This window comes from Zonotrichia leucophrys, chromosome 3, assembly GCF_028769735.1.
Source record: "Zonotrichia leucophrys gambelii isolate GWCS_2022_RI chromosome 3, RI_Zleu_2.0, whole genome shotgun sequence".
Taxonomy (NCBI): domain Eukaryota; kingdom Metazoa; phylum Chordata; class Aves; order Passeriformes; family Passerellidae; genus Zonotrichia; species Zonotrichia leucophrys.
Window position 1 is genome coordinate 12,324,707 of NC_088172.1, and position 72,089 is coordinate 12,396,795.

Consider the following 72,089-nt stretch of genomic DNA (forward strand, 5'->3'; position numbering starts at 1 on the left):
TTTTTTATGTGCAATATATTAATCATTTTGTTTATAAGCTGACTGTCCAGGAAAAAAAAGGGTCAAGTTGCCTGACTAAAAACCCAAGAAGATAAAACAAATGGACAGAGCAGATATTAAACAGTTATTTAAAAAGATCTTATCAGTCATTAACCGGTTTCGGTGGTTTTATCTGATTGCTGTGCCAGTTAATATGTCTGGAACTCTTATAGCGTAAAAAAAATGAAAAGGGAGAGTTGAATCATTTATATATGTCTATTTCCAGCCAAAATTAATGAGAAAGGAGGCAGATTTTAACCTGACTTCAAATGCATGTGAACTAACTTATTGGATGTTCTTTTCAATTTTCTTTTTGGTAGGAAGCTGAGAAATGTGGGATGAAAAAAATAGAAAATATTGAACTGCAAATTTGACTAATTTCTTTTGCTTCAGCTGTGTTTTTTTGTTCAGTGGCACATCTTTCAGAAATTTTGTAAACTCTCAATAAATTTTTTTTAAAGACCTGGCAAATATAGCCATGTCTGGTCTTTCAGGTGGGTTGTCCACACTGTCAAATTAAATGGCTTTTGGATATGGAAAATTGTAGCTAATGGTGATCTAGACTGGAATACAGGAGAAGAAGGGACTTTGAGCCAATCTGATGTTGGAGACATCATAAGCAAGATGCAGTGAGTTGGCACTGGAGAGATTTCTAACCTTCATTAGATGATGCAACTCCCGAATAGGCAAAAGTCAGTGAATCTATTTATACTTTTTACTAAGTTTAAACGTTTTCAGTTCACAGTGTACCTGAGTCTGAGCAAAATTGTTGCTGCTGGCTCTGTCTGACAGCTCTATTTTGCATTCACCACATGCTGTAGTGAGATTTAATAGCCCATCACTGCATCTACTCAACATCAAGGCAAAGATGAACTTCATTACTGAGTGAAGAAGGTACATGCAAATCAATCTTTTCCAAGCATTTGTAATAAAACAAATTGCTCAGAGGCATGGGCCCCAAACAAATTAATTAATTTTGTTACAGTGATACCTACAACGGTCCCTGACACCTAGTATTTGTGGTGGGCTTTTACAAAAATTACCTTTCTTCAATGATTATCTCTGACTGGAAAATGTTTTGAGTAACCTGATATATTGTACCAGTCTTTAATAAGGGCTTTTGGCTAGAAATGGACTAGAGGTCCATTTCAATCTCAACACTTTGATTTTGTGATTCTATTACTATGATTTATTGTGATAAATTATAATTACATATGTTGATAATTATTATTAAGGAGGAATATGCAAACATTTAGTGTTCATGGGTGTGTGGATCAGTGTGTGTGCAGGCACAGATTTTTTGCGCATAGACCCCTGAAGAGATACTGGTCCCCTTCACTGGCATTCCTGAAATACAGACAGGGATATTGCCATGAAAGTTTGGGTTATCCAAAGGGCTGATGTGGCTGGCGAGACAGACTTGGGGGTGGGAAAGCAGAGGCTCCCTGTTTTCTGACAATCTGGGAGGAACCTTCCCCTGCAGCTTGCAGGCCGAAGGAGACCAAGGGCCTTGCTGCTGGGACAGGCTCCCCTGTGTGAGGCATGGGCCAGCTCCCCATCTCCGTCAGGCATCATTCCCTCCTTCCTCCTCAATAGGTGATGGGGATGGAAACAATGAGACAATACATAAACACCAGAAGAATTTTTTGTCCAAAGCGAAATAAGAACTGATTTAATCTGTCTCCTGTCTGTGTCTCATTACAATTAAGCTGTATTGAAAATTCAAAATGTTTAGCAATGTCATAGTTTAATTACTATTTAGTGGGAATGAAACTGCATATAAATGCACAATTTTCAGGGAAAGTCAGCTTTTGGATGGTATGCTAAGGGCTGGGTGATTTTCAACATTTATTCTGTGGAAAGAGAAATTCATTATAGAATGGAAAATCGAGCATATTTTGAGAATGTGCAAAGGTATACCACTGAGTAGAAAGATACACTGAAAGCAATAATTACACTGAGCTCAGGTTTCTAGCCACAAGTGTGAACTTTCTCCAAAATACTCCCGTGGCTGCACAATCCCTAAACCTCAGCATTCCTTTTTTGTTTAGTAAATCACTGTGAAGTCTATTGCCTAATGTACCCTTCATGCTTTTCAAACACTTTGTCCTCATAGGAAATAACTACTTCATCCTTCCAACTGATGAGCTAGACTGGATCATTGTTCCAGCTGAGTTCAAAGAATAATTACATCCTGAAAAGGAAAAGCTATAAAACATCAGCCCTTTGAAAAAACAGGAAACTTCTCAGTCATCATGTAAGGATGCTCTGTGTGCAACATGAATAGGTATCAAGAGTTTTGATGTGATGTGTTTTGATAATTTATGGCAGAATTTTGTGTCCCACATACGCGAGCTCCCAAATGTTCACTTCTCACTTTTCCTCAGATGACTTTTGCCTTCAAAGTACCCACTGTTGGAGAAAGAGCTTGTGGCTCAGGTTCATGTGGGGAAACCTGCAGCTGGATTCAAATAAATCATTTTATCAGTTGTCTTCTTCATCTGCCAACTAATAAAGTACCTTTCTGTTTCAATTTTCTTTTAACATCAGAAAGCAAATCTGTCATTTTAAACAGCTTAAGTAAAGGTGAAATATATGTTATCTGTAAGAACTTAAGTCAAAAATGGGCATGTGCACTACATATGCATTCCAAAAAGAGCATATGATTTTAAAATCTAGAAATCCCCTAATCTCAGAATCCTCTGATGGAAGCTTCAAATTAATCTAAGCAAAGAATAAATAATATTTAAGATAATTTGAGAAGTCATCTACTCTGGAATATTTCAGTATTTTCTGTCATTAATTAGAGCAAACACAAGCATTAGATAACCTGTATTTCCAGAATTATTTTGTCATGTTTTTATATTTCTTTCAGTTTTCTGTAGTTCCTAACCACTGGAAAGCTAAGTATTGAAATTTTCCTTTGCAAATATTGTTCACTATATATTAGGTCCATTTATAATAACTGCTCACATTGGGACAGTGATGTAGGTGTGATCATACAATCTACATTCAGATCTCAGCTTTGAGAACCCGGCTCCCAGGACAAAATTCAGTGCTACTGTTGCTCCTTTAGTGGTTTGATCTGTATTTACCGATATTTAAAGTTCAATGATCATAACATTATATCATCTTCTCAGAGGACATTAAACCAAATGCAAATAGAAAGCAAGTCTGTATGATTGGTCAGAAAATATTTTGAATTTTCTTTATGTATTATTCAATAATTGATTTAGGATACTACTTTACTGATGCAGCTTGTATACAAAAAAAAAATGAAAATGAACATGTACAGAAGTTAGTAGAAATATAAGAAGAAAATTGCTTTCAACTCAAGAATTAAATAAGTTAATGACTTTATGTTAAAGTATTTCTGCTACTTCTGAGTTGTGTGAACTCATTCTCTAGGGTAGTTCAGGCCAACAGGTCTTACAATTTTCATTATGTTTCATTATGGAAGCATTTTTCAGACACATTATCCATGATCAGTGGACTACATTAGTCTACTGGTTTACTGGTCTACTTTATTAGTCTACTGGTTTATTAGTCTACTAGTTTAGTGGCCCTTGCTTTAAATGATGTGTTGCACTTGAGTATTTCTGAATAAAAGCCACACACAAGAAACATTCCTGAAGCACTTGCACCAGTGCCTGCAGGATACACCCTCACAACAACCAGCGCCAATGCCCAAAGGGACTCCTGGCTTTCCAGAACTGCTCTGCCTTTTCAGCTCTCAGCTACAAACAAGGACTCAGATTTCTGTCTTGGACAAACAGTGCCATGCAACATTATCTTTATCTGTTGCAGAAGATAGAACCAAATCTACCCAAAAGAAAAATTGAATTGATGCATCCAGAGTCACTCTGTATTTCCAATACAGGGCTTACACGGCTTTTCTCACTTTAATTTTGTTTGCTAAAATATCTGTTACAGGCCTGGGTTTTAAAAAACTAAATTGAAAAGATATTGATAGGAATCACACAATATATATTTACAATGAGCAGAATAAAAGTTTGTTTTATAATAACTATCTGCAAGATGAATATCTTAAAATATTTTCCCTTTTCTGTATAAATGACACTTCTCAGATTTTTCTTAGCGCCCTGAACGTAATTTCCTAGGATCTTAGCCATCTCATAGTAACATAAACACAATTTATCCTGTTCTGCCTCAAACTGGGCACTGTACAGTGCTTTCTTAAATGCTCTAAACTTATCCAACTAAAAAAGTTTGAAACCAAAAGGAAATCCTTTACAGAGACATAGAAATTAAAAGAAAATAACTTATTAGGCCTTGGTCCAAACTATCCTAACAACTATGCAGACTTTCATTGCACCACTGAGCTTTGCATCCAGTTTCTGGGGCTACAAACTGTAGCAAATTGAAGCAAATCTTTACCTCTTGATAGAATTCACTAATGCTTCCTTTAAATGTCTGAAAATTTAAATTATTATTAAAACTACCAGGCACTATAGTTCTTGCTATTTTGCTCAATCAGAATCCCACCATGAGAATTTTGTGTACTGAGTTTTTTATCAGTACTTTGAAATATTAAAATGCTTTCTGGTATTGAATCTTTTAAAAATTAATTATATTGAAGCAAAGTGGAGCAGAAGATAACTGTCAGAAAACTTGATTTTAAAACTGCATGACAAAACAAACCAGGGTATCTATCATAAGCTTGATTTAATACAATTTTTTCTTCAGGTTTTTTCCCCAGTAGTGTAATAAGCTAGAGAGCTATCTGTGCTTTTGAGAATTATGCACATGTGGGTTTCTAAAACAAAAATGGTTGGGGCCTTTCAATTTTGGTGAGACAAGATTCAGATATCGTGAAGCTTGTTAACAGAGATTGCAGAGCCTGGTGTTTCTGTTTTCCATGATTTGTGAGTTGTCCTATTGGACGTGTTGCAAGAGCACCTTCACCTCCTGTGACACTCTGATCAGTTATTTCCTTTGGTTTTAATCAAGGTTATTAAAACAAAGCAAACTTTGTACTACTTGCTTTGGATTATACACCAAGAAATGTACAATTAAATGAGTTCTGGCCTAATATATATAGCACATATCCTATTTCCCCCTCTTTTATATGCTGTCTCAGCTAGGAGAATATGGAACTCTTAAGTTCTCTTGCAAGATGCCATATATATTTTGAAGAATGATGATTTTCTTTTTAATTGAGGGTTTAATATATGAAAACACCACACATATTATTCAAATCACAGCATAAAAATAAATTCAAAGGCAAAATTCAAGGTCAACATACTAGCACTTCAGGAATTCTGTGTTAGTCATAGCAATGACAAGAAGGAAATATTTCACTCATTTTAAGTGAGATGTTGGCTTGCTTGAGAATGATATGGAACACTAAAACTCCCAAAAATATATCCACACAGCTCCTGGACCTGCTGTGTTACAGAAAATATTTTTATTAGCACCCATCACACAAAGTATACCTTATCCTGTCAGGAAATTAAACCAAATTATGTGATAGAGCTTTTTATTTTTATATTGGCACAAGTTCTGCACAAAGTCTGATTCATTTGGAGTGTAGCAACTTGCAAACATATGGCCCTTTCACCAAAGTAGACACAAGGATGTTTTTAGAGCCATAATGTTCTGAAAGCAAGGCAAATATTCTTTGGAATATATATAGCAGAAAATCCAACATTGCTACTTCAAATATTTCTGTCAAGCAAGATGATATTCTTGCCAAAGCAGCACCAATGCTTTCATAAGCACCAACCCAGAATTACCACTGATTTATACAAATGTTGTGTTGTTTACTTGTGTCCTGGTGAGATACCCAGTTCAAGTTGGATGTAAAATCATTCACCATTATGTGGAAAGGAGGACCCTAATTCCACCAGTTCTGCTCTCTTCAAGCTTTGCACAGTCTTCAGGCTGTAAAATTGGCCTGTGCCTTTCTTTGACCCTCTCTGTTAATCCAGCCAGCTCCCTAGTCCTGAAATCCTCATAAAACATTTACTTATGTCCTAAAAATGCTCTGTATGAGAGAAATCTGCAGCAAAGACTCTGCAATCCACTGCCAAAATTCTGTAAGGAGTTAAGAGCTGACTGTGAGGGCTTGTCTGCTTCCAGAGCCAGGAGCAAAATCTTTGTCACAGGAAATAAGAAAATGCATCAACAGCTTAAATTATCTTCCAACAGAAGTGCTTTGCCATGGGGAGGTAATTTATCTTCCAGCAGGAGTGCCTTGCCATGGGGAGATACACTGAATGCCAGACACTGTCACACCAAAATCTGAAGCAATTTCATAGCTGGCCTTTCAATATGCAAAAATGATATATTCAAACTTTTGTTCAAGGACCTCTTAAGGATTTACAGAAAAAGTGGAGCCTGGAGCGCTCCTGATTGCAGCCACAAGTGTCAAGGGCAAAAAGGTAGCATGATGTCCGAGAAACAGCATGTCATGAAGGCTTCTGCTGGGGCTGCCCCCAGCCCTGGCCATGGCACCAGAGCTGCCAGCCGCTGTCCTGCGGTGTCCCAGCAATGCCAGCCTGCAGCTTCCTCTCCATTCCTGTAGGCAGGAGACCTCCTGCATGGACCCCCTCCTCCCACAGCGTGTGCTGCAGCTGCTCTCCATCCCTGCCTCTGGCTCCCACCTTTTGTCCTGTGTGGGCCTGGCCCTTGCTCACTGCTCAGTGGGCCTGGCATGGCTGTACACAGGCATGGCCAAAGGTTAGGCCAAGTCTGCAGACAACAACCTTCTTTCCTTAAAATCACTTTTGCAATGGGTAGATTTCAGGATAATCTTTGCGTTTGTCTATTAAGTGGAAGAAGCTTAGACAACACTTTCCAAAACCATAAGGTTATGTAAAATTATTCAAGGTAACTCTCAGTAAAAATCTCTATGGTTAGCAATAACTTAGACTGCTTATTAGTGCAAGCAAAAAAGATTTCTTTCAGAGGGTGAAGGAGAAATTCAACAAAAGCTGATTGATAGTTGAATTAATCTGCCTGTTATATAGTCTTTTGACTCAGATCAGCAAATTTCATAATCAAACTGACAACTGTGTATTTTAGACTTTTTCTTTGTATAGTAGAAACTGAAGAACTGGAGTACAGAGGGAGGAGTAGTAGTAAATGACAAAAAATTGGCCTAGAATTAAGTGATGAGTGGGTGAAGTTGGCACAAGTTTTATTAATTTTTTTTTGGAAATTCATAGCAGGAAAAAACTGCATAGCAATAAATGCATTGATCATATAAATACAATAGATACTGTAATTATTGTACCACAGAAGGGAAAATAATTCAAGGAGGAGAAGTTGGGGCAACAGAACAATAAATTAACTTAGTGCTACAAATTAAAAACTCAGTTGAAGAAAACTAACCAAGAATGCACCGTGAGGGAGATGAAGGGATTGGAAAAAGAAGATAAACAATTAAGAAATTTGATGCTCATGAAAATGTAGAAAAAGCACTAATAAAGAAAATAAGAAGTTGGTACAAAGATTAGTCATAAAGGCACTAAGACAACAACTTGGTTATTATGTGTGTCACAGATCAGGCTTTGGTTGAAATAGAGAATGTAGGTGTTGATTGACAATCCAGTAAAGTCAATGGACATATTCCTTGTGAGTAGTAAAGACTTTTGGGATAGGAGTTCAGGTATTGGGCTATGCCCAAATGTCAAAGAAAAGTCTTGTTAGGAAAAACGGTTCAAGAACTAAATCAAATGGAAGATAAATAATTGCCCTTCCTAATGACAGATTGTGGAGCCTTGAGCAGTACCTCAATTATTGGATGCTCTAGTGGTAAAACCCTATGTGTAAGGACATGTTCTGGTTAGAGATCAGATTGCATGTTTCCAACCAGAAATGTTTCCATTTAGAAGTGGGAAAAGATGATTACTGCTAAAGTAGAGGCTGTCAGTTTCAAGTGTTGTGTAAAACAAGACTAGTGCAAATATTAATTCATATATTCACATATAATTATATGCATAGAGAAGCAGGTTTCCAGGGGGCAGATTTTTCTTTCAATCCAAATATTTTTTCTCTAAAATAAATGGAAAAGTGTTTCTATGAGTCTCCATTATATGAGATTCTATGAATTCCCATTATATAGAAATTACACGGGTATTTGAAGTTTGCTAAGTTCTGAACTTTTCTACTCTTATTGGCTGATAATAGTATTTTTAATTTAACATTGCTTTTTCCAAAAGGGAATATTATTCCCAAGTCCTCTTTTTTTTCCCTGTCAAAAGGATTTGAGTGGTATAGGTTTGTTAAGAAGAACCTCATGCTATTACATGTATAACTAGTTTATTAGCTATTTTACAGTTCTTGTGGCTTCTTTTAAGGTTCTAGGTTATAATTAAATAGCCCCTAGTAAATATTTGAATGCCAGTAGTTTATTTATATGCCTTTTCAAGTGGTCAGATTTTTATCACAAGTCTCCAAATATTTTGCATGAGAGTCTACTGCTGAGAAAAGTCACTACATGGAAAAACTGAAAGCTTCAACCTCTTATGAATGTTGAAGATATCTTGAGCTCGTCAGCTGACATCTTCTTCCTCAGAAACAAGCTAATAGCTTAAATAATTCCCCAGTTTCTTTTTAAAAAGATTGAGCACACATTTTAACACATCTGACCATATGGTATGATTCTGATTTTCCTTGCTGAATGACCTCAATTCAGCAGATAAAAGTATTAGAAAATTGCCAGTGAATATAATTTATTCACTGATTTTCTGAATTCATCTTCCAAGGAATATAACCAAAGAATAGTGAACCAAAAGTTATCCTGAATCTATGGCTTATTTTTGTAATAATCTAGCTTTATGAAAATTGTACTCATAATTGTACTCTTTTGGAAAGTACAAGCCTAAATTTCTTTTTCTAATAATGGAAAATACTGTCTTTCATTATCAAAATAATATTAGAAATAATCTGGGAAATGTAATATTCTTCTCTTGCATTTTTTTTCCTCTTGATGCTTTTACCCTCAAGACCTTTTTCTAATACCAGTTTTGGGTCTCTAATACCATTTTTGCAAGCTCCATATGATAACTAGTTGTTGGGCACTGACACTTTTCCTTTACTCTGAATACCATGTGCAATGATTAATGTAGAACTTTTCTTAAAGTCTTACAATCTTTTTGTTTCTAAGGGCGAGTAGCTGAAGTAAGAGTTTTATCCTTATATTTGTAACTGTTTGTAAACTTTTTTTCTTGTATGTTTTACCACATTCTCTTCCCAGATAGAATTGCAATGACCATCCTGCTGGGAACTCAGCTAACTCATTGTCTTCTCTACTACAAAATTAACTGGACTTCTTATTCCTTTCTTTTCTTCTTTCCCACTAACTGTGCTTATAATATGAAAGTTACAGCCATTATAGACTTGTGCTGAGGGCAACTCTCTTTTCAGTTTTCTTGCAGTCCAGTAGAACTGCTCCCAGACTCCTGAGAAGTTCAAGGTTTCACAGATATTCTCAGTGCCTTGCATCACAGTAGGCACCAGCATGTTGCTCTTGAGCATTGATATAGCCATTCATCCCTTCAGACTGGTTGCAATGGAAAATTACACTATTTTCATCTTTTATATCTGAAAACGTGAGAAGAAATATATGTTGGAAACTGCTCATGCAAAAAACCTTGAAATGCAAACCCACCAGGGATTCTGAGCAAGAGAAAATCCTAACAATCCAATCAGTAGTGCTTCCTGTTTTAGAGTGTTACTAAAATGTATTTTATTGACTGTGTAGCTTTATTCAGAGCCCTGTCATTTGAGGTGTACTTTAGCAATAAAATTTACAAAGATAATTTGCTAGCACATTCCTTACTTATCACAAGTTCTTCCAAGCAACTGTTAAGCAATTCACCAGAGGACAGAGAAGCAGATGTTCTGAACTCAGAGACCATAAGCATCAGTCCCCATTCTCTAGTTTATAGAATGCTTCTGCTTCATCTTCTGCGTCAGGTCAGCTTATAGAACTTCTGTATCAGTGCACTTGCTTGCTAGATTGTACTTCTGCCAATGAATCTTTATCAGGCAAGTGGTCGTGTCCTGTACAGGTAAGTTTAATTTGCAGCACAAACCAAGATATACAAAGCAGTAGAAGAACATGAAGAACTGCCTGACCACTGAAAGAGGAAAACTTACAGGTCTTTCTGTAAGGGAGATGAATCTTGACAGTAGATCAAAAGAAAGAAATGTGTTTGGGTAGATTTTAGTGGCGTATGAGCATGAAGACTAGCAGTGGGAGATGAATGTGGAAATCTGAAGATGATTACAGAGTAGAGTAGATTATAGATCATGGATCAGACTGGATTATGGGCAAGAAGGTAGGGAGGGAGCTGTAAGAATTGCACATGGCACAATTGATGAGAAATAGACTGATGGGATATAAAGTGATAAAAATGGGTACCCTCGTATGCTCAGCCCAAACCATGCTTCGTCTAAATATGTGGTTGAACTGAGCTGTGCTGGACACTTAGGAAAAGGGTGCAGGGGACATCAGATTTAAGTTGACATCAGGAAGGCAGATTCAGTGCAGAATCTGAGCTCTACTACTGAGGTGAATCCACATCCCTACCATGGCACAGGCTCTGGTGTCTTAGATGAACGCCTCCAGTCCTGCAGACCTTACACTTCCACTGACAATCTAAGTGCCATGACACAGCCTTTCATCATCACATTCAACTCACAGCCTCCTTTTCTGCCTTACATCCTTAACCCACTGCTGTCCCAACTCATTCTGCACATAACCCATTTGTTGGGACAACCTAGCCCACAAATCTTTGTCCCTTTGGTGTATCTCCCTTCCAACTCTCTCCCTCCCATTCCCACCCTACTGATTCTACAGGATGGATAGGCTGGGAGAACCAGTCTTTTAATATCGAGTGCACTCAAAGTTACTGAGTGCATAATTCTTAGAAATGAATAGTGGAATTAGAGCTAGGTTATGGTTGATCTGTCAGCATTCATCAAAAACCATGAAATATTAGCTATACAGAAGACATTGCAACCCTGTGAATCAGATACAATTTTATCCTCAGAGTTTGCATAAATTGTTAATATTTGAAAGCAATGTAAAATAGAGAGGAAGAAACTCTTCCAGAACAAGTTCAGACCAATAATAGAAATATTTTCAGTGCATTTTTTATATGTTGTGAGAAACTTGCTTGTAGATCAACCCTCATTATAAAAAGGAGTTGCCACATTTTGTTACCTTTCCTAGAGAGAGGCATGTAACATCATTAATTCTATGATTTGTTAAACTTCAGATTTAGATTTTGGTTTGCTCAGGCAGTTTCCAGCATTTCAGATTATTGCTTGTGACTCTTCATTTTAACATCACTCTGTGGAGCTTGAGAACTGGATTGCTACACATTGCCTGTGACACTCATTAGCCTCCTCAGAGCACTTGGCCCAGTGCCTGTGCATCCTGTGGCTGTGAATCAAACACAGCTCACTGGACTCAGTGTGAATCTGCTGTCCCCTGCTTCAGAATAGCCATGTTGAAATAAACCACTCACTGATTTTTCTTATCATTTGGAAAGGGAAGACATAGACAGACAAAATAACTTCATCAGTAAACAGGTTGGTATAACTTGGTCATGTTAAAAGGGAAAAAGTAAAATATTTACAACAAATTTTGGTTGCTCGACTGTGGATATCTCGTAGGAAGTAGTGAGGCATGAAGTGTGGCATAAAGGATCCTGAAATGCTACATGAGGATTGTTTTAAATCATGAACATTTAAAAAACCCCCAAAACTGAAACAAGGGCCATATTATTTTCACACCATATGAATGAGTGTATTAGAAAAATAGAGAATTAGATGGCTCAATCACTTTGAATAAGTACTCCTAGCTTCCAGCCAAGGTAATGTATACTATTTTCCTGGATAACTGCCACATGTTCTCACATAATTTTTTAAAAACTGTGATATTTATTTGAATGTCAAGATGGGCTGCACTGTATAATGAGATTTTATAGAATTTTTAGGATTTAACTTCACATAACATGATTAACAATCAAAGTTGAAATGCAAAATTAAGAAAAAAGTTTTAGTGAAAAGAGCACATTCCAGCCTATCAGTAACAAAGGTAATACATGGACAAAGCATAGCAAAAACTAGACATAGACAACCAGGTAAAACGAAATACAGAACTCTTTCCTGCAGATAGTTAATTTACTGGACTATATTCTCTAAGGGTTGCCAAAATACCTATGGAGGCTCCTGGGAAGGACAGGTAATCCTCACTAATCATGTCTGGGGTGGGTAAGGTATTAGGAATCCGAGATGATTGGGATTTCATCCACAGGCTGTATAGGCAGCTGATAATTTCAAGAAACTTCCCATCCCCCCAAAAATGAGGAATAACAAAGCCCACAGCTGCACTGGATGATGATATTTCAGTGGCTTGTCCCAGGAAAAGCCATTGCTGCATTTAGCTCAGTCAGATTTAAGTAGACAATATGGTTCAAGTATTGCATGGAGCTAGTGCAGTCTATTTCAGCACATGGCCATTATTATATAACTAGGGAAAAGCTTTGTATTTTTTAAAGTTATGGTAAAACTGAGATCTAGAACCAAGCATAAAAGCTGTAGCCTGCTTTATTTTTTGTTGCTGTACATGTCTATATTTCACAAAATCAGAAACACTGGTGCTTGTATCAGGGATCAATTAAAACTGAAGGAGAAGATTTCTGAGTTTTCTGAATCTCAGTGTGAGAATTGAGACTGTAATAATAGTTTTGCCCTTTTTAAAAAAAAATATTAGAATTCATCATCTTGCATTTTGTTATCTACACACAGGTCTCCTGGCTTATTCTCTGACACAATATGCTATATTTTCACATGCAACACAGAAGCATATTTATTATTGTAGTATTTAGTGGTGGTAAAATATAATGTATAGTTTGAAAGAGGGACAATATTGAACAAAACACTTTCTTCTGGAAGATACTTGCCAAATTGAAACATTTTATAATGTGAATGTGAAGAGCACTATGCTTACATCAGTTGGAAAAGCACATTCTTATACTGCAATAGTTGACATAATAGCAGACTGTACAAGAAAATGTACAGGCTGGGAGAAAATGTAGTTTAAATTGTTTTAAAAAAGATGCTGGCAGCCTTAGGATGCTGACATTAGAAATGAGAGTGCAAAGGCGTTATGGATATAGATAAAGCTGGCTGTTATGCATACAGAAGGTTGACTTATCCCAGTGTCAGATTCCCTGACATGTTAAATCTGTTCAAGTAGAAGGAAAAGAAAAAAAGAGTAAAGCTCACAGAAATGATGTTTTTGTGTGGAATAAAGAACTCTGTGTACCCTTGCCTGTGTCTGTTATTTCACACTATTAGAAAAAAAAAAGAAAGTTAGTTAACAAATGGAATGTTAAAAGGAGGTTAAGAACACAGTATTTTTCTAGATGAATAAATTGAGACAGCATAATTAAATGACTCATCACAGACTGTGCAAGAAAAGATTTGAATTAATGGAATCTACATCTACATATTTTATTGAATTGAAGTGTGAACAGGTAAAAAGTCAAAGAATGCTTAATTTAATGCAATTAAATTTGTCTCAGTTATCCATCAAGGTGGTTCTCTAATTGTAATTTTCTTCTTTTCAATATTTAAGCTATACTGAAAGATTAAACCAACCTTTTATCAATCAGTATCATTGAGAATAGACATAAGCTGTCTTCACTGAAATTGCATCAGAAATTATTTTGATTTAAAAATTACTTAGCTCTGTATTGCTTCTGACCAGTTGTTATATACTGATAAAAGTTCTTACACCAGCAGACTTCACTTCTTGCTAATTATGGTGCTTGTCTATGTAGCTCTGAGCTCCAGTTCATGAGGGCAGGAGGCAGCCCCCTTGAAAGCTCCCCAAGTTACAAAAATGGTACCTGTAGCTCATGGTAATCTTTGTGAGCCATTTTAAAAATAGATTGTAACTAAAAAATGTAATGACATGATTTTTGCTCTCTGAAGCAGGGAGAGCACATGTGTTCCAACAGGTCAGGTTTATAGTTTGCTTTTCTCAGCATTTTCCCTGGAAATGGGGCCAATTTACATCTTTGAGTTTCAGAAGTGGATAAACTGCCATTTAGTTTCCTCTCTTACCCTAAAATTCTTCTTCCTAGTCTCTAGCCTGAACTATCCATTTTGAATGTTAAGCATGTAGATTCTTGCGTCCATGACTGAAATGAAAATGGTGGCACCTCTGCTTTGGCAGAAACTTTGCAAGGCACTCATTTCATTCTCTGCCTTTTAACCCTGACACTTTGATTTTTCAGTTGTCCTAAATAAGCCATATTTACTGTGACTCTGTGGCTTCCTGCTGCTCTTGTCTGGGTTGTTTTTGCTTGATTGGGGAGCAGTGCTCAGACTTGGTTTCATGACCTCTGTAGAGAACCCCAGGAAAGGCACTGCAGATGTTGGGTGTAAGAGTAATCCTTCTCCTGTCCTGAAGGTTCCATTAATTCTTTTCAGATCCAGACAGTGGCAGTTGTTTTTCTCCAAGACACTTTGGCATTGTGGGTTGTTACACAATTCGCAAGCCGCAATAATCCCTCTTCCCAACCTTGGCCAGGTGGGATGCATGTAGGCTTGTCACCTACTTGCCTTGATACTAGTTTAAAGCCTTTCCCAAAACCCAGTCAGTAATTGTGAAGAACTTTTAGATTTTTTGGTCGAGAAATAGAGCTGTGACAATGTTGAAGGAAACCTTCACTTGGATAGAAGCTCAGACAGAGTTATTAGCAGCTAGGGTGGTGCAAGGCCTTCTCTTGAGCTGTCAAAATTCACTGCTGATTGCAGCCAATGTAAATAAATGGACTGTGCTTTAGATTTTATTAGCTGACCAGTTTAGTGCTCAAATCCCTGTTAGATGCTATTTGAATAATTAAAGAAGAGGCCTAGAATGTTTTGTAAATAGTGTGTTAGTCTCACTGGGATTGTCTGCTTGTCACTCCTTAAGGAAATAAGCATTTTAATGAAAAAAACCATTGAAATTCAGAATGTGTTAAAATCCATACTTGGAAAAAGCCTAATAGTCATTAGAAAAGAACTTCTCTCACTGTTCATTTTCCACCATTACAAAGTAGTGTGGGCTCAGCTGTAAGAGTTGCAGAACATTTAATATAATTTTCAACTAAAGGTTAGATGTTTTTGCCATTAATGAGGTTCTCCTAAGTTCTTTACTTTAAATTGAAATTAGTCTCTTGAAATTAGTATTGAGAGGCCTAGCTTGCTGCTAGGACACCAGGCTGTCACACGTGATTGCTTCAAATAGGATTATTTTTCACTCTATAAAGATTAACTGGGGCTCCTCAGAGCTTTAGTTTCTTGGAGGGAAAAGGAAACAATTCTTCATTGATACTCATAACATCTCTCAGGCTCATGGAAAAATGTGGTATTGGGCAGATCTTAAACAGAAATTGCTGAGCTTAAGAAGTGTGTGGGCTGGAAAAAGAAAGAAGATGGGTGCAGTGTCACTCATTAATTTTTTTCTGTATGAGTGTTCTGCAGCAAGCAGTCCCAGCAGTGCAATAGAGCAACATAAAGGGAAGCTGATTACAAACTAAAACTTCTCTAGTATGTAGTCATATGCAGTTCAGCTTAAACAGCTTTCTACTGAGAAAATCACTGGAGTGGTTTTTGTTTTAACTCCCCAAATTAACTCCCCTGTTGCAGAATGGTTCTTCCTCATCTGTCCTGGGTAGCCATATTCTGCAAAAGACTCCATTGCATTTTTAACCCGTTTTTACTCACTTTGCTTAAAGAAAAATGAGTTTACTTGCAGGAAAGCAAATTCATAAGAAAAAAAATCCAGCTGTGCATGCTGACAGATGCTCTTGTTTCCAAGTAAAACACAGAGTGGTGGGACATTTATTCATTGTAGAACATAACATATAATTGAACTTGTCTGAGGTAATTGAAAGATCTTGCCTGCCATAGGAAGCAATGACTGTAGAAAGCATTTACTTATATATAATTAAAAATAAAATCATATTGCTTTTTCTCAGATGCAGATCCTACAGCAAAAAAAAAAAAAGTTTTCCAGATAGTGATATGAAGATCCAATGTCAGTCATCTTTAACTGCTTTCTTTTATGAGAACCTGAGAACCTGCTCTAGGTTCTTGTTATTTGACAAATTTCTATAATTTTTATTTCTCTGTTGCCAAGAACAAGACAATTTTACAAATCCATGAGAAAGCAATATATATCTCTTTCATGAGCACTCTCTTTTAGAAAAAGTATTCCTTAGTTAAAAGGAGGATGGCGTTTTCAGGAGAAGGAAGTGTTTTGGCTTGTATGTAACTCTTTTTGTTTGAAGCATAATCATTACAGATATATGTGCATGTTTGCCTGCCACACAGGCACAGACCTATTCCTCTGAAATTCAGTGGAAACATGACTTTTGACATCTCTGTTAGCAGGTCTGTTTCTGCCACAGGCAAAGTTCTCAGTGCTGCCAACTAATTGTCCTTACTTCCTTTATTAGATCCTGCAAAATGTTTTTCTGTCATCCTTGAAAACCTAACTGAAAGAGATTGAAATTGTCCTGGCTTGATTATTTTATTAGGAAAAGAAATGAAAAAAAATGAACGTGGGGGAAATTCGAATTAGCTTGTCAAAGAGGCTGAGACTGTGATCCAGAAGAAGAGGGACAGAGATGTGGGGTGAAACTGGGAAACACATTGGTGTCTGGGAAAAGCTTAACTAATTTGAGAAAAGTAAGGACTAACTGAAGAGAGAGATACTGGAAAAACGTAATTCAACAATGACATGGACAGAGACACAGGCTAGAGCCATGTGAACCCTGAGACTGGTTCTAAAAGAAAATGGGCACCAAGAACCATGAGGCAAACAAAATGGAAATGAAAGATCTGAAGAAGTGCTGTAAGAATGGCAGAAAAATCAGGTGTTGTTTGGGATATAAAATGAAGTCAAGGAGACACAGTATAGAAAGAGCGAGAGAGGGAAATGAAAATGGGGGTGGAAAGGAAAGGGATGTAAATGAGGCTAAAACAGAAATAAGGTAAGGTGCTGCAGAGGAGTTAATGGATTCAATGAGGGAAAAGTTGCAAATTATTAGCTGGATTTCTGTCACACCTTTGTGTTCACACATGCTTCTGTTCTTCTAAAGGTGACATTCAGTATTATCTTTTTGATCTGTGATCCATTGATCACAGCAAAGTCCAACTGGAGTGTTTCCATTTTTTTTTCTCAGTTTCTTCCTGCTCCAGGTATATTGCCTCATTTACAGCTGGGCCATTCCATACTATCCAGACATCTATGAAACCCAGCACTGCATTTTATCTTTGTGTTGCTGGGATGAATTTGAAGTCTGATCCCATGACGTCTCAGCACTGACTGTCCATTCCTTGTCCTCCTGGCCACTGTTTTCCAGTTTTCCTGGCAGCTTATTTCTAACATAGCTTTTATTGTTCTGCAGCAGCAGCACAAACAATTGTGTCTGCACATGTGGACCATGTGGAAGGCAGAAATGCCTCAATTAGCACCTCTGTTTATACAGCCTCACCCCAGCAGAAGTCCTGTGGTATGCCAGTGCACAGATACCAGAGCAGATAAAATGATCCTAACTATGCTACAAAACATATTTCCATTGATTTCAGTGGGGGTTAAAAAAATTCTTTTCCCCATGGGAAATGTGGCCTTGCAGATGAAATATTTTGGGTGTATCACTGTGCTCTGCTACCAATAAATAATTTTAAAGGGCATTTTCAAAATGCCTAATCACAATTTACATCAAGAATGACAGTCTTTTAGGGTTGGTACTAATTCTGTTAATACAGGTGGTGAATGAGTTTAATGACTCCACTGAACTTTGATGCCAACAATGCAGGTGCTGATAAAACGCCAAGGGATGGATCTTTTCACATATATCTATGCACACAGTTCCTGAAGAAGAGAAGTTTGTTTATGAAGATGGTGCACAAATGACATGTGTTTTTCCAGACTGAGAAACAGCTGATGACTCTAGTTATTTTAATTTAATCTGAAATGATGAAGGTTGGCATTATTTTCCTTGAACTAATGGGTAACTAATCAATTCTTTCAGCTGGTTACAATTATATTTCACTAAGACACACTACTTTGCTACAAGAAATCTGAACTGAGCTGAACTCTACTGTTTAAAATATGACAACTTGTTATTGAAAGGAAAGATTTGTTTTTATCTTTATATTGCACTATTTATTTGAGTTGATTTTTCAAGTAGACCAAAATAGGATTTGAAATGTAAATCTGGAATCCTATGTACCCTAAGCATATGGTACTAGTTTAACTGCAAAATAGTCTAGACAATTTAACAATGCCAAATAAAAAAAAAAAGAAGAAGAAAGCATTGTGATTATTTTCTTCTGTTTAGCACTTCTAAGGATGCACCTGGAGTGTTTCCATTTTCAGGCTTCCCAGTTAGAAACTGGTAGAAATGGTTAGGAGTCTGTAGTACATAGTGCATGAGGAATTGGACTTGTTTTGACTGATCAGGGAGGCCATGGGGTTTCCATCCATGCACATTTTCAAATCTTGACTGAACACTGTCGTATTCAACATGGTCTATCTGTTAAAACATCCCTGTTTTGAAGAGGGGATTCACCTGGGGATCCCTTCCAAACTTAATTATCTTGTCGTGATATAATGAAAAAATACTGTTAGGCATAGTTACATCAGCCTATCTCCCATTTATTACCTATAAATTTCTTTTATTTGCTTTTAAGTATTCAAAAGAGGTCCCATTGCTGCTTACAGGAATGAGTAAGTTACATATAGTTAACGTACTTGACTGAACAGTAAACATTGCTTCCTGAAGGCTCTTCTTTATTTCCTCAGCTTTGCACACATGGGAGATTTAATGACAAAGTCTCTTATTATTACACCTCACTTCTACACTTTTCTACCTGTATTATCCTACATACTGAATGCAGTAACTTGAGCTTTGATAAAACATATATTTTAAAGCACTTCAGTTTTCACATTATTTTGTAAGAGATAGAAAATCCAACAGTGCTATCTTTCATGCCTTATGATTAGTCATCCTTTCTGATAAGCATATGAATATAATTTTTAATTGGATGGTTTGGCTGGGACTGTACAAATATCAGGGTTTCCCAGGCAGTAGGCTACAGGATGCTTTGGGTGGGAAGGGATGTGAGCTGCCCACATCCAGCCACAGCAAGGACCACCCCATGCAGGGGCTCTGTCATAACCCCAGACTGCAATTACCTGGGAGGGGTGTGCTGAACCATGGCTCAGACACATTTAAGGTAATACATGGAGAGAACATGTTTGGAGACAAGATGCTGATGCTCTTGGGAGGACATGTGGAGCTGATGCTTTGGAGATACATGGAAAGGCAGCCTGTAATGGAGAGATGTGTAACAGCAGGTGTGCTTGCTGGAGAAGGCCTTGGTGTTTGTTAATGTGTTTGTTTGGCTGTTTGCATTTTGTTTTTCCCAATTCACAAATCAGCCATTAGAAGTTAGTGTTAGCTGCCAACTAAAGAATTAAACATTCCCCCAGTTGAGACTCTTTTCCCTATATTTATCTTCTAGCAGTTGACCCTTGCTATTCCCTTCCCTGTGCAACAAAGAATTCTCTAGTATTATATATTTCCTTTCTAGCAAAGTATGCCTAAGTTGCATTCAAACTGACCACAAGTCTTTTAGGTGAATCTAAAAATATATTAAACTCTTGATGTCTCTGTCACTAGGTCAGCCCTTGAAATTATTAACTGGACATTGCCTATAGACTTTTCAGTTTCCAGTGGTAGAAAGGTGGCTACAGCATTGCAGTACCTGTCTGTGCTATTATGGAAGACAAAATAAACTTTCTCCATGCTGTTTCCATGGTTATCTAATCTGCCTTCAATAAATTTCACAGGGATCTCTAACCAAGACCGGATGTTCAGCTCCTCATTCACTACAGTACCTTCATCTTTTACAGTTAAGACTCCTGTCTCTGTCCTCTGTAGTGCCTGAGCATTTATTTTCCTGAAATTTTGCACTTGTCTGCATTTTTTAAAGCATCACAGTTTCCAAAATGTTCTAAAACACTCCATAGAACTGCCTCATTCTCATTTGCAAATGAAACTTCTCCCTTCTTGACTACTCTCCTCCTTAGTCCTTTCTTCCCCTGGTTACCAGTTTCCTTGTGACCAGCAGTTGCCATAAAGAACCAAAGATGACAGTACAAGAGAATGCCAAACATAGTCCCAGGTTTGCAAAAAAAAAAAAAAAAAAAAAGGGAGCACTAAGGGATTACACATTAATCTAATTTGGCCTCATAAACAATGATTAAAGAAATTATAAAGCTATCTCCACAAAAGATAAAGAAATCAGAATGTAAATAGCCAGAAGACAAAAAAAATCTCCAAAACAATTAGCTGGTGTAGGTTTGCCAAGGACAGGTCATATAAAATAACTGTAGTTTTCTTTTGTAACTAAATATAATTTTTTCCTTTGACGGGGTAAGTGACTAAATGGATAATGGGAAGGTACTTTTGCAATGTGACACAATCTGAGCTTAATAATGTCTTCATGCTTTTCTACATGACATTCTCTTAATCTAAGAAAATATGATGCAGTTGTAATGGCCTTTAGATGAGCATAGATTTGGTGGAAAATTTTTTCTCAGAAAGCAGTTATCATTGTCAATCCAAAAAAGATGAAGTCATGTTTACAGAATAATAATATGGATGAGGAAAATAAAATTAAGGGTTTATAATGAAATATAGCATGTCTTTAGAAGTGCCATTGCAAATTTTTATCTTTACTGGGAGAAGAAAAATGGTTAAAAAGGTTCTTCATGGGTTAGGCAAAAGCAATATTTATTCATCAGATTCTATCAAATTCTTTGCTGCGCTTGCCTTTAATCTATGGGAGTACCTGCAAATGAAAGAAAAAAATCTCAAGGTAGGAAACTGCAAACAGAAACAAAATGTATGTGGAAGAATGCATACTTGAAAGTTTTGCTGTTTTGTGTGCATTAAATCCAATCAAGAAGCAGAAAAAAAATCATTATCCTCATAATGATTTTTAACACAGTAAGCTCAGCATTTATTGATTTTTTGGGAATTTTGGCACACCTGTTACATGGAGAGAAGAAAAGAATATTTTTCATTGCTAGAAAAAGAAGAGGGATGTACTTATGCAAAAGTAAACAGAAGCACTCAGTCCTGATGGGAGGAGCAGACATCTGCACTTCATTAGAGAAGAAAACCCTTATAAGAAATGTTTACCTTAGGGAAGAGAACATTCTTTCTAAATAAACATTGCAACAAGATCTGTTCATACCCTGACCCTGGCTGCCAGGGCCACAAGCAGAGGTCCACAAAGAGCCCATTTTGCAGTCACAGTGCTGCTTTCTTGTATTTTCTTACCAGTTGAAGGATCCTGAAGACATGGGTCTCAGGAGAGGATGTGAAATGAAATCTTTTGCTGCCTATAGCTGTATAGTATTTCACAATGTTAAAATTTGCAGCTGACAAGACAAAAATATTCTCCCTTCTCAACCCTCCCACCCCCCAAAGAAAGAACCCCCTAGAAAGCCACCCCAAAATGATGGTAGCAAATTAGACAGTTTTTCATGCAATTACAAGTAGGATGCCTGATCATTAAGAGCAGTTCTTAGAGGAGATAACTTTACATGTATTTAATCTCATTGAATGTGAGGTGTTTAGCATTTAAACATTCCAAAGCAGTTAGGGGTCTAGGGTCATGCTGTGACCACATCACTGAGTGCTGACCATGTCACATTCTTCTCTGAATGGGAGACGTTGGGAATTGATTTGTATTGCACTGGAAGAGACATCTACTGAAAATCCCAGAACTTGAGAGGGATAAGGGATAAAATTATTGAGCAAAGGCTGCCCAAAATGAAAGTGGTGACTCCAAACCCATGTTTACTTTCTTCATATACAGTTTTGATTTACTTAACTCTCCTTTTGATCCTTGCAAACTTGTTTTATTGTTTTGCAGTGGTGTGCTGGCAAAATACAGAATACTTCTATGATATTTCATCTGTTTCCACTTCATGGACAGCCACAATTGTTTGAGTGGCTAAACATTTCCAGTTTGATTAGGAGTTTCTTTCTCGTTTTTCCTCTACTAACTCAGATTTTGGGTTTAGATTTTATTTTTCTTTAAATGTTCAGAGCATGGGAATTGTATTCCTGCAAGTATTAGCTGATGCCAGTTGCATCATAGTTGGATGTTTTCCCCTTCTTTTCAACCCACAGCCAATGCTAAATTTACCAAATTTAGGTTGAGGGATATAGGTATTATCAGAAGTAATTACTTTAAAATAACAATATATATTTAATTGCATACATATATATTTGTCTATATGGTACAGCAACACAAAGGAATACAATAAAGTAGCTGCCTCAACACAGGAATTGATGCTATAGATGTTTATAAATGTTAATGCAGGGAAGATGTTGGGAAAGTGTCTGATTAATTCAGTTTCCTAGGCTCCTTTCCATCATCTTTTCATGTCCACTGCTGGAGAGCAGTCACGAACAAACCAGCTTGGATATTCTTACATTCTTTTTTCTACACTTGCAAGAACTTTTTGAGCTGAGCTATATAACACAAACAGACAAGATAGAAAGACAGACAGACACACACACAGAGATACACACACAATTCTTCACTTCATGCTATCACTGTGGGAGCAACTATGTCTTTAAACATTTTTATTTTGTCCTTATTCTTAATAGAGAAGTTGGGCTACTCTGGAGTAGTGGTTACTCCTTCACATGTCTCTTGTTTCAGCCCTGTTATAAGAATTTCTTGGTTTTCTTCTATCCTTGACTGTATCTCTGGCATTAAAGATTATTAGACTAGATGAGAATGGAGTAGAACAGAACATTCCAGTTGTAAGGTACCCACTGGGATAATCTAGTCCAACTGCCTGAGCAATTCAGGGCTCAGACAAAGTTAAAGCATGTTATTATAGAATCTTAGAATCATAGAATTTTTAAGGTTGGAGTCGGCCTTCAAGATCATCAAATCTCACCCCAATTATGGGCATTTTCCAAATACCTATTAAACACTGACAGGCATAGGGCATTGACTACCACTCAGGAATCTGTTCCAGAGTTTGACCACTCCCCAAGGTAAAGTAATTCTTCCCGATATCAAGTTTGAACCTCTCCTGGTTCAAACTTGAGACATTTGAAACATATTATTATTGGATGCCCGGTAGAAGAGCCCAACATGTTTGTCTTTGCTTCCCCTTCTCAGGAGGTTGTATAGAACAAAGAGGTCATCCCTCAGCCTCTCTTTCTCTGGGGATTCTTCTTCAGATACTAAAATTCCCCCTCTTTGCTTCCTTGTCCCACCTGTGTGCCAGAGTCCCAGACTTAATTTTTTATGCCAACAATGATCACTTGATTTGCAGGTTTCAGTGGATAATCTCTTTAGTGGCAATTATCCTGCTCCTCACTGAGCTGGTACTTGTCCTAAACAGTAGTTTACAAGGTGAAACTTTTGTGTCTGCAATGCAACCCCCTGGTTCCTCATGAACCAGTTATTTCCTTATGAACACCAACATATAAAATTTTTAAATTGCCTGCAGTTCCTTAAATGGCCTATTTCAAAATGATAGCTACATGTTGACAATATAGTTGTGTTCAATCTTTAGATGGGAAAAACTGTAAACTCTTTTCAGCACTTTAACTGTGTCATGTCAGATACAGAGAGATTAATTGTGTCCATGGGCATGCAGAGACTGCAGCAAGAGTTCTCAGGCAAATTCTGCTCACTGCAGTTCTGTCCCTGGAAAAGGTAAAAAAAAACTTGTGAAGAAAAAAAAATCCAGAAACTGCAATTTTAGACCACAGCTAGAGGTCTATAAATGTATATAGCACTCTCTCTATATATATTTATCTACTTATAAATGTATGTAGAGCAATAAACATAGAGCTGAACTACTGGGAGTGGTGCTGAAATGCTTTTATAGTCTCTTTTATACTTTTCCAGCCTGTCCACATTACAGAGTTGCATCAGTGTCTGTGGAATTCCTGTTCTCATGAGGTTTGTGAGGTGAGGTTCTGGGTGCTGTCTATTTTCAGTGAGTGTTAATGAGCTTTCTTTTCCAGTGCATTTTAGAAAGTCACATTTTCTCTTCTGTGTTTTGTTTTCAGGAGCATCAAAGTTCAATATTTTGTGTGAAATTTGTGAAATGTTGTTGAAGAAAAAAACCCAGTATCCTAAAGAAAAAAGATGAAACAAATGTAGAGGTTAAAATTCTAGAACATCTGCCTTTTTTGTAAATGTTGGTAAAAGAGAATGTCAGCTGGGACTTTCCCCTGTGAACCAGCATGGGGCAGTGTTATCCATGCAAACTCAGACCACCTTCACTGGCACAGAAGTCAGCACTAACATCTTTAAGGTTTAGACATAAACATCTGAACAGACTTGGAACCTCTTGTATGTAACTGGATTGGACAAATATAGCTACATAGAAAAGAGAAAAAAAAAGTTGTCTTCAGCCACAGAAGTGAATGCGTTGCTCTGTGTTATACATTTTAGGAAGCAAAGAGTGTGTCATAATAGCCGGGCACAGGCATTCCCAGTTGTAAGGATGATTAGGATGATGATGACAGAGATGATAATTAACACTGTGTACCTGAGGATCAAGAAATAGTAAAAATAGTCATGTTCAAGCTCATGCTAAAAAGGTAATAGAGAGAGATGTGGGCTGATGGAGGCAGTGGGTTTTACCAGGTTAGATTGTATGCATCTTTACAATGAGATCTTTGTGAAAAAATGACAGGATTTTATAAAGGTAGCAAAAGAATGATATAAATGCAACTTTCAGAAGCTGTCCTTTATCTGCAGCTTTATTAAGTGTTTTTGCTTCTAATTTGTGTTAGGGATCTGTTTAAATATGGCTAAATTTTATCCCTGAATTCAGGAAAGTCTGCTTATTTAGGTATTAACAGATGACAGCTAAGGTCTCTTCAGCATTAAGAGATGGCAGCTAAGCCCATTACTGATGTCATATTTGTAAGCAACTCTCCATAAAAACATTTTCTTGAAAAGCAGCCAAATAAATTCTGCTTTAGAGTTCTATGGACATTGAGGCCCCTATTTTACACACAGGCCAGAATACTTATATGACAACCATGATCACAGCAAAAATGCTAGAAAATATTTTCCCTGAGCCTCGTTGTGCCTTCAGGTGTAGTAGCTCTACAGCAGCTCATCTGTAGCATTTGGGTGATCAATCTAATGTAGGGCTTGGGTGGAGTAAGAGTTAGCATTCTGCAGTCACTGCTGATGACCAGAGGGACCAGAGGAAAGAGGGAGCATCCAATGCTGGTGATGAGGGGGAGCTCCTGAACTCTCCTGAAGGCCTGCTGGAGGAGAAAGCTGGAGCAGAGGTGATCCCTGGGAGAAAATGTATAGCCTCACCTGTGAAACCAGTTGAAAAATTGCGCTTCCATATTGCTTTTTCTGAGTTCTGGCTGCAAAGAGCTATTTGGCTTACAAAAAGAACCATTTAGGACTTGTGGCACAAGACAAAAAATAGAGGAACAGAAACCAGTGTTCTGCAGCAGTATTCACTGGGGCTTATGACTTCTTAGTATTTCAGTATTTGCTCTGAAGTTCACTATGTCATTTTCACACTGACATCAACAAACAACGATGCAACTGCATCAACAAACCAGTCATTCTGGGCATCAAAGACATTACCTGCTTTGACCAACGGCCTTGTTTTGGCTCTTCACCACGCTGTCACAGGTCTCCTTTACACCTCTGTCACTTCAGGAGTTACTGAGGGTGCATGTACATGTGCACTGGGGGACTTTGTCGTGGCAGGATGTCCAAAGGTTTGTTACCAATATCTCTGTAATGATGAATAATGGGGCCTGAACTTGTTCCTGTTTAGCAGCTGCAAAAACAGACCTGGATTCTCCTCTTACCCCCTCTCCACCTGTGACAGATTTTCTGCTCTTCCACATTACTTTCCTTCCTTGTGCAGTAAAATCTTTTGAAGAATAGGCAACATATATGCTTTGATGGTACAGACAAATTTTTTAAGCTCAGGTGTAATAGCTCTGAAGTACAAATTTAGAATACATTTAATTATTAACCACTGCAATTGTTTCATTTGAATATGTTTTTTAGGACTTTTTGGATTGTTTGGATTGAATATATTTTTTAGGTATTTTTACTCAATGAAATGTGCCACTTGTGAGGCCATGCTTCTAAAAACAGAAATAGAAATATTCAGGGATATTTAGCTTAGGTAAAAAAGGTTTTCTCATTAGAAATAAATAAATGTTGATATATATGTTACAGAAGGACTACAAATTTTTCAAATCCCCTTCCATCAAATGCATGTCTCTGAATTCTTCTGGTGGCTTTGTGTGTAACTAAAATGTCACAGATGCAGATCTGTCTGACGTGACAGTAGTAGCATCTAGCAGTGCCTGTAGAGTCTTCCCCAGACTAGTAAATCAGACTGGGAATCTTCAAGATTACAAAAATTTTAAAAGAGAGGTTTTAAAAATTTTAAAAGAGAGGTTTTATCTCATTTATAAAATGAGATAGGTTACATTGGATGCAACTGCTGTGTTTTGAGTAAAATCAAAACTGGGAAAGAATTGTCATTCTGTAGTTGCTTGTATTAATATTAAAAATGGTGATAAAATTCTGTATTATTTTCCTAGTTAAATATTGATATCAAAAATCAGTTTAAAATTAGGAGAAAACATGAACATATTTTTTCCTCCCAAAAGAAATCAAGCTAGGTGGTGTTGAGGACACCTTCTTTGATCATTGTTGTCTTTGTTCCTTTTTATGATTGGATTTCACTGCTGCTGACAACCACAGTTAATCTGCTCTGTCTTTTCTTCTTTCCTCCTAACAGCTCTTAAATGGAGACTGTCAGGTATGTCATCACATTTAATTTATCACACATGAAGAAGGTAGTGTTTGCCCAGATGATCTGACAGGGGATTTAGGATGCTGCTAATTTGTGGACTGCTGACAAATTGAGAAGCTGGCAAAGCACTGCTTAGAAAAAAAAAGAAAAAAAAAAGAGAAGCTAAGCCAGTTTTTTCTTCAAATAAACTGTGGATAATATTGCTGGGTCTGTTTTATATTCCTAAAAATTAACAGGAATGAAAAGTCAGGAAAAGATACTTATTAAAATTGATACCAAAACATGTTTAGGAATCATCTCTTGTATACAAAAAATTAATAATACGGTGGCTCTGCGATTCAACCTATGTTTTTAAAAGACATTTACAAATAGAACTGGTAAGTGAAGACTTTTAATAATAGCCAGGTTTCTGTGATATAATATCCCTCAGATGAAATTATGTGACTCTGGGAGCAAGAACACAGTGAGGAAACACAATTAAATTTAAATATTTTGAGAAGAAACTAAGAAATGAGATTTGAGAATAGGAAAAAAAGACTTCAACATTAACAGTACATTTTCTGTAACGTGATACAGAACACAGAAAACCAGACACTTTTTGTCTTGTTCTATCCCAAAATCAAATGGTAATATTAACATAATTTTTTTCACTTACAAAGCTATGAAAAGGCATCTGTAGTTTTTGAAATAATTAGGTTCTTATATACTCAAGACATTTTTTAAAAAAAATTCGTCCGCTTCATGAAACTTTTTTCCCCTCTGGAATCAATGTGCCATGAAAACAACAAATAATTAAATGTCCATATTAAAAGTATTTACAAATGCTTTAAATTTAATTTTTTACAAAAATTGAAGGGAGATAACTTTTAAAAATGACGTTCGTATGTTAAAAGCAAGGGCCCGTCAGAGCAACATACATCAGAGCAAGGAAGGGATATAGAAAAACCCGTTCTGTCCTGACACCCCAGAGGAACCAGCCCCTGGCAAATTCACACTTGTGGTTTGAACACAACAGAGGTTATGGAATGCAAAGTAGCACAGTACTGCCAATTTCCAGCAAAAAGTCCCAACTAATTGGGCCAGACAGTGAAAAAAGGGGGGAAAAAAAAAAGTGAAAGACTTCACATCGTCAGGGAGGATAATTTGTAGCTGAGTCTCTCAGGTTGGATTGCTTGTGCCGTGTCTGTGGTACATATTTTCAGCCCAGCCTGAATTACTTTTGCAGAATTGCCCTGGACAATCCATTTGTTTAAAAGTACGGAGTCTTAAGTGTTCTTTAGAAGAATGAACAGACGGTGCAGTTTGAAGGAATGTTATTTAAAAATGCTTTTGGCTGGGCCTGGTGCCTCAGTCTAGTCACAGCAAGTTGTATTTGATTGTTGCACTGAAATTATGCTAAAATCCCTCTGGTGAAGAGGCATTTGTGTTGCTTAGGGAGAAAGCCTGGGTAGAACTGGACTTAAAATTTCTCCTTTGGTCTTGCCCTTGGAGAAGAATTCTTTGCTACAGCACTTTACCAGACCTTGGAGCTAACCTCAGACTTCACTGACCTTCTATTGCCTTCCACCATCTCCTTGTTCTGCCACCCTGGCAGGAGCTAAGGCTTTTGCCATCCTTCTCCTCAGGCTAAAGGTCTGGGTCTCAAGAAGCATCTCGAGTCACACAGGGTACTGGGAGGGCCCAGTACTGGGGCCACATCAGCCACATGTGCTATCTACTGAGTAGGATAGGAATCAGGAGTGTGCCCAGTGCTTGCTTACATTGATACATTCTGTGATCATTACATGATCATATTCTGTCTGCTCTTTGAAAATGGCAAAATTCTTTGTAATTTTTCATGTAGAGCATACAAGGAGTAACATAACAACAGCAAATTACATAAAGTAAACAGCAAAAAAAAATTTAAAACTATATGCCATTTGTGTAGCTTGACAACTGATGAAAATCATTTTGTATAGCACTTTCTACAATTGCTTTGTCACATGTCAAAATCAGAAAAGGATACATAGTGCTATGCACGAAACTGGTGGCACCACTAGTTCAAAGTGAATTGTATCAGAAATAAATAATCCCTTAGCAAAACAATCAGGACAACTGTTACACAGAAAAAAATAAAGCCAAGTATCTCAAATCAGTTTTTAAAAACTTTTTCAAACCATAGACACTGAATCTACATATGCAAAATTTAAATTTGACTTCTGAACAATTCTTTCCTAGCAAGTAAACTATGTCTTCTTCTGAAGACATAGTTTACTTTTTTTACTTAATTTAAATTTTGAATAGTTTTGGTACTATTAGCTATTAATGCAACAGAAAGGAAAGTTTAAGGGAGGTTATGTAAGAGCCATACATGAGTTAAAAGTTTGCAGCTTTGGAATTTTGCTGATACGGATGGTCTGCTTTAGAACATTCTAAAATAATGCTTTTCATCTTTTAAACATATGAACTGAAGTGTTAAAACGTCTTAGGACACCTAGGTGGACAAAACTTCAGGATGAAACTCCATTTATGGATGATATTTCCATGAGTATTGCTAGAAAAATCCCCAACTTATGAAATAGATCTTCTATAAAATAGGGAAGAAATCATCATGAGAGAGGACAGAAATTAGAGGCAAATTAAAATAAAAAATCTCCCTCCTAATATTATGCTCCCAGCTGCGCTCTTGGAGGCTTAATTTCAGTCCAGCAACTGAAACCAGCTTCTTTAATTGCATCAAGCCCTTCCCAGCCTCCGTGGCTCTCTGGGGCTGGTGTCTCTTGCAGCACTTCTGAAGCCTGGCTGTGCATCATCTCCCTCCTCAGGCTCTGCTTGTGTTTGATGGTTTGTTTCCCCTTGCTCAGCCTCTTCTCCTGCCAGCCCACCCTGCCTGCTGGATGAACATTTCAGCATTTCTTCATGTAATGCTGTTTCCAGTCCAGTCCATTGGGTGGGACAGGCAATCACCTTCCTTTCCACTGTCTTACATGATTAGAAATTGTTTTTCTTCATTACATTGAGCAATCTCAGTTAATTCAGTCTCTTTTTGAACCTTCTAAGTTGCTAGTCATTGATAATTTCTACAGTCTGTTCCCTGGACTTTCTTTCCACAGTCAGTCCAAGTTCTGCTTAAAGCAAAAGTGCTTTAAGCACAAGAAAAGATCTAGAGCTGAAATGTATAAGGCAATGGCAAAGCTGATTTTTAAAATGCCACTTCTTGATTCTTTCTGGGAGATTCTCTAGGCTTTCCTGTAGGTGTAATTTCCTTGTGAAGTGCCTATCTTGACATGCATCACTGTCTCTTCTCTTGGTATAATGAAACAGCTGCATCTTCAAAGCTTCAGACAAGAAACGGAATATAGGATAGATGAAGTGTAACACCCAAGATATACTGAATTGAAATATTCTAATTTTGGCTCCACCATGTTTTTTTACATCAGATTAATGCTTTTACAGCTTCGTCACAAGACTTGCTTCTTAAACTGAAGGTTTAATTGTAAAATTTTATTTTCAGCATAAATAGTTTTTCAAAGTTCACACCTCCCATACTTGAACACATTGGAAAATGATTTCTGTGGTATCCTAGCACTGTGCCCTAAAAATACCTTTCCCAAGTAAAAAACCCTGCCTCTGAGGGGCAGGAAATTTTACTCTCGGTTTAAAGCAGTGCTAATACTTCCCTATATCTTCCAAAGGGTGCTGGACACATTTATATGGGGTGTGAACAGAAGGAGATTACATCTCCTTCTGAAGTCTGTGTGGATAAGTTGTGTGGAGTACTGAAATACACCCAAACTCCAAAATATTTACGAGGCATAATTCTTTTGTAGGGTGTCTCTGTGGAAGCAATTGTGAGGACTACTAGATGCCCACACGGCTCTGGCTTTTGCAGCCCACAGAGAATTGAGTTCTTGGGTGTATATGCCATTGTATGACAGCTAACATACAGCCAGAGCCTTGCCAACCTTATACTTTGAAAATGGTGAGTCATGATCTCAAGGCATGAAAGAGCTTTGTGTGATGGGATCCCCCGTCAAGCCGGTGCCTTTGGCTGGAGCTGCTCCACCCCTAAAATGGAGCAGCTCTCTGAAGCTAAGCCTATGCCAAACGACACTGAACATTTCCAATCCCTAGAGGTGTACTTCAATAAAATCCAAAAATAGTAAGGTGAAACATGGCCATTCTTTCCAGAGAGAAAACTCAAAATTGCTGGTGAAATTGGCTAAAAATGAATGTTGAAAACACTTATTGCTTTTCTCACTTGCATCCTGGCAGTTTGGGATTTTTTTTTTTTTTTGCTTTCCTTTCAGTCCAGCAACCTTTGGTGGTTTCCTGAGTCGCAGAAAACATACACTGACCCTCTGAGATCTCCAGGAAAGCCTTCTGGAGGAGTCCTGTGGTCCTCTTGATTCCTTGGTTGCTCCATGCATGCCGATCCATTGGTCTGCTCTTGCAGTTGGACACATCTGGCTGCAGATGTTCCCTTTTCCATTGAAAGAGAAGGAATCTCCCCTACCTCCTGAGAACTTCTGCTGGTCTGAAGGCAGCAGCCAGGAAGCAGCATGTGGTCATCGTTCTCCCAGACTCTAGCAGAATGTACAGTATGTGGTGACCTGAAAACAAAGTAATTAAACTGCCATACCCATCTGTCATCACTTTTCCAGTGAGATGAGATTTAAGGAAAACTTTTTTTCTGAGCAGTGAAATCAATGATATCTGATTTTCTGAAGATTTATTCCTCTCTTTGCAATCCCACACATTTCAGTAATCCTATTTTTCCTGTTAGAGCCCCAAGGTAAGCACTATTCCTGTTTTGGAGCTGTGTGCCTGTTGATCTGTCTGGCCAGCAAGCACACACTGTTTGTCCAACAGGAAGTTGCAAAAAATTCAATGCATAAATATAGAGATTTGGTTTATTTTCCACATACATCAGGAAGTTTTCTCTAAACCAAGCTGATTTTCATGACACTTATGGGATTATCTGTTGGGAACTTCAACATTTTTTTTTTCACCTACATAAAACTGGCTAATAGTTTCCAAAATTACTAGAAAGGGAGGGGCAGATAGTTGGACAGAAATATACACTGAAAGACAACAAGATGTGATATGCATATTAAACCAATTTCCAGATGGCACTGAGTGAAAATACTGAACAGCTTACGGTATTTTTTATTTATGTCTTCCTTAATAACCCTTTATTTCTCATTTTGCTGCCTCTTAAAAATTTTAATTTATTTTCTTTTAGTGAAAGCTAAGCTTAATCATTGGATTGAAATACTGCACTGCTGTCTATAACTTAAAATAAACAAATGCAATAGTTGTGACAAGATAATATCTGGCAGGACTTTTTCTCTGAAGTTCTGCTCACAAGGAATAAAGGCTATCAAAGCAGGCATGTCTTGTTTTATCCCTACTTTTTTCTCCTTTCCATTTGAACAGACATATTACTATAGTATCCAGAGCTCAGGCAGTTGCAAAAATTTATGTAGTATTTGTAACATGTATTACATTTATTGTTTTTGTAATTCAATTAAAAGACTTTACAACCAAAATTCAGAAATTCCTGGAACTGTATTTTCTGTAATGTTAGCATTCTCACAGAGTGTTTTCACAATGATTAGAGAAATAAAAAATGTGTTAGTTATGTGTTATTGTACTTACTATTCTGCTAAGAGGTTTAGGACTCTTGCAAAATAGGAGCATATAAATTTTCTCCTCTAAATAATAAAAAAGGGGTATATTTTAAAAATAGAAGGTGAATATAATGTTTAGCTGGAAAAAATCTCAACAAATTAGAGGGATTGAATAGGGGAGGGAGGGAGGGAGGGAGGGAGGAAGGAAGGCAGGAAGGAAGGAAGTGGCGAAGAAGAAGTGGCGGGAAAGGGAAATGCGGAGGCGGAAGTGCGGAAGTGGCGGAAGTGGGAAGTGGCAGGAAGGAAAGAGGAAGGAAGTGACGGAAGTGAGGAAGGAAGGAAGTGGCGGAAGGAAGGAATGTGGAAGGAAGGAATGCGAAGGAATGCGGAAGGAAGTGCGAAGTGGGGAAGTGGGAAGAGGAAGGAAGGAAGGAAGGAAGGAAGGAAGGAAGGAAGGAAGACATAAAAAAGGGGGTTTTATATAAAAGGGTTTTTAAAAGCTCCTGAAGAAGTCAGTGTAATAGGTTCCACTACATTCTTGTATTTGTCCTTGTAGAACTTCTGCAAATTTGTTTCTTGACTGTAATATCAATTAGTAGCTTGTTTCTCTACTTAACATTTGCATAGAGATGTGAAGCAAGGCAGAATGCAAATGTTGGATCTAAGGCCAGAGTAAATTCAAATGTCAAGTGTTATTTGAAAACTAAGTGGAAAATGACTGCCTGAAAAAAGTTTAATATGAAATGTTTTCTCTTCCCTTCAGTGCCTGTAATGTGTACATATATGCTTACATTTGTATTATGGGGAACATTATATTATGTTTGCCACTTTTACAAGATGTGGCAAACACAGTATAATACAAAGTCCTATCAGCTGTTCTTCATTATTCTGAATAACCCTGGCAATACAAAGAAATCTATTACAGTTCCCACCAGTGCCAGTGAGGTTTAAGTAAATCTCATTGGAATCAATACATTTTTCCTAAAAAGCTCATGTATTATCTTTTAAGATGCTCATTTAAAGATAATCTTTTTAGAGTTCATCATCTTTTTATAGACAACTTTTTAGTTTAGTTTACTTATTGCAGTTTACTTATTGCAGAGAAGATAAATTGGACACGAAAATATTACATGAACAAGTGATATAGTAAAAGTTCCCTGCTATGTGTTTTGGGTGAAGTAATAAAGTTTGAGCCACCCAAGGTTACCATTTGACAGACATATGTTTTGTGAGTTTGCATGCTGACTGAAAGGCCATTGTGGTTTGGGAATAGAACTCAATTTAGTGCTCCCACTGAAAGGAAACACTGGCTGCTCCTCTCCTCCAGCCACCTCTGATGAGAGAGTAAAAAGGCAGAGATCCTCAGTTAAGAACAATTTACAGGAAATAGCATTGAGATAAGAAAGAGAACAGTAACGACAACAGTATTCATAAAAAAAAGTGTACAAAAAGATGATTTACTTGTGAGAGTGCTCACTGACCGACCAGTCTGGCACCACGTGAGGTCAAGATAAGGACAAAGGTGGCAGACCCTCTGCACATCACTTTTTTCTTACTGACCTGCTCCTTCTTGGAAGTGAGAATCCCTTACTTTGTCCTTACAGTGGTGACATAAGGTGGTATAAAACAGTAACCTAGACATGCCCACACGGCTCCACACACTGTCTCTTCAAGGCTACTGCAAAAAATGGACTCTGTCCTTCCACACTGGGAGGAATAAAACAGACTAAAAAATTGACACTTTTGGGGCATGGGGCACATGAGGGTGCTAACCAAGATCAAACACTAGCATAATTTTAATGGCACTTAATACAGGTCATATATTGATAGCAAGGCTACCAAGAGCTAGCAAAACAAACATCTGTTCTTCTTTGAAATGTGTTCCAGGTTTCCCCCCCATATTTTCAATATTGTCTGTCTTTGAGTTGATTTTGAATGTTGCCTAGTAACATCTTCTTTTAGCATAATAGAAGCATGCATAGTCTTGCTGTATTTCTTTCACGCTAGAGACAAACCACAACATCAAACAGAAAGTCCAAATGCTAGTATAAGCACCAATACAGAAGGGGAAGAACCTATGCTCATAAGAGCTGTTCATCAAGTAGTTAAAGACACTATTAAGTGTTGAAAGTGCTAAAAATATGAGCTAGAATTACAGAAAATTTCGAAATTTTCTTTATGTCATATGGTGCAATCAAGAGTATAAAGCGTCTGCAAGACAAAAGGGCATTTCTGGAGTGAGATGAAAAACCTCCAAAGATATATGAGGAAATAGGATAAACTGGAATGTACAAATCATTTGAACACTTGCTGACTAAAGTAAGAATCAGTGATGAATAGTGTGGAACTAGCTCAGCTACCTAAAAATCTATTAATTTATAATTCTTTCCTGAGACTAGGAATCTGAAGAGCTGGCAAGTGACTAGGGATGGTAGTTTCTGCTTGTATAGCTACTAGTATAAGGTGATAAAGGTACACTTTTTTCTAATACTTTTATTCTGTACACTCTCATCTTGAAACTTTGGAAATCCATTTCAAAGAATAATGAAGAGTGTATTTTATGCTAAATTGCTACAAAATATAACACAGACTGAGAACCCAAACTAATGCTTCTGTAGTCAAGAAAATATAAAATAGTGTATGTTAAAACATAATATTCTTATGCCAAACAAATGAATACCACAACTTTCTTGTGTCAAATCTTGTGATGAAAAAACTATCAAAGAAAGTTAGGTAGACTACATAAACATATTACTTGTTATAGGAAATAATGTATTTATATTACTGCAAACTATACATTGGATGATATGTATTTATATTACTTTATAATATACATTGCCTAGATAAGAAATGAATTTCAGGACATGCAATATGCTTATCAGTATATTAATGTTGTTCAGGCTGAAGATAAAACAGAGGAAGATGCAATATTTGTGTTGCACATTACCCTTCATTATTATGTTTTTGTAATTACGTTATTTGTACATGCTGTTTCTAAGTATATCTCACCTAAGCCTCTAGAATGCTTAGAAAGATGCTTCCTGACATTATTCTCTAAATCCAAAGAATTAAAGTGACAAAGATATCATTTGTATTTTGGAGACATAGAAAATAACTTTGGAAATATAACACCTTTTCCATTTTGGAGTAGGCAATAGTTGAAATAAAAAACCTGAGTAATTTGTTTTGTGTTCAAGTTCTTGCAAAACTGAGATATACTATAAATTGAACCCAAAACTTATAGGTCATAAACTTTCTTCCCTGGTGATATTAGAGGATGGAAAAGCAGAAATTCTCACCAGGTTCTACAAAGTGATAAAGGTGAGATGTGCCTCAGGAGAGGCTGGGCTTACGTGCAGGAGAGGCCTGAGTGGCAGAAACATGATGAGCTCCATGAGGCCAGAAGTCAAGGTGAGAACAGAGCCAGAGCTCCAGTCCTGCAAATCTGACTCATGGTGGTAGAGGAGCGCAGAACTGGAGGCATGACCTCTTCATTCAAACACTGGGATCTGCAGCATCCTCATTCTTCATGGGAAACCAGCACGAGCTTCGCACAGTGCCACTCACAATCCAGGAGGAATTGGGTCTTCGTGGAAGCTCAGAATATCCTGCTTTGGTGTGGTGAGATGTTTCTGTCCCATGAATGCACTGACAGTGATGCAGCAAGGGCTTGGCTTCTCCTGGCCATCGCCATTGCCAGACTGGATACGTGGCTAGCTAAGCCTTTAGTGTGAGCCAATGCAGCTGTTCTTATGTTTACATTGCTAAGTGCAACTCTTTATCCATAGCTAACATGAATTATAAGGGATGCGTGAATATATTAATTAGGGCACATGTAGACAACTCCTCAAGATGTATAAACTGGTCCTGCTCCATCCACTCTGTGAATTTGCACCTGGTTAAGAACTGCTCAGAATACGCAATTCTCTGTTGAAAACAGTGCAACACAGAGGCACAGTTCTATAAAATATGAATATGAATGTTAAATTTTCTGAGGTGTCTAGTTTTATGACTAGTCAGTCTTGAAATATCTGAATGAAGTCAGATTTCATGACAGCAGAGCATGAAACATTTAGGCAAATTTCAAGAAACATAGAATGATTAATAACTAATTAAATTTCCATTACAAACTGTAAGAAAACTCATGTGAGGGGTTTCCAATGAAATATGGATATAGATTAAGTTCAGCTGTAAGAATATTTTGTTATGAACATAAGACTTGGCCCATATTTTCTAAGTTTTGCAAATAGAATTCTAGCAGAGACAACATAAACCAGTCTGCGGCTCAAGTAAGAAAAGAAGTAGAAATTCATCTGAAAATTTTTGTCCTGATTTCAGAAATAAAGTCCTGAGAGATAAGATTGTGTAAAGCAAGAGTAAGGAAACTTTGACTAGAAATTAGTGAAACCTGTCAATTTGTATCCAAATGCTTTCCTGCATGGGACTGACTGAGCTGTGCAGGTGTCAAAACTCGTGCTTAAAATAATACACAACTTGTCTTTTGAGTTGGGGCAGAATTACAATGGGAAGGGAGAACTCAAGAAGTTTAAATATAATTAGTATCTGTCTCATACATGAATTAATGAGTTTTAAAACAAAAAAACCAAAGAGTTTTTTATGAGAATAGCTAATCTTAGGAGAATTCTACACATAAACTTTCAAAACTCTCAAGAAGTATGTAACACTTTGGCGTTTCTAAACATTCAGAGTAACTCTGCCTTCCTGAAATGACTGCTGCGCACCACGTAGTGCACAAACCAGAACTGTTCCAAGAAATGATGGTAGTGTTCTTGGAAGAAAAAGAATTACGAGCAAGTGTAGATGTGTAAGAAGTTATTGGAGGAAAGCCAGTGGAGTGAAGGGTGTGAAGCAAGAGTCTTCTGAAGGTAGTGGACCACTCGAGCTGAAACAAACATCAAGGAAGCCAAAAAATCTAATAATTTCTGGAGGGACTACTCAAAGCTCTGAGACTTGCACGTCTCTTCTTTCAGTTCTTTTTTTAGAACTTTCAAAATCTGATACCCACAAATACTTTTCCTAAACATTGTTAGCGGACCTTGAATTCTTTTAGAGGTAAATATGTTTTATCTGTGTAACATTTGTTTTCTGACAGACAAAATAGCCATTTTATCACTTTAATTTAATTATTTTGATATAAGTAACAGGTTTGGAAAGGACAGATAGAGTCTAGTTTGTCTGGAGGGTGGACACCAATCCAGATGGAGGAAAGGAGCAATAGTTACCAAGTCTGGATGAGCTCTTTTCCTATAGTGTACTTTAACAATTTCAGAAGATTTGATCTCCAATACTCTAAAACCTTGTTCTACGTGATATTTATCTAAATCAGACATGAGCAGAAACAGATGTTGTTGGCTTTTTCTCTCTGCATGGAAGGCATAGAATTTCTGTAGAATAAAAGATATGGAATCCAAGAAGAAACATATTTTCTTGGTCCACACATTTTCTACACTTGATCTGCTAAAATGCAATTTTGTGATTGCCAGATGTGTTCACTTTGAAATAGTAGATATGGAAAAAAATAGCCACGGTGGGAAAACATTTGAAGGTGGCATCAAATACAATCTGATTTATATACTGTTAAATTCCACAAAAAAATAAAATACACAGGTATTTCAATTGCTTTTATGTATAAATAGGCCTTGTTTTAAGGGTATCCATTTAGAAATGTGTAAATAAGTACTCAATTAAAAAAATGTAAAACTTTGCAGATAAAAATAGTAAGAGAATAATCGTCCAGAAATAGGCAAATTGGGAAAAAATGCTTCACAGGTATTTTAGATTCTCTTCAAGATCAATAATAATTTTAAAAGCCTCCTAAAACTTGCTGAGCAGAGAAAAGAAATGCAGTAACATGTTTGTATTTCTATAAGATTAGGTACTTCATGGTTGTGTGGAACTCCCCTTGGTTCTATTTAAATTTATTAGTCAGCTATATGTGAATAGAAACTCTAAAGAATTGGACATATTATGACAAAAAGCTTAACAGTATGAGTGGAAGAGAGTGCTTGCCACTTGGAAGCATACAAGCAAGATATTTGGTGAAAGCAATTCAATATTTGGAACATGGATAGCCAGTGACATGCAACACAGAGATGCCAAAACAAAATGGCAGCAGGAATGGCTGACTTGTAGGGTTAATGTGGCAGCAATGGAATGCTTGTTTTGCTTGCTGACACTGGAATGTGTCAGCAAACAAAATCAGCAACATTCTGGTTTAAGACATAATAAAAATTTTTAAAAATAATGTGTGTCATAGTGCAGGAGATGAAACTTCATATGGCATCTAGGTAATATCTGGTCTGCTCCACAACTCACAGCATCTCAGCACTGGAAACATGTTAAAAAAATGTGGATGCAGCTCTGTAAAAGGCCACAAAAGTAATATTCTATTTGTTAGAAAATTAAAAATAGCTAGATGAAACATAACTTTGTTAAAACACAGACAATTGAGACAGACATGGTAACTGAAAGGTTTTAAAGTTTTTAAATGTTTTCTTCAATTATGTGTGGCTATGAACAATAATGGGAAAGAAAACTTTAGGTCATTTGAAGAAAAACTATTTCAAGAATAAAATGTAATTGGCGTATGAAAACCATATGGGAAGAGACTTGCACACTTGAAACAACAGAACAGTTACTAAATGTAGAAAACAAATCCATAATTACAGATGAACTAAACGGACTTAACAGGAATTTCTTTACTTCTGACTTTATGACACTTGTATTTGTCTCTGAAAAGGACATTTTAACATTTTCTGGAAACTAAAGTGTTTCAGTTGTTCCTTTTGTTTTAACCTAGGGATAGCTACTTAAAAATGTTATAGCTGTTCAGAAAGAAGTCAGCTGTTCTAAGTTTTTCTATTCATGCTTATCTTGATAAGGCCTATGTTATGAGCACAGAGTAGATACTGGAGGAAAAAAATCAGTCTTCATAAAAACTGAGCTTGGCTGATGGCCACAGTAAACATGTGCAGCAAATGTATAAGGATGACCCGAAAGCAAACATGTAAGGATAAAAAAGGGAAATTTTTTTTCAAGGTTTATAGGACAAAAGATTTGTACGTTAGGTCTACAATCTGTAGCACAGACTATATGTCTTTTCCTTCTGGGAACTTTACAGGTCATAGATGTTCATAATTACCCAGAATTATTCTTGAGGTAAATCAGTGACTGCTGGCACTGTGGTCCATGGTAGCACTTCTTTGGACTGGTCTTTCAAAGAACAATCTTCAGTTTGTATCTGACTTGGAATCCGATAAAAGGAATTCTCAAGAAGTGTAAGGAGGAACTGAATAAATGACATTCATACTTTGATATCTATTTTCACTCCTGTACTAAGCTCCCTATGCAGCTCCTTACAGCCCAAGCCTCATTCTTTTGTCATGGCAGAGTGGATGAAATGCACAACAGGGAGTGTGAGTGCAGCTGCAGGCAGGAAGAACAAGATGTGGTACTTGGGAAAGCACCCTGGACCCTTTAGTTTAAGCAGGGCAATACAGTGTGATGTTTGCTTGGAAGGAAAAAGTATGGGCTCTCCTCTGGACATGTTAAATGGCTTGGTTAAGAGGATTGGTGAAGACATGGTTTGGCTGATATTTACACTGTTTGCAAGCTCCAGTGTGGCATCTCTGCCATTTCCATATATAGCTGCAAATGGACTCAATGATCCAGTTCAGGGTGTTTCTGAATTTAAAAGGGCAGAGTTAAAGGCTTTTTTTCCCCTGTGATTTCTTCATGCTCTTCTGCCCAAATTAAAATTTAATTTTTTTTCCAATGAAATCCTGACACGGTAATTTAAAATCTTATATTAAATTAAAAGTTAAATATATACAACCTGATTTGCACATCAGCCTCGGTCTACTTGTATTTGTCATGCAGAAGAATCTGAGAATAATTACTAATATTTTATGGAACAGAATGTTCATATTTTAAAACAATAAATCTATTCACTCTAAAGCCTTAAATAATTTTATGTTGGATTTATACCTTGTTTCAACAGTCTGAAGAGAAATTGTGAGTTCCTACTCCCATGGAAAGAGGTAGAAATATGTTTACATTTTTTTATAGTTCTCAGATTTCTGTCAGAAAACACAGGAAGGATCTGTGACTGTAAATCAGAAAGATTAGGACTCACATTGATTTAGATAGGGGTTGCAAGGTCAGGTGGGATAACATTTTTTGTACTAATGTATTTTATCTTTTGTTGAATACTGAGGAGTTATGAAGCAATTATTTACAGAAAGTATTTTTGGTATGTCTCAGAAGTGCAGTAAATTTCCTCCTAAATTCCCAGGTCAAAACATTTTTCTAATTTCAAAAAAGCAATGACATTTAATATTTGTAGCTCTTGCAGCATAAGTAACAGAAGTTTACCTTTTTCAATTTTTCATTTATAATTGTCTGATTTAGAGCTCACTGGAAATTAGTCTGGCACTAATTGTACTTCCATGACCGCATAAAAGACCTGAGTGCAGTAGAAAGAGAAGCGTTATAATAATTCAGCTGAACTGTTCTTCCAAGGTTCCATGTTTCAAAGTATTGCAAATAAACATTTAGTGACAATATTTATGGTGTATCAGTAAAACAAAATAAAGGTATAATTTCCATACTTTTAACATTGCTTTCTGAGATAAAAATAAACCATGACATGCTGTTACTAGACGACAATTCAAATAAGGCCTCTTAATGCTGGAATCCTTTTCTGTGCTCTTGCAGGAGCCACCATTAGCAATAGTCATTAATCTCTCACCTTTCTGGCCTGTTGAATTCATCAAAGTTGTGCAAAGAAATCCTCCTCTTTTTGATGTAACCTTTTTGGATTGTCCTTTGTCATTTCCTTCTTTTTGATATGAAAAAATCACATCATTAATTTATAAGGCATTTAAACTGGCAGCTTTAAATTATATTATTTCCTGTAGACAAAATCCATCCAAGTTGTAGAAAGTTTCCTGAAATATGTGTGACCAACTTACTGGAAAAAAAACAACCAAAACCATGCCAAGAAACCTTACTAAAATATATTATCATCCCTGAAGTCATTTGGTGTCTTCATTTATCCCAAATAGGAATGACCTGTCACAGAAAGCTTTGGGTACCTGTGATTTGTTGGCCTAATTGAAAAAGCAGCTGAACATCACTTGAAAGGCAGCAAAAGCTGTTTCTGAAGGCTTGTGGGGAGCCAGCATTTCTGAGGAAGTCCAGTTTAAAATCAGATCAAAATGAAATTCAGCACCCATCTATTGAGTTTTGTCCTATGCAATGCCTTGGTTAGTGCTCAGATTAATGAGAATCTGCATGCAATTGGCTGCTATTAATTTTATAGCCAAGTTTGAATGTTACTGTTGTAGAATTGATTTTAGGCTAAATAAATCTGGAAAAGAAGATTAAGAGCCTTAAAAGAATGAAGGTGAAGAAAGGTGCTTTGATGTTTTTATTATATATATAATCTCTGAATTAATCAGTGTCATATTTGTTGTGATACAAAGCCAAAAGAAAGTTATTTTAGGGCATTTCTTTCATTGAGGAACATTGTTACTTCAACAAATAGGAAGTTCTAGTGAGTGTTCTACAAAGGTGGCAGAAACCACTATATAAGTTCCCTTTTACTGTAGTTTAAGATAAGTGGAATGTCTGTAGCATATTTCCCACACTGTCATATCTCAGACAAATTATTTTGATGCTAGATAAATTCTCTTTATGTATAAGATTAATCTCACAATGAAAAATGCCAATTTACTGCTAATAGTTTAAAATTTTCCACAGAAGCTGAGGCTAAAGCTGGCCACAATCGATACTACTTTTATTTCACACTTCTGATCAGGGTCATGTACCCAAATCAGAAAATACTGCTCTGAATCTGGGGCTTGCCTCCAGCCATTATCAGGTTTCTTTCAAAACTGAAACATACTGGTATTAATTGCAATACTTTTCTTCTCAGAGCAGCATTACTCAGGCTATGGATTTAATGGCAATAGAGGTTCTAATGAAAATGGTTGATTAAAAAGGCATTTGATTAATTTTTTTTTGCTTAAAGTTAGCTTTGCCAGCCATAGAGCAGATGTGAAGGCATGCTTAATAAGGGAGCTGCACCTCCCCTCCAGCCCCTGGGCTTGCTTAGGCTGCACCCTTCATGTGACTGCAGTGAGAGACAAAAGGAGAGGCAAATGAGGTCTAGGAGGTGGTTTTAGCCACTCGTTGTGGGATGTGGCAAGAGAGATTTTGAATGCCCTCAATTCCCTACTGATTATAGGGAGAATGCTTGGGGTTAATTACTTCCCCCTCTCTAATCACAAGCAGTTAAGAGCTGGCATAAATTTTCAAAGTATGTGCACATCCATTAAAAACTATTAAATTAAATATCTGAACATCATCTAAATGCAAATCTTTTTCAGAAATTATTTTTGTTCGAATCCATAATGTCAAATATGTTTTTTTAAAGGTTGAGATCCCTCTTCCAAAATAATTGGTACTAACCTTTTAGATGAAAAGAAATTTTACAGAGCAAGGTATTTATGTATTCACTAAATAAGAAACATATGCACAAAAATTTATCTAAATAAAATCATGCTTTTAATATTTTAGTATTTTACTTTATACTCATCTACAGTATTTTACTTCTGAATTTTCTTTGAACTGAGGACTGTGAACTATGCCAAGTTGTGATTTGGCTTTGATATAGAAATTAATGTACAATAGGCATGTATAATCACAAGAGTGAAACTCACAAAGGAAATTTGGTGTTAGAGCTAAAATCAAAATCACTGTCAATACTGAAATTAAGGAATTCTCAGCAGTTTTTAAGGTATACCATTGCTTTGATAATTTTTCAGTAAATCCTCTCCTTACTGATCTTGTGCTACCACTTACTACTTCAACAGTCATTATTCTACTTGGATATATCCAAACATGTCACAAGTTGAATATATTTTGATGAGAGAACATGCAGTTTTTGTTTTGGTGTGCATCAGGTCTTTGTGAAGCAGAGTCCCTTGTTCTAAGTGGACTGGAATAAGACAGTTCATCTGGAGGAAGATCCATATTAAAACTTGTAAACAATCACAGCATCTGTCCTTACTGCCTTACTTCCCTTACTTTACAGGGAAACGGATCTGTCAGCTCCACAATGAGCCACTAGAAGGGCTATGCACTTGTTCCATGATCTTCTCAGATCAGAGAGAATGATCTTCTCAGATCATCCTTGGCTCATTTCCCAGTTTTTTATGGTGTGTCCTAACTGAGTACCGTTGAAGTGCAATTCCTCTCTGGTTTCCTCATGGTTGTTTAAGGCTTGGCTTTCTTACCTTGAGACCTCCAACCCCTTTTCAGAGAGGAAAAAAAAGGACAATGAAAGACAGTTAGATACAAGATAAGTGCCAAAGCCTCCATTAGCCCATATATTATGTGCTGGAAGTTATAACCCGAGTTGAAAGTTCTGCTTGTGTTGTTGAGGAACTTCCTAATGATTGCCAAAGTACTGATTAATCCCCCAGCTCTGTAGTGCAATATGCCTACTCATTCTTTTCATGTCCTTCAGAGATACTCAGTCATAACCTGCTCTAGTAACCAAATATGTGAGGTAGTAAGGACTGTTCTTTGTGCTGCTACAGTTTCTAGGAGTTTACAGCGAAAGAAAGACAGGGCCATATATGCCAGGACCAAGGGGACATGCTCCCTCACACTGCCTGATAAGCGAGCAGGTTTGGGGCCTCCAGTGCAAGTTCCTCACAGGTGGTATGGATGAAAAGGCAAAAAATAGTTCCAGCTGTTTTGAAAACCACAAACCAGCCTTGTGGCTTCCCAGGGGCTCTGCAATTCCTGGTGTTAGTACAGCAAGTCCTCTGGCTGCAACACCAACTATTCTACAGAGCTTTCCAAGAAGTAACCTGTGGTTTTCTGTGGCTGCAGCTTTTGCTGCTGGGCACAACTGTAATGCACAAACTTGTTAGAACAAAATCTGGTTTGGATTGTAGCTGGCCTGTCAGTTTGAGAAGATTTCTCCTTCAGCAGATGTTAATAGTTTTTACCAAACATTACAGAATTAGACATTTACTGAAAGACACATGCTCACTGCATGGTAGCCATGTGCATCTCTTGCTTGACTAGCACTGCCAAAATCTTACACTCTCCTGGTTTGCATATGCCTCAACTTTGGGTCCTGAGCACAACACAGAGTGGGGCTTGCACAGATTTCTGCTAGTACAGTTGACATTGCACAGATTTAAAAGCCTGGATCCTCAAGCCTAAGCAGAAAACTCTAAAAACTGTAAAACTCTTTCCTCAGATCTGTTTACCAATGACAGCTGATTTGCTGTTTTTTCAACTGGGAGATGTCCCCGAATTCAAGAAATTGCACAAAGCACCATGAATCTCTCTCTGGAATTTCAAACTTTATGCTTTTTATTGTAGAATTTTTGAATCCTTTCCAAGTCCTGATGTTGAGAGCAATGTTGCTGTCAGGCATGGCCTGCCAAGAAAACAGCACTAAATGTTTTTTGCATACCATGTATACAATCTTATAGACCACGACCCCAGCCTTAGAAATCAAGCCATAGACAAACAGAAAAGACAGGAAAAAGTTGCATGGGCTTTAAGAAGCTAACATTTACAAAATTTAACCTTATGTAGAAAATTTCTTGTCAGAGAAAAAATAGATACTACCTAAATAAGTGTCTGATTTGAATTATGTAATAGTGATAGTAAAATATGAGATTACACAAACCTCAGGACTTTAAATTTACTCCATCTCTTATTTCTCTAAATTATTTAGCTACACTACAATAAAGGATGAAAATTTTTGAAAATGAAGAAGAAAGCTGCCAGATGAAGAAAACAACAAGGAGGATCACTTCAGCAGATGGCTGCTATTTAGTTAAAAACTTTCCTTCCCTTATACGTAGAAATGAATGTTTCTTTTGCAGAAAACCTATACAGCATTTAGGTCAACTTAAATGATAACAACTGTGTTCTGTACACTTTGTACTCCTTTCATAGAAAAAATGTCAGCACTATTTGTCAGCAATTTGGTGATGGATGAGGCTGAATCCTAAAGTATAAAAATCACAAGCTGGAGATGAAAAGCATCATATAAAACTGATGACCATGTAAATACTTACATGCTAACGCATAGCAGTTTGTAAAGAATTTTGGCAGCTGCTTATTAAAGAAATGGACAGGAGTGTCATTCCTTTGTGCTTTAGGATCCATGCTGTGCTTGAATTAAGAATGTGTGGGGGAAGAAGAGCATTCCAGGGAGGAGCCAATTATGGGGATGAAAGAAATATGTGCTGGGAAGATCCACATGAGAGCAGGGTTGGAGGGAGGGATTAATTGACACTTGGTGGAGTGGAAGTCTTTTTCACATATTTTTGTTTTGTACATCCTCCTACTCTGCTGAACGTGTTCCTGCTTGTACCTGTCTCTGCCTTTTTCCTGAACAGAACAAATGATGTAAGCAAGCTTGCAAAAGATAATGCAACATTAAAGTGGAACCACTAAGTAATGCAGCTGTGGAATTCTGTACACAAATGTTCTTCCAGAGTTTCAGTGCAAAAGTAACTTCCCTGTATTTTAATAAAGGTTTTCTATTTTGAGATAAGTAAATTGATTGAGCTAAGCCACAATTATGTGCAGGGGAATGATCAAACCCTTCAGAGAGAGATTCTACTAAAAATGAATGAATGAATGAATGAATGAATGAATGAATGAATGAATGAATGAATGAAGCCACGCTTCATAAGCTAAGCATCCCGATTTTGAGAAAAACTTACCTGCAAGTATGAAACTGTATTGAAAAAGGGTGGTGGTGGGAGAAATAGGCTCCTTATTCTTTGAAATAAAAGTATTTCACTTCAATTATTGACTCTGATGCATCTGCCTCAGGGTGGGAATTCCTCCCATGGAGAACCAGAACCAAGAACACCCAGATCCAGATGGAAATTTGGGACAGAAAGCAAAGGTAACCTAGACAGTCACAACTGCCTTGGAGGGACAATTTATTGCTCAAACAGTGTGGGCTTAAGACTGAATGCTGAATGAATAGGAAAAACAATACCATTCAGATATGTCTTACCTTACTTTTTAATAAAAACAAATTTCTACTTTATTTGAAAGGATTTTCTTTATTTGAAGAAATAAGTAAATAAAACCCAGGCAAAATATTAAAATATATTGGAGGAAACAAACTTTAACAGTTCCACATGTTTTTAAGATATTACTAAAAGATGCCGAATCTGCTCACAGTGTAAGACTTTTGTGTATTGTGCATTGCTCAATACTTCAGATAATTCAGAGTGGTCAGGCATTTTAATGACAAGCAGGCTTGATTAAATGAGAAAAGGATGCAAATGTCATTGGCAACTACTTATAATATTCCTTTAAACAATCATAACAACACACATATTTTATTTAATTTTGTTTAAAACCAATATCCCATATTGTTCTGAGTGAGCAGACATCTTGAGAAGGGTTCAACATATTTATATTAATATTATATTTAATTTATATAACTATTTGCTTTTTCTTACTGTTGTAAAGGTTCTAGATATACAGCATATTTGAAAACAAAGCAATTTTTGTTATCTAACTTTAGAAAATGATGTTTTATAATTTTACATGTTGTTTCATTTCACAGTAAGGTAAAGTAATTAAAAGGTCACAATATAAATATAGGATTTAATATAGAAAATTTAATATAGAACATTTAGCTCTTCATTTTTACAAATATTTCTCATACTCCATTGACCTTTCTGTTGGATTTCAGTACTTTGCAACTTAACACCTAATTTGTCATTCTGTGATAACACAGCAATGACTGGAAAGAGTTGAGACTTTTCCTGTTTATTATAAGCAAAGAACAAAAAAAGTAAAAGGTATACATAAGCATTTATAAATTGATACATTTAACTAGGACACATTTTTTTAGGTCTATCCCTTCTCTCAATAAAATGTCTTTCTTCATTAAATTCTGCACAGTCTCATCCAAAAGTCCAGAGAGAAATGCGCTCAGAAGAAAACCATTCCAGTATAGGAACAAGTAATTTGGAGCTCCTTGGAGAAAACAAGAGAAAAAGGAGAGATATTTCACATCTTTGCAAATCTCCTAGCACAGTGGTACGTGAGTTTTAGCTGCTGCCCTTGGCACTGCCATGCTGAAAAGTGATGACTGATGAAGACTCTGGTATGGAGAAATGCCTGATTGGACATCTTGCAATGTCCTCATGTCTCACACAGCAGCTCACCAGAACAATTGGACTCAGTCTGGTCTTGGTTAGTCAACACTGTGAACCCACAACCCTTCAGTGCATGCTCTGCCCTAATTAACAAAAGATTTTCAAACAGTTTCTGCCACTACATCCAAAGACTATACTGGCCACACAGTCAGTAGAAATGCTTTTCTCAGCCATTTCCAATCTTATCCTGATAGGAAAGTGGTTTTGTACACTTCTAAAAGCAAATTTTCTGAGAGTGAGGTATTTACAAAGCACCTTACTTTTAGAGATGGAAGTAAGTATAATTATCAGTCTATAACACATTAAATGTGTCTTCAGGGACAAAAATGAAACTTGTAACAATTACAGGGTTGGTCATTTTAAAGATACACTGTAATCTCGAGTGACTTTAATTTGACATAAGCGTCATAAAATATTGGGGTTTTTTAAATCTTGAGTTTACGGTCTTTCTATTCCTAGTTAGGCACTAAAACCATGGCAGTGCAGAGGAATTTTTACTGATACAGTGCTAATTATAGCTTCCTGTGAGAACATCTGCACTTCCCATATGGGGGATCAAATGTGGAAGGAGAGCTGTCTGTTTACAGACATTTATTCACACTGTCCTCTAGCCACGTATCTGGGAGGACTTAATATGTTTATATAATCCTAAAGGCTCAATCCAATAGTTCTTATCCTGACAGCTCCTGCTGTATGAACAAAAGTGTCTATGTCCAGTCAATATGTGCAATAGAAGTGCAAGAAACAAGAGCTGAGGTAGAATGTCTCAGTTATGGTATTTCCTGCCATTATGTTTTAAAATTGGGCTTGCATATTTTCACAATTTCTGTGCCAGTGCACCCCACTGGATAATGGGGGTTATCCCACAGTCAAAAACAACTTTAAAGGCATTGCTATTCTGAACATTTGAAAGATGACTGGTAGTTTCCTTAATATTCTTAAATGATTATGCACCTTGACGGAGAAGCTACTCATCTGAACTGTAAGGAAGTGAGCCTGGCAATATACTGAAGAGAACTCTGCTAAAAAACACTAGAAGCAGATTTGTCTGCATATGAAAAGTAGAGATAAAGGGGCACATGAAGGCAATGTGCCTTTGGTAATCTCTTCACACTGCCCAAAAGACAGAAGAATGTAGCAGGCAAACAAGGTGCAGGAAGACAGAGAGGATACGTAGCTGAGAGGAGGAAGAAGGCTTTTATTGCTACTTACCTTAAGTATGCTTACCTACACTCTGTCCAAAACTCTGCAAACCCTTGGAAAGGTTTCTGCTGACTTTTGGATGCTCTTTTTTAATGAATTTTTTAAGCAATTGGGATCACTTGCTTTCACAGTAAGATGGATGCTAAGCCAGGTCACAGTGTCCCCGTGTACCTTGAATCATCTGGCCGGTGCATGTGGTTTACTCCTTGGGACAGTGAGGAGCTGTAGGATATTCTCTATTGCTGGACAAAGGTTTATAGTGTTTTTCTGTGCTTACTCCTCTTCTTTTTTGACTCCAGAGTATAGCAGAGGGAACAATAATATCTGAGCTGTGTTTTTCACCATTTGATTATTGGAAAAAATGTAAACACTTCTGACATTGTTGCCTGAAACCAGAGTGAAAGGGCGATGTTCAATAATTTGTTGAAGTTTGACTTCAGCTTGGGAGAGCTTTTCTCTGACAGTGGGCATGGACTGTCACACTGCACAGGTGGCTCCAGGAGGCACTCCCTCACTCCTTTAAGGCAAGCAGCTGTGAGCTTTGAAATCCTGTGCCAGTGGACTAAAAATATGCCCATGTTTAAATTATTTCAAATGAGAACTGTAATACAATATTTGTATGAAAATAGCTCTAAAAGTACCAAAAACCCTAGTTTTCAATAATTTCCAGTACCTGGAAGTTAACCAGACTTTCTGTTATGCAAAACCATACTGAGCCATTTGGCTTCCTCTGTCTTCTTAAAGCCCTTGAAGCCCAAGCCCCATAGGTATAATAACTTTGATTTTACTGAACCTATGCTACCTAGCTGTGATGTGCATTAGGAGTTCCTAAAACAATACTTAGAGGAAAGTTATAGACAGTTTGTTAGAAAAAAATTCTTTTTGTCTCGGAACTGCCCATTGTAATTTTATCCTTCCTACAACTGCCTAATGGTGTATTCAAAGATCATGCTTTATTAAATACCATTTGTCATTTTTCCACTTGAGTCTTTAACTTTGTTTATTCCATCTATGACTTCTATAGGATTTTGCTTCAAAGAAAGTGTCTTGTCTGTAGTTAGTCCAATGATAAGGCAGGAGGCAGTAAATGTACAAGTAAAAAAAAATCTTGGAAGTAAAAAAAAAATATTTAAAATGAGGATCTGCTGGAGAGCTCTAATATGACCAGGAAAAGCACTGCTGGAAAAAATTCAGGGAAGGAGAAATAGGGACTGGTGCCAGGTACTGTAAGTGCAAAGACTCGGGATAGATGTGCAGCCAGTGAAGTGTCAGTGCCATTGGTGTGGAAAGCAGCCACTTAAAGCTGTGATGTGGCAGGGGATCAGAGACTGCTGCTGCAGCTCCATGCAGGGAAGAAGCTACATCACACAACAGTTGGACTCTGTCACACAGCCTTGAAGACTTGCCTGGGTTATCAATCAACCCTGCAAAAAATTGCTCTGCTGCTAGATGACTGTACTCTACTCTCTTTAAAATCTGGGGACATTTTTGAGACATAACTCTGCCCTGTCACCTTCTTGCCTCTACCTCACCAAAAAAAAAAAAAAAAAAAAAAAAAAGAAAAAAAGAAAAAAGAAAAAAAGAAAAAAAAAAAGAAAAGAGAAAGCAGGAATGATATGTCCATTTGAGTTTTCCCAAAATATTAATTTTGTTTTGATTGGATCATCAAAGAAGAGATGTTGTTTACATGTATTTTAAAATGTGCATAGTTTTGTGTGGATTAGTGGAGCCCAGATGATGAAAATGTCTATTTGCATAGGCTTCCAAATAGCAGGATGTTTGTCCAGATTTGTTTATGGTAATCATTTCCGCTGACCTGTGGATTTGTATGTTTGAGCTTTTATTTAAAAGTCAAAGGCAGAAGATGACTTTGTTATCTTGCACAGCTGATGGAAACCATGACTTTTGCCTTCATAGGCAAACATCTTCTCCGATGCCTCTCTCATCCTCATTTGGGACTGGATTTCATTCTTCTGTCATTAAATGCCATGGAGAGGGCCAGCAGGGACGGAGAAATGACTATACCTATCATTTTATTGCTTTGTTTATGAAATTATTCAAGACTGATTCAGATTGTTAAGGTTTTAAGGGCTTGAACACACAAGGTCATCGTTGCTTATTTTCCACTGAGGCCTATGGGAGCTTACAGAGGGTGCCAGATTTCAGCTTTTGCCCTAAGCAAGGATGGTGATATGATTTCAAACCTACTCATCAGCATATGAAAAAAGAAGTATGTCAAACATATTCAATACTGAGATTGTGCAGGAATAAACATTTCAGTTTATGAATACGAGTGACCACAACATCCAGAGGTAAATTCAGATATTGCGAAGCAATATGAGGTTTGTGCATCTCTGGAAATAATCAAGAAATCAACTGAAATGCTTTTGTGAAAAAATCTTTTTGAATATAAAGGATTTAGAAAAGACCTTAAGGTTTTTGAAAGCCTGACTGAAAAAGTGACTGACTAGAAGAATTCAACTTATTTAGTTTATCCAGAACAAGGTTGAAAAGTTCAGCAGAAATCTCTTGCAAATTATAATACATGAATCATAAATCTAAGAGAAAAAGGAAAATAGAGTTAAATTAACTCTCACTTACAAAAAAAAGGTTATAGCACTTTTAGAATTTAGCACTCGCTATTTAACTGGTGTTGGTTAAAAGTTGATACTAGATACTGTTCAGACATTATAGATATATAAATATACAAAACAATTAAATAGATTTTTGTAAAGAAGTATACATAAATATGTTGATACATGTCTGTATACCTAAGCATTTAGTCTTTAATTGATAATTCTGCAAACTTGTAGTGTTTATGTGACATTTTCTCTGGAAAAATTATAGGGCTACATTGGCCTTAGCACTCAACATAAGTAGTAGAGGTAAACATATAGGTGAGATACTATTATTATATTAATATTTCTGCTTAGGACAGGTAACAGGCAAAATTAGTGAGTATGAACTAGTATAACATGGGACTGCAGATGCTGTTTTCTTAGAAGGATAGCTGAAAAATTACCACTATCTAAGAAATTTGTTTTAGATATATTTTGCACTATAAAATCAAAATCTATCTGCAGATGATAATGTTTGATCATTGTATACAGTATTTTTCAGCTCAATTTTTGGCAGCCCATATTTACCAAATTTACCCCATATTTATCAAGTTTCAAACTGATGAGGAAGGGGTCATCCAATGCATATGGCAAAACTCTATTTTCCAATGCAATAAAAGTGGAGAGAAAGGAAAATATTAATTTCTGAGCATTTTTCTTATATTTTCACTTCCAAATTATTGCAAGGGGGCTCCATACACTTTTCTTTGTATTTTGACATTTAAGTTCAGAGCTGGTTACATACTTGAACACCAAGAGCCAATAAAAACAACTAAATCTGGGATGCATTAGGACTATAAAGGCACATGTACTAGAAAAGCTGCAGCCATTGTGCATAGCCATGATCAACTGTAGCCTCAGGTTTGGTTGTAAAATATTATGTTTATCATGAAGGGTATTATGCTAGTCACTATAATCCTGATAATTTATCAAATTGATTCAAAATATATTCATGACTTATACTAGAGAGAAGAGAATTTGTAATGTTTTTTTCCTTAAATGGGAAGCAGATGAATTAATATTGCAATACTGATGTAGCTTCTCTGAGATGAAACATTGATTTAACACCTCAGAATATTTATTTATTTTTCCCTATAATTCCAGAAAAATTTTCTTATTCCTTTAATATCTATAATTGAGTATCTATTAAGGAGGAATTTCATTAAAGTGTTACTTTCTTTTACTACAATACTGGCCATGGTTTAATATTTTTTTAAAATATCTTCTTTTCTTATTGCAATATGTAGTATGCATTTGTGTCATTTGTGCATGCAATGAAACTCTTTAAAAGAACATTTCTGATTGTGTTTGTAAACTTGCCAAGTAGTTCAGTCTGGACAGCATTAAAAAACTCAAACAAACAAAACTGAAAACCAAAACAGACTATTTCTAAACAAAAAACCAAAAACCACAACTCCAAAACAAAAAAGCAAAAATCACAACACGTTCCCCCCCAAAAAAGAAAAAACAATCCCAATGATGTAGTTCAGTCTAGTCCTTAACAGAAATTCTGCCTATGCAGCATTAACAACGCAACCCAAAACCTGCAGAAAACTGCTGCTAACTCTGCAGCAAACCATCTCTGAGTCCTGAGACTCGGTGATGTGTCATGGAGAGGACAGAAAATGCAAAAGCAGCTTCACAGAGATTAAATAATTGTATCTGGAATAAAAAAAATCAGGTTACAAACGATGCTGTTAGTGTATTGTGTAACTCTCATTACTGTTCCTCCCAAGTGCCTTCAGAAATCAGTGTGCAATCAACACACCAAGCCTTTTGGTCAATTCCATAGGGAATTCCTGTCTTCTCCCTGACCCTGTAAGAACCTGGATAACTCTAGGGAGGTGTCTTAGACCCTTGCAAATTTTTGTACATCGAAACAATTCTCCTGCTGGCTTGGTTATGCTGGTCTGGGTATTGTACACATTGCGCAATTAGCTGCACAAAGCCATCATAAACAGGTAATTAAAATATGCTGAGCATCTGGGAACCAAGCCAGGGAAAAAAAGAAAGATTCAATCAAGGAATGTTGCATAGCATCATGTTATTTATAAAGGACAGATAATAGCTGGGTATATAATAGCTATTTGCTATAACAAGGAACATGGAGTTTTAGAGTCTACAATCCAAAACCAAATTAACACTGTGCTGGAAACCATAGTTGTGTCTATGCACTGCTAAGGTGTTTAGAAAACTGGACAACTTCCTCAACAGGTATATCAAAAACTTCAGGTACCTTTGCCCACCTGTTATGATGAATGAAATGAAATGGAAGGTCTCTGCTAGGAGCTTATGCTGTCCAGGAGCTGTAGCATCACAATGCTGGAGAACTCCATCCATTTAAGAAACAGGAAGCAATAGATTAATGATGACCAGAGTGTTTGTTCTCCAAGAAGAAACTGGCTAAAACACTACTCATCTGTGTCTTTAATGATTTTCTTGGACAGAATTTTTACAGATATTTGGGAAAAAATGCCTTCCCAACACTTAATCCTCCCAGAAAAAGAAAAAAAACCCTTGCTATTAAATCAACACCCTCTTGAACACTGAACCTCTCCTTGACTGCAGCAGAATTTCATCATTTGGGAGCACTAAGAGAAAGCTTCCCTTAACTTTACACTGTGTGTATTAAAGTCAGTGATGAATTAATTTAATGTCAGATAAATCTTCAAAAGCAAAAGAATTATTTTGTTTTTAATTAGAACTTGCCTTTTTTAGATATTAAAATTTAGATTCTTCAGCTTTCTCTAATTTACCACTATATTTTTGGAAGTGTATTTCTAAGCATTTGCCAGTACATATATAGTCATGTCACTACTCTTCCTGGATTTGACATCTGTTTATATCACAGACTGTATGTTGCAAACTTGTTATACTGGATGAAAAAGATTTTTAACAAATTAACTTATTTCAGCTGTTCTAATGCCTATTTTTCTTCATACAAGAACCCTGAAGTACAACACACATATTTGAACAATACATTGATTTAGTCCTTTTAGTCCGGTTCCAGCTGAATTATCCATAAGAAAAAAAAATTGTTTTGCATTGTCTCAAGGATGTTTTAATAAGTAAGTCTATTGTGATTAGCATTTAATATCAGGAATATATAAAAATATTAGATACATTTTTTTGCCTTGTGAATAGCATATCAGAAAATTTTTTCTACAGAAAGATATTTGGGCATAAGATTCCTATTTCATAACCACAGGGTTACATCTATCAAGCACTTCAAGTATTCTGGCTACTATTCACTCTTAGTTACCCAGGACCCTGGTACCTGCTTGGCATTTCAACTTTCCCTCTTTCTAGACTCCCATTTTCCTTTACAACTGGTCTCAACTGAAACTTCAGTCTTTGTTTATTTCCCAAGACAGAGAAGTACTTCTTTTCTCTGTAACTTCTAGTTTGGGTTGTAGTCTTGACTCACAAAGAAAGAAAATATGAAGTTATAAGTAATAATAACCAATACACATTACTGGGAATGTCCAAGGGAATGAAAACCTTTCAACATTTTTAAATTTCAAGAAAAGAAGATTTTTATGGTTCACTGTTGATTGTGTGCAAAATCACAATGACACAGGCTTTTCCATCTGGGTAATTGAATAGCTTCCTGTACAAAAATTTGTGATGCACTATCAATGTTTAAAGAAAACTTTAGAAATGCATTTATATCTGTATCTATAAGTGCTTTTCAGAAATACCTTTAAATACAACATTGCATAATTACTAGATGTAACAACTGCAACAGACATTTATATTGCTCACTCAAAATTTATTCCCTCAAGTCCAATTGAATTTTGCACCATGAGACTCAGGCCAAAAGAATACTTGGTTCTAAGTTTTACAGGAAAACATAAAACATAATTTTGCATGCCTAAGTCTACTACATAATGAACCATCTAAGTAATTACATATCTAATGGAAAAAACATTTTATATAGATCAGTGGGATATCTATTGAAACACCATTGCTTTTGTAACATTTTTGATTATTGATTTATTTGGGTATTTATGAAATTTCATCTCTCAATTCAATTAGCTCCACATGCCTGTGATCCCATCTGCTTCTTTGTTTGCTGTTTTACACTCTTCTAAGGATCAAGTTACTTGAGAGTGCTCTATGATGATCTCATGATAAAGCTCAGTGATGATCTCATGCTAAAGATGAGTAGTTTTAAAGCAGTATGGAGTACCTGTGGCAGGAATTGCTATGTGGATCATTATACTGAAACAAGAGAGGAATATTGTACTGGAAAACAAAGCTTTCCACATGTGAGCAATGTTCAGAGGGCCAAGCACAAAAAATGTTTTGTGACCAGCTCCTCCTTTTTTTTCATGCACAAGGGATTTGGCTGGCCCCACTGTCAGCACTAGTGTTAACTACTTTAACTGTACTTATTTTCTAAATTCAAATTGTACCTAGAAAAAGATCATTCAAAACCACAGTTGTATTCAGAGACATACAATTGATCCTGAAGTAATAAACTCTTTATAGAGGCATTGGGCGCTGGATCCAGTTCCCATAACTCTGCCTTGTAACTATTGTCAACTATCAAGCAAGTAGTGAGGGAGGAGATCTTGCAGGGCAAAGCTCCTCATGAGTTGTGACTTGTGTTTCTGATCATTCACTCTGAAATGCTGTGTGATATTCCATACTTGCTGGAACTCTACCATTTCCATGACCTTAACAACCCTGCAGACTTAATGAGCCCTGTGTTTCCCTGAGAACAGCCCAAAGAAACAAAAGCCATGAATAAAACCCACAAACTTGATTCTTGACTTTTAAGGAGGAAAAAGAAACCTCAACCAACCCCCACCAAAATCCCCAACCATCAAAAAAGTATAGGGAGATCAAACAACATAGAAAAGTAGGTTTATTCTATATCTATGATACAGAGAGTATAATATGAATAATATATTCATTTACATGTATGTAGCAAACTAAGCCACAGTTTTTGCAAGTCTTGCTACTGACAATCCCTCTACACAAGCATGGCAAGAATTACAGAATTATTGTAGTTTGAGGTGATGTCTGGAGGTCATCTTGTTCACCCTCCCTGCTGAAGCAGGGACACCTAAACCTGATTGCCCTGGACCATGTCTAGGTCAAGGAGGGTGTCCATATTCAGTCTAAGTGCACCATGGACATGTTCCTTAGTGGGAGGTGTCCTGGCCCATGGCAGAGGGGATTGAGACAAGATGATCTTTAAGGTCCTTTCTAATATTTAACATTCTATGATTAATTCCATGATTGTGGCAATGCAGTTGTGTAATACTTACAAAATACTTAGGAACACCATAAACATTAACTTCATGTTATCATTCATCCAAACCTAGGATTAGGGTGATCCAAAACAGATGAATGAGGAAAACAGCTACTGTTTTAAATAGCTCAATTGTACATTTTCTGGGCTGAAGACAAACTAGCTGTAAATCACAGTTGGTCAGTTTAACATGGCCTTCGTGGTCCCATCAGAGTAAAACCAAACTCTGGAATCATTAGAACATAATAACATTTTCCATGGGTGCGGAGTTAACCCAGCCACAGGAATGGAGAAACACACTCTAGGATGCAACTTTAAGTATCATTGCAGATGATTTCCATGTTTATTAGAATGTGAAATAGATGATTAGTTAAAAAGGTGATGATTGCTTCATGTTGAAAAGGACTTAATAAAATAGATATACCCCACATCATTAAGCATTGTATTCTAACATGTACTCTGTGGCTGTTTTGGAATGAACATGGTTGTTTTCATGCAGTTGATACCAGAAAACTAATGAAATTCATTCTACTCTCATTGCTGTTAATTTTGTATTATTCTAGTTATTCCACATTACCAAGAGATGAAGATATTTTCCACACAAAACCCACCTGTCTTTATTTATTAATAGTTCATATGCTTTCCTTAGGACCTAAAATAATAATTTATTAATCAAGTAATTGATTTGCTTTAATACACACCAGTGAAACTCTTTTAAATTTTTTACATCTTTTCTGGTGAAAGCAAAATCAGAATGCTGGTAATATAAATTTATATGAAAACATTGTATTTTCAGTAGTATCCTCCACCACATCCTTATCATGGACCAGTATTTTAACTGGCTTTGGAGAGGCTTAGACTAGATCTCCAGTGATTTTGTAGGGGTATCAAAATTCTGGTTTTATAATAGCTTGACCTTTTTGTTCACTGTTTCATAAAGTTCAGTAATCTATGTGTAGGAAATAGCACATAAATCCCCAAGCCACTGGGAGAGGCAGAAAAAACTAATGGAAGTGTTGCCTGTTTCGGCTATTAACTACTTTTGTAGCTTGATCTTTTAAAAAGTAAAGTAAGAATTGTACAGATTAATCCATAAGAAGGCAGACTTCCCAGTGTGGATACCCTTGAAGCTGTTTTTTCTGCATCTGCTTTTTTCCATGGTAAGTTTATGACCTCAATGCATGTTACGTGACTGTGGCACATGGCAAAGCTTTCTTTCACCTTGTTTTCCCCTCTCCTTTGTTCAGCTGTACTGTCCATTTCCTTCAGAACACTTTCTATCCAGAAAGATCTCAGCCATTGTCATCAACATTGGCCAAGGAAAAGCCAAAAATGAAGAAAAAATAATTTCTTGGTCTCAGTAGTGTTGTAGTAACTCTCATAGTTCTGTGGTTTTTCCCCATAAACCTGCAGATCATAAAGAAAGCTGCTATATTACATAGCCAAAAAATAATCCATTGTAAATATATGTACTCTATCAACCAAATTTGCTTTTATGCTCACACTAGGTATAGCAATGTAAAGAAAAACTGCTGGAAAGCACAATTCTCTTGGAGATTCCCTACTAAATCCTATAGCAACCACTGAAGGCTTTGTATCAGGATGCGTTTATGTCAGGAAATTGACATCACATTTCCCCAGATGTTCTAAGGAATAATATTCTTCGTTTTGCCCCAAAGCTAACCAGAAAAAGGTGTCTAACTGCACTGTCATCATTCATAAATTATATTTAGGAACATGTCCTTTGTTCATAGGAGCTTCTTTTACAACTCTGGAGAAAACTGTAGGTCCAGTAAATTCAATAGGAGCTTGCCACTGACTTTTATTGAGCCAAGATTTCCCCCCCTGCATCCGAGTTTTGCCGGTCAGGAAGGTCCTTTCAGATTTCTCTGGTATTGTAAAAGGGCTAAAAGTGAAGACTGTGTTGTTTACACGCAGTCAGAGTGCTGTCAGGGGGTTCTAACTTGTATGATGATTAGACCCTTAATAAACAGAATATAAAGGGGTTAAATTTTGTGTCTGTATCCTCAGTTGTGACAATTCCTTGCAGGTGTGTATATTTAACCTCATGAAGACTCCCTAACACCAGATGAGGATTCAGAAAAAGTATATGTAGATGGTATTATTTGCATAAGATTTTCTTATTTTTAAAGCAAATTAATAAATGGTAAGATATGAATATTATTATTTATTTTAATTTCGAAAAATTAAACCCCAAACTCTTTAAATATAGTACTGTAAGTCAGGGAGTTGATTCACAGATAAAATGGTTTTGTCAGCTTTGTAAAACCTATAGCAAAATGAGGAAGAGGGGTTTTTTAGGTTAAAGGTCTGAGGATATTTTCTTTGCAATATGTAATTACGAGTTTTTAAGTGATTTAACTCTATGCATGGTTTTGTTTAGTTTGTTTTGGTTTTTATTCCTGGTGGTAGAACAGCGTGATAATGCAGTTAATGCTCCTTAATATGAGTAAATGTCAGCTCATTCTCACATACAATTATATTTACCCATCAAGTGGAGCAAGAAATCTTCTACTTCCCTTTGGTATGCACACTAAGGGAGTTAAACAAATGAATCATATGTCTAGAAGAATAAACTGGAGTAATTTCAATAACATAAACAAACAGTAAGTGCAATAAAATAGGTATGAGTTATGATTTTATGTGTAATAGCTAAACAAAGCTTACATGAGGACAAGTCCTTGGACAAGTCCTTGGACAATTTTGGGTTGCTCTTTTTTAAAAAGTTGGTTTAATAAAGATGAAATAGAAACTGTTGTATGCTTACCAGGTAATGAGAACTTTTTGCAGGATACAAAGTCTAACATTTAAAGAGCATAACTTAACTATAAAGAATTTACTGTATTATGCTGCTTCTTTTTTCCTGGATTTTTTTTAGATCAAGCAGTTCAATCATTGCATTTTATAGAAATGTTGGTGGCATTTTTGCTATAGAAGAAAATTAATTTCAGTTTTACATGAGGAGAGAATAATCTGTGATATTCCACATTTATAAATGAACTAAAGCCACAAATGAAAAAAAAAATCCTATAATATTGAAAGCAGATGTTAAATTGATGTGGATGGATGATAAAGAAAATCTAGGGCTCAATCAGCTCCAGAGTAATTTTTTATGCTGTCGGGAATGCAAAAGGCATGCAAGTGGAAAAAGAAGATTAATTTTAACACATAAATTTTAAAGGAAAAGAAAATAAACATAGGCCATTTAAACAAAATTACAGGCATGTTTTTGACAGATTTAATATACTATTTCTTTTATAGAAGTGGAAATTTTAATTTGAAGAGGTAATAAACGTTTAGGAAAATATTAGGTATAGTTCATACCCTGTATTGGGATAAATTAGGTAGAATTATTTACAGTCTTTATGAATTTCATATGCAATCCTTCAATATTCCAGAAGAGGGCCACTATGAGTGATCTTTTATTATGTCTGTCCTGTCTTAAATAAACTAAAATGTCGACTACTGTAGCTACTTCCTGTTACAGTTTGCACTTGTTATTTAAGTACCTGCATCCTTCTGGAGAGACATAACGTTTACCGGCAACATTTGCATTTCCCATTAATACAGACATTAAGTGTGGGTTTGTGGATGGAAGTTTTCAGGAAGTTTTACCTCAGGTTAGTTCCAGTTCAGTCTAGTGGCAAATATGTCCATCAGTGGTGGGAGCTCATTTTCCTGTTACCAAACTGAGTCTTATGGGACAACAACTTGGTTTTGGAAACTCTGCTGACTGCTATTAGGCTGACTAAAGAAGAAAATTGAATGATGAACTTTTAATGATTGTATTTTTACACATCCCCAGGAATATATGGTCCTGTGTTTTTCATTACATTATTTCCCACTGAGATCAATTCACACCTTAATTTTAGGCCACATTCCATCACCTCAAATGAACAGTTATTTATTCTGGTGAAATGTCAAATTATTACTTTTAAGTGGTATTTTCAAGTTATTATTTTGTACATAAGTCATCATTAACACACAATTCTAGTTATTAAGGGTTTATTCAAGGGTTTTGTTCACTTTTTCTTTTAAGTCTTTTTGTTAATTATATGACATCTCACTGATAAATTTATATAAATGCAGGTTAGGCTAAAAACTACTCCTTAAACTTCCTCTTGAAAAAACTTTACTCATATGCATTCCATGCACCTGTGATATTCCAGTGTGTTTCCCATAAGGACCTGTAGCCACACCTGCCTCTCAACACCCATGCTGAATTTACTAGAATATCACATTGCTGGAAAAGAGCTTAGAATCCATCACCAGGAGCAGGAGTTACCGACACATGAGCAGGGTCTGTGATGTGTCCTTACATAATCACCAGAAACTGTCAGACTGGAAGGATTTCTAGCCAGTGAGAGTTACTGCTCCAGGGTGGACTGCTGTTGTCCTTGGCTGTGAGCATGGATTCCTGTACCACTAATCCTTTTCCTTCATGCCCCTCACTGAGATTTGGCAGGAAGCTTGGCATACACTGCATACTCCTGACATTTTCAGTTATTGTTTTCCAAAATCATCCTGGTGCTAATCCTAACTCTGCCCTCTGCCCAACAAGGAATGGCCACCACTGAGCCCACCTGTCTCTGTATGATACAGGGTGAAACCGCACAGCAGTTAAGGACCATTGCCACTTGCCTCCTAGGTCAGCCAGTTGAGGGAATGTTTTCAGCCAATTTCCCCATTGATTCCCAGGGAAGGTATAAATTAGCTCCCTGCAGTGAGAATGAATAAGTATTCAAACGTATCCTGACACTCAGAAAACATCACAATGTGCTAGGTCAGTAGCTATTGAAAGTATTAAAGTAAACTGCAAATTAACAAACCCATGGTTAAGGGACTTTTCAATAGCTCTTGTCACTCCATCAGAGTCCAGGTTCCTCTGCTGCTGCATAGCTTATTTCATGGTCAGGTCAATTATTTCTTAGCTCTTTTCGTATAAACTTAGTGCTCCAAGTAGTGTTCAGAGCCATCTTACTACAGGAGTAATGGTGTCTCCTACTGATCCTGTAAAATATATTTGTAGTTTAAGGTGTACTTCGAAATATTTTAATATTTTAGCAATCTCTGGCTAGAGGACCATAGAGCAAAACCATTACAAGTCCTAAACTAATTCATAGGTTTAACTCAAATATCCCTATTTCTCCAACGTAAGTCATTATCATTTATTTCCAAAAAATACACCCCATCCTAAACTTGGGCTGGTGTTGACTGTGATCAGGAATTTATGTTTTCTTACTGGAAGAAAGGGTCCTGTCCTGTGCAATCAGAGTTAGGATTAGATTGGAATTAAATATTGGCAATATAAAACCTTGAAGAAACAAGTTAATTCTTTTCTGCCTGCAAGAGTTTGGAAAAGAGCTGTTGTCATTCTTCTTTTTTTTTTTTTTTTTTTTACTGTGTGTATAGTTCCTATTATAATTACTCTTATGTTGAGGATTGCAAATCAAAAAATTAAGTCTAGTTTTTCTCTGAGAATGAGCAGCCTTCAGAGAAAAGACTGAAGAGAAGTCTGGAGTCAATTGTGGTCAACAGCTTATGCTCCCTTCACTGGATGGGTGGTTCCCTTGGCTAGCATTATTTTTGAGGTTAAGGTTATTTGGGGGAATGCAATAACTGAAGAACCCATTTCAACATCTTTTGCCTTGCCCTCAGAAAAAGGAAAAATAGTTGTTTTAGGACAATACTTTGTGCTCTTTTTTTTTCATAATATGTTCCATAACCTTGGTTAAGTTCGGGTCTTACGCTTGGGAATGTACAGATTGAAGAAGTCTACATGTCTCAAGATTTAAGAGGAGTGGTGTTAAGGACTACTGCTGCTTTTTTTCTATCCTGTATGCTGGGGAGCTGCAATCCCTGACCATTGCTAGGTTTAGAGTTAGGGTAGGATTCATGGTTTGAGAGTTGGAAAGAGAAGAGCTCCTTTTATTTCTTGAAGCTGCACACTCTTCAGCACTATGCAAAGGAATTTTAATGCTTGTGTGTTGTGTCTTTTTAAAATAATTTTTGCAGTCTTCTTTTCTTGTTGTTTTTCATTCCTGGGCAAAATAGTTAAGTTAAATTCAGGAAAGGGTACCTTGAGGTGAATATTCATTGTCTGGCTTGTATTTGACTCAGTTTGAGGTCAGAGTATTTTGAAAATTTAAATGCTGAATATCTCATTTTGTTACTAAAGGATTTGGGAAAATTAGGGATCGGAAAGTGATTTGTTTGTTTGGGATCTCAATGTTTTATTCTCTTGTTTTCAGTGAATAACAGCCAGGGTAAAACTAAGTTTAGACTGGATAACCTAAGGACTGAAGTTGCTGCTCAGATGGTGTGGTCCTAATAGCTGGAAGTAATAGGCATGGGCTAGAATGATTAGGGTTAGGGTGGACAGCATAAATCACAAAGAGCCATACTGCTTATTGTTGTAGTGTGTGGTTTAACTTTTTTGTATTGCTCCCCCATTTTAAGTATTGTATCCCCCCTTTCAGTAAAATGGTTCTGCCCTCCCAGGTTTTCCCGCCACAGCTCTCCTTACAGTTTGTTTCCATAGTAACCCCTGCCCTCAGTTAGTGTCAGTCAGTTGTGTTATATAATTTCTCCTCCCCTATCCTTCCTTATAAGTAAACTTTTCCTAAGACCTGGGCCAGTATTCACCCCCACTCCCACTTCGAGAACCTTCTTCTCTCTGGGGGTTGTGGTTGGCTGTGGTCCCGGGGCCCCTCCTTTACTTTGTATTTATTGGATATTATTGTATACCCGTTATGTTAAGTTCCTCCCCATACCTTTCCCCATTGGTCAGCTGTGGATTCCTCCCTTGTCCACCCCCCTGTCTTTAAAACCCTGTTCCTCCCTTCCCTCCTTGTCACTTGCTAGCTGGTTTTCCCCTGGTTGGAGCTCCTGTCTATCTAATAAACCAACCTTCAACCCCAGCGAGTGTCCTGCTCCTTCCTCGTCCCATCTGTGCCGCATATTGCAGCCCGCGATCCAGCTCAGCCCGAGGCCAAGACGCCAAGGGGGGCTGGCCTCCGATGCTGCTGAGGTGTTGGCCACTGAACCACAGCTAGCCGGACTCGCTCAGGTGGCCACATATGCCCGGCCGCAGCTTATGATATAACATAGGACCTTGGGAAATTAGTATATATTATTAGCAAGATATTTTCTTGGTTGTAGTTAGATATGGTTCGATTTAAATTAAGGCATAAAATCTGAATAGTGCTCTGGTGACTCTCCTGTTTCATGACACATGGAAGTCCAGCAGTTTTTTCCTCTTTCTCACCAGCAGAGATTAATTCCCTAAGTTACTAAAAGGTAGTTGTCTGCTACTGGTACTTTTGTATTTGTATGATGTAAATAAAGACACAAAGCAGTTTCCTTTGTATCCTGCACATATGTTAATTCACTGGTGTGATCCTTTTGGGAAGTGAGCTTACCATGTCTATTTGAAGAGAGTTCAGTTCAAAACATACCTATCTCTACAATACAACTTGTTAAAGACAGGTAAATTTGTGCAAGATTTGCCTCCTGCTGTTCTATACATCCCTCAGATTTCCTCCTGAATGCTTCAGCTCTTGAAACACAAGTTCTTATTGTTCTAGAAAAAGCAGTGCTTTCCTCACTATACTGCAGGGCTCATTTTATTTCCTTCTTCCCTTTTTGTGCAGTTTTTATTCCCTCTGGTGCCCATGCACAGGGATAGATACCCAGAGACATGTCTAGCACTGGAGAGTTCATTTAAAAAAATTAATAAATAAATGCTAAAGAAATATCATAGAATCATAAAATGTTAAGGGGCTGGAATGGACCTCAAAGATCATGTAGTCCTACTCTCTCTTGCCATAGGCAGAGACACCTCCCACTAGACGAGGTTGCTCAAGGCTTTATGCAGGCTTTGAACATTGTTAAGGTTGGGATGCCCACAGTTCCTCTGGGCAACCTATTCCAATGTCTCACCATCCTTGCAGTAAAGCATTTGTTCCTAATATCTAACCTAAATTTCCTCTTTCAAGTTTTATCTGTTACTCTCTGTCCTGTCATCACTGCAGTTCCTGACAGAGCCCCTCTCCGTCTTCTCTGCAGGCCCCCTTCAGACTCTGGAAGGTTGCTGTGAGGTCTTCACACAACCTTCTCTTCTCCAGGTGAGCACTCGCAACTTTGTTACTTTGTCTTCAATACATCTTTGTGTTACACGACTTCCTATTCTGTATAATCCTTGTTGACTGTCTGGAGTGTTCTTGACTGGTTCCCTTCATGCAGTGCCCCTTCATCCAGGGCTATGTTTATGAGCAAATCTCTTTCCTTCTGGCTTGCAGTGCAAGTTGCACAGCACCAGTTACAGTCACAGAGTTAAGTCTTGCCACTCCTGTTGCCCCACAGGGTAAGGCAGCAGTCCTGCCCCACATTAACCTCTGAGCTGTACTCACACGTTATTTGCAAGAACAGGGGAGACACTACAGGCAAAGTCCATACCTGCTAAATACAACATAAAATGGAAAATTTCGTGCATGCACCCATGCCTTATCCTTTCTAGCTTATTAGCATAGACACAGCCCAGATGTCCTTTTTCCACCAGAAAAAACCTGGTTTCCTCTTTCCTTTACTCACTGGAAATCTGTCAGCGGAAATAAACAGCATATGTACAAAGTTGTGATAATTGCTTTAAGAAATAGCTAAAATAAAAACAAGAACTTAAAAAAGGAATTTAGAAGGGGAAAGAATCCTTTCAACACAAGAAGATACAGATAGTGGCATAAGTGCTAAGGCTGTCAGCAATTTCAACTCCCAGTCCATGATCCATGAACTGTACTCAAGATGAATCAAAATGACCCATGCAGGCAAAGGAAGGCTTTGGTTTATTTTATTGCAAGTTAAACAAGGTCTCCAAATTAGTAACAAAGGATGCAAATGCTTTTTTGGAATGGTTTCAAGGATTAAAAACAAAGCAAAGCTTGGATCCAGGAGTCTATCCGTGATGAGAGTGATCAGATTACTAATGGCAATCTCTTGCTCTGCTCTCTGATAAAACGCATTGTGAGGAGTTGTTTTGATTTGAAAACAGCAGATGTTTATCAACTGAACTCAAATGCAGACTTTCAAAATGTCAGGAGCCACATGTAGTCCATGGAGAGATTAGTGTAGTATATATGGTGTAACAGGGAAGTTTATTTCACCACTCCATTTCTTTGATCTTGCGAGTGCTTTCACAACCCCTTTTCTCCTTTTGTTTCTTTCAGTCGTGAGGCCGTAAACCCAGATTTATGATGGTATTAGTGTTTTGCCACAGAATGATTGGTATGTCCCAGATTCAGCCTTGTGGGATAAACATGAGCAACTAAGAAAAAAATTGTCTGAAATGGATGTAATCTTTTAAAAAAGAAAAATATTTTAAATAATATTTAAATGGGAAAAAATCAAATCAAGCTAGTGATGTTTGAAAATACAATTTATATTGAATGTCATAATTTTTTAATAAGGCTTATTCTGCAAGATTATTAATTTTTCATTCTGCTATTTCTGAAATATTTTATTGAGAATATAGAAAACTTGAGAAATTTATACATGATGACAGCAATGAAGCCTCACTTATATTAACCATATTGTTATTCATGTATCTTTACGTTCAGTGATCATGTTGTTTGTAGATACCTAAATCTGAGTCCTCAAAAAAAAAAAAAGACTTTTGGAATTATAACGGAATGTTTGAAAATTTCTGTTCCCATGGACAATATGTAACATTTTCAAATTCAGATTCTGTGATGTGGTAAAGTTACAATAGAAAGCCAAATCTCTGGAATAAGGTATAGGAATTATGCTGGATTATAGTATAGGAATAGTATATTTCTTTGAGTGGAGATGACAACATATATATAAAAAATTGATTAGTAAGTTGATCTGAACGAACACTTGAGTGTCTTTCAGAAGTGAGAAATATTGCTAATAAAGTTTCTTGCAGTAAACTTAGCATTACATTTATATTTACACTTAAATCCAAAATATAAATATTTATGTTTAATATTTAATGTCTTATTTTATAAATGTCTTTTTGTTTCCTGCAATGTCTGAAAAATATGTGGATTGCACTCTGATTCAAACAGTATTTGTTTTTAAAGTTTTTTTTTACTTCATTGCAGAAGATAAATTCCAAATCCAATGCTGTAATAATGTTTTTTTCCTTCTCTCAGATATGCTTTACTTTTGGCTCATCTGCCTCCCTTCCAGTATTAATGAAACCAAAGAGAATTATAGATGTTTCATATTCTTTGTCTTGAATTCCTAGCAGTTACACACATATGAAAAGACTGATGATGGCTATGAAGTCAGGAACAAGATTTTTATTTTTCCAAGAGTCATTTGCCACATAGAACACTCAAAAATCTCTGCTCTCCTGTATGAGAATGGTACTAGATCAGGAAATGAAATGTAAGAATTTTTAAAGAGAAAATAAATGGATTCCATACACTCTTTGGACTTGTACAAAGTGAAAATGAATGTAGCCACTTGTCTGAGTATTGATAAATGCACTACTAACAGTCTGCCAGATGGATCTCTGCTCTTGGACACTTCCTTTCCTATAGTCAGACTGGAGTACACACCTGCAGTCTCTCCAAGGAGTTATCACCTGATCTCTCCTATGGAGATGGCTCATACAAGCGACTCCTCAGAATTCATAATTTCCATCCAGTAGGAAATTCTGCAATTAACCAGAAGATCTAATTAAAAAAAAAAAACAAACAAATAAACCTAAACACCTAAATATTTATTTGACACAGCATTAAACTTATATATGAGAACTATACCATTCCAGAAGGGTGGAAGAACAATATTTTTACCAAGAAGTTTTTTCTGTTTTTCAAAAGTGAGATGCTATTTTCCTAGCATTATATTTTTAATAGTCAAGCATCTTACTATGGAAAAACAGCTCCACTGATGAGAAGCAGTTTCTGAGATATATAAATCTCCTAACAGTTTTTGATTGATAATAACATTTTAAATGGCAGCTGAAATAAAATTAATTAAAGGTAATTCCAAAACCACAGTGCAACAACCTTCAGGTGAGGGTGAGTGCTGAATAAACAAGTTGCATCTTCCATTGTGCCACATCATATCCCACCATATGATATCATATCTAAACTTTTAAAGACAGACTTTGATATGTGAGGTGTATATTATACCAGCTAATAGTTACTAGGTTTTAAAGCCCAAATAAATACCTTAGGAAATAAAGAGAATAGAAAATAATCCTAATATTACTGTTCTAAAGGAAAACAATAATAATGTGAGTATCAACTGAAATCATCTGTCTCAACCAAAAAGTATCTAAGCTAGATAAATCTCATCAGTGGTAAGAAAAGTAGAAATCTAAAGAGAAGGATTTGTAAAGGCATTAGAAAATCCAGAAATGCTACTCCAAATTCTGAATTTAGGGTAACTTATATTAACTTAATTTAGGTAACCTTAAAGTAACCTAAAGTTCACTCTCAAAAAAAAAAAAGAGACCCACATGGACATGCACACTAACATTCCTATTCATTCCTAAAATAATTTGCAGATGTAATTGCACAGACAAACAAGAGAATTAAACAGATCATTTAGTTAATTAATAACCCAGAGGATGCTTGTAGAGTACAAAGTTTTATAACTTAATGTAGGCCTCACTACTTATATTGCAGATTTTAGGTCACAATAACATTTCAGTCAACTTCAAATTGTACCTAGATATATGAACTTCTGATAATGTCAACAGGAAGTGATTACAAATAAATGAAGGAGCAGCAATAGGTCTGGACAAACACAGCATGGTTTTTCCTTTACAAAAAGCCCTGTTTTTTGCAAGGACATTGAAATTCTGCGTAAGTAGCTAAACTGAAAAAAGACTGGGTTTCAACATCTGAAGACAATCTGATTTAATCCAGATGGATTTATTTTTTAAAATATCAGACAATGTGAAATATATATGGTCAATTGCACAGAAGAAAGTACACTCAGATGATAGATGAGAAAATTAAAAACAACAATGAAACTTCAGCAAATTATTTAATCTAGCAGATTTCCTATGCTACCCTTTTACTAGAACTCACTTCTGTAACTGAACTTAAAAATGGTATTTCCTATGTAATTTTTTTGTAGACCCAAACACCCACATATACTTCTGTCTATTTAGGACTTCAGGAAATTCTCAGCCAACAGAATGTATTTAACAAATGACTTAACTTAAACGAAGCATCAGAAATGCCCCAAGTTCACAAAAGCCTATTCCATTGAAATGTTCACTTTGGAGCCAGAAATGCTTGAATAGAGCCTAGGCATTTCCTCTTCCATTAACATTTTCCTTTCTGTGGCATTCAGTGTAGAATTTCTAACTACTGTTCCTCATATTTTCTTGGCCTGCCTCTTGTATTTAATTTTCATTTGCTGCTAAATCATTCAGCTTTTTACTACTGCTGTATAAATATGTGTTCAACCTTTCTGCTTGCAGTTGGTGGAAACATATATTACTGAAATGCTATCCTCCCAAACACATCATGTTTTCCCCATATGTGCCCTTGTATCCTGCTAGTTTTAGACCTCTGTAAGGCTAAAATTTTGTTTAATGTTTGGGTTAGGATCTGGGTTTATTTTTAGGTAAAAGAATAATTCAGGCAAACACTGTGGTTGTTTTCGAAACATCTGTTGGTGCCTTCTGTGGATCTTTCTGTCAGACACAGAGCTGTCTCTGCCTGAAGAACATCAGAAGTGCATTCCCAAAAGACTAGTATGTGTTAGCGGTGTTTAAATAACTTGGAGGCTTTCTGTGACAACAAGGGATTATGCTAACGTGTCTCATGGCTAATTCTTGCTTGCCAGCAGAGCAATAGTGTTTGCCCATATGGGAATAATTTTTCCCTGAAGCCTGTCAGCTACCAGTGCTCAAAATGAGCCTTGAATATTGGTGGGAAAGACACACGACCTTCTGTAAAGTGACAATTTGTTTCACATCTCAGACACTTAAAGGACTTGTGTATACACCATAATTTCTTTAAATATGCTATTTCTGGAGAAACAGAGTACCCTCTGCTTGTAAAACTTGGCAGTTTTGCTTTTAGTAGACGAAATTAATGGAGAGTTAACAAGCAAAGGCTCAGTTTTCTATTACAGAACTGGGGAAAATGTTACAGGAAAAAACCAGAAGCAGGCTTGTTAACATGATGTGTTAGAACATACTTGCAACACTTCACCTGTCTCTCACTTAGGGTTTTTCCTAGGTATGACTTAGTCAGCATAGAGAAGGAATCACTCTGTTCTAGGGATAAATTCATCCACACCAACTGCCCTAACCCTGAAAACCTGTCTCTTTCATTTTTCTAATAGTAACCTCATTACTCTTGAGGACACAAAGTTCCAGTGTACCCTGGGAGCTGTGTTTCCCTTTACAGAATGATTTAGGGAAATGAATCATAAAGTAACTTTGATTATTAATTCATATTATGAGAAGGAACAAAAAACTTCCTTTTAGTTTGATTAGTTGACTTCCTACGATATGCAAGAAGCTGTTTGGAATATTTATTTCTCATCTGTTTTACATTCTTGCTTAGGAATTCAATTGAATTAGGGTGTTAGCTGACTCCTCCCTTCCCAAACAATGTGATGTCCACTGTGGAAACTTTTCCACTTGGCTTTGTAAGACCTTGAAAAATGTGCAAAAGGAAAAATATTAATTTGTACAACTACTCAGTTATGCCACAGATTGTGACACATCTTTGTTTTTGCATAGAAATCCTTTAAAATAGAAAAATAATGCAGATGAACTATTTAAAACATTAATTACTTTGTCCAAACTTCACCATCCCCTCTGCCTTTTTATTGGCTCTGTTAATCTCATAATTGCATCCTATTAGCTCTTGAAAGGGATATGCAAAATTTTTACCTTGGCATTAGCATGAGGAGTAGGTACCTGTAAAAACAAGAAAGATTAAGTAATGCTCATAATCTTATGTAATAAGTAGAACCTTTCACTTACTTGCAACTTCAAAGAGTAAAAAACCAAAAATCCAAATAAAGGTAGACTGGAAAGAAAAAAGTTATCTACCTTGGACTTTATGAATGTATTTTAAAACATTTGGCACTGGAGTTTTCTTATTCCATGTCCCTGCCTGTAGAGTAACGTACAAAGAGCTACTAATTCTTCATTAAGTTATGAAATGTACTTCGATATATGGGTGTTTCTTGTAATTTTGCTTGAAAAGGGGCTTGACCATCTGATAAATAGGAAAAAAATGAGCTTGAAAAGAGCTGCTGGTTATTTGTACGTCATGAACCCCTGAAAAACGTAATACTGGATTTGCACAATGCTTTGCGGGAATGGCAAGTTCATGTGTTCATGGCAAGTACCATGGGAAGATGTCCTGGAAGGGGATCATATGGAGGGGTGGTTTATAATGGACCACTGTTTTCTTGCTGTGTTCATTTAAGTGAATATTTTTAAATGAATTTTTTTATGAAGATGAGACAGTATTTTTTGTACATTTTCTCCACTTGTGTCAGAAATCTGTGATCTCTGATTTAATTAGAAGTTCCTAATGGCTGCCCTAGTCAACATCTTTTCTATTGGTCAACACCATTTATTTCCTGCTGCATTGTAACTCCAGGTTTGTACTTTAAAATGAGTAAATTTTTTTACAAACCTGTGGGACAAGAGCTCAAGGTAAGCCCTGTGTTTTTACCTGACAGAGTTCATGCAGTCTGACAGCTCATTAGCAAAAACTGGTGATTGAGTTACAAGTATCATCTGGAACTTCTACTGGGAATGGTAGGTGAAGACTTTGGGAAAAAAGAGTATAAAAGGATGTTTAAGTAGCAGAGGAATATATCTTTTGATTAGTTTGTAGCCTGTAAATGGGAAGAGGAGAGCACACAATAGCTCTATTAGATAGAACAATAGATACTGTTCACCAGCTCTGACTAGAAAGTCCTACTAATGCTGGTTAGTGGAAATCTGTGAAAGATTATTTGTGGGCAGCAGGTTTTATGAAAGGTTATAGACTGTAAATACCAGGCATTAGATCTGTTCAGATAATTTCTTAGCTTAAAGAGAGGTACCCACTGATTATTTTTTTTTTAATTTCATGTAACTAATCCTTCCAAAACTTGGCACGGTCTAAGAGAAAGATGAAAATGTTGAAAACATGACTTATTGCACTTAGG